Consider the following 72,089-nt stretch of genomic DNA (forward strand, 5'->3'; position numbering starts at 1 on the left):
AAAAAAAACACTTTTTCTGAAACAAGCTCTAAATCGTGTTTGATGCACTTTGTTAGTGAAATTCTTTGCAGTTATGCTTAAACAGGATGATTTGGAACCAATTTCAGCAAGTTTCAAGCATGAAATTGAAAAAAAAAAACTTTTTCTGAAACAAGCTCTAAATCGTGTTTGATGCACTTTGTTAGTGAAATTCTTTGCAGTTATGCTTAAACTCATTGTTTTGGAACCAATTTCAGCAAGTTTCAAGCATGAAATTGAAAAAAAACACTTTTTCTGAAACAAGCTCTAAATCGTGTTTGATGCACTTTGTTAGTGAAATTCTTTGCAGTTATGCTTAAACTGGATGATTTGGAACCAATTTCAGCAAGTTTCAAGCATGAAATTGAAAAAAAAACACTTTTTCTGAAACAAGCTCTAAATCGTGTTTGATGCACTTTGTTAGTGAAATTCTTTGCAGTTATGCTTAAACAGGATGATTTGGAACCAATTTCAGCAAGTTTCAAGCATGAAATTGAAAAAAAAACACTTTTTCTGAAACAAGCTCTAAATCGTGTTTGATGCACTCTGTTAGTGAAATTCTTTGCAGTTATGCTTAAACTCGATGATTTGGAACCAATTTCAGCAAGTTTCAAGCATGAAATTGAAAATAAAACACTTTTTCTGAAACAAGCTCTAAATCGTGTTTGATGCACTCTGTTAGTGAAATTCTTTGCAGTTATGCTTAAACTCATTGATTTGGAACCAATTTCAGCAAGTTTCAAGCATGAAATTGAAAAAAAAACACTTTTTCTGAAACAAGCTCTAAATCGTGTTTGATGCACTTTGTTAGTGAAATTCTTTGCAGTTATGCTTAAACTGGATGATTTGGAACCAATTTCAGCAAGTTTCAAGCATGAAATTGAAAAAAAAAAACACTTTTTCTGAAACAAGCTCTAAATCGTGTTTGATGCACTTTGTTAGTGAAATTCTTTGCAGTTATGCTTAAACTCGATGATTTGGAACCAATTTCAGCAAGTTTCAAGCATGAAATTGAAAAAAAAAAACTTTTTCTGAAACAAGCTCTAAATCGTGTTTGATGCACTTTGTTAGTGAAATTCTTTGCAGTTAAGCCTAAACTCTATGATTTGGAACCAATTTCAGCAAGTTTCAAGCATGAAATTGAAAAAAAAACACTTTTTCTGAAACAAGCTCTAAATCGTGTTTGATGCACTCTGTTAGTGAAATTCTTTGCAGTTATGCTTAAACTCGATGATTTGGAACCAATTTCATGAAATTGAAAAAAAAACACTTTTTCTGAAACAAGCTCTAAATCGTGTTTGATGCACTCTGTTAGTGAAATTCTTTGCAGTTATGCTTAAACTGGATGATTTGGAACCAATTTCAGCAAGTTTCAAGCATGAAATTGAAAAAAAAAACACTTTTTCTGAAACAAGCTCTAAATCGTGTTTGATGCACTTTGTTCGTGAAATTCTTTGCAGTTATGCTTAAACTGGATGATTTGAACCAATTTCAGCAAGTTTCAAGCATGAAATTGAAAAAAAAACACTTTTTCTGAAACAAGCTCTAAATCGTGTTTGATGCACTTTGTTCGTGAAATTCTTTGCAGTTATGCTTAAACTGGATGATTTGAACCAATTTCAGCAAGTTTCAAGCATGAAATTGAAAAAAAAACACTTTTTCTGAAACAAGCTCTAAATCGTGTTTGATGCACTTTGTTAGTGAAATTCTTTGCAGTTATGCTTAACCTGTTGGGGATGGGGGCGCTGTTTAGACTATTTATGCTAATTTGGTAATTTTTGAAACGGCTTCCCACAAAATCCTTGATCGTACAATATGCATTTTATTATTATTATTGGATAGAAAACATCTATAGTTTCTATAGGAGTTGAAATTTTGTCTCTAAGTGGAACAGAGCCCATTCTACAGCAATTTCCCTGACATGGATTCAGATTTCAGAAATGTTGGCCACTGTTCTGAAGTCAGTTAAAAAGGCACTGATATTGCTATGACTGTACGGACACTTCTTACGTCTTCCCCTGGATGCCTTTACGTGATGACGATTCCAATGGGGTCGATTGCGCGTTCACAGGCCCCACAAATGAAAAAACCCTGAAGCTAGTCATTCTTTTGGAGCTGCGTCATGCGCCTAGAGGACACCGGCCCGCTCCTGTTCCAAGCATTAGTGAAGGGGGTAATATTACTCGGGTCATGTTTCTACTCGTTATGGGAGTTAAAAACATCATAAGGTAGTTAATTTAAAGCGTTTTATAGCAATTTATATCCGTTTAGTGCGATTTTGGGACATTTATTTTTGCAACGATGTGAATAGTTGGGCACGCTTTTCAGTTCATCCCGAACGCAGTAGGCATTTCCACATGGCAAGAGGACAGCTTTCCACCAAAAGACGATTGCTCTCAAGAAAGGATCCTTTGCCCAAGATACTGATGGAAGAACAGCTCAAGGTAGGACATTTTTATTATGATAAATCGTGTTTCTGTCGAAACATTTTAGTGGCTTAGGACGCCATGTTTTATGACGTAGCTTCGCTAGGCGCAAACTTTATTAACCTGTTGGGGATGGGGGCGCTGTTTAGACTATTTATGCTAATGTGGCTAATTTTTTAAACGGCTTCCCACAAAATCCTTGATCGTACAATATGCATATTATTATTATTATTGGATAGAAAACAGTCTATAGTTTCTATAGGAGTTGAAATTTTGTCTCTAAGTGGAACAGAGCCCATTCTACAGCAATTTCCCTGACATGGAGTCAGATTTGAGAAACGTTGGCCACTTTTCTGAAGTCATTTAAAAGGGCACTGTCGTTGCTATGACTATACGGACACTTCTTACGTCTTCCCCTGGATGCCTTTACGTGATGACGATTCCAACGGGCTCGATTGCTCGTTCACAGGCCCTACAAATGAAAAAAACCATTAGCTAGCAAGTCTTTTCTTGCTGCGTAACGCGCGTGGAAGACACCGACCCTCTCCTGTTCCAAGCGTTAGTTTAGCCTGTTATATTTCTCCGGTCATCTTTTCACTCGTTATAGGAGTTACAAACATCACAAAGTAGTTAATTTAAAGCGTTTTATAGCAATTTATATCCGTTTAGTGCGATTTTGGGACATTTATTTTTGCAACGATGTGAAAAGTTGGGCACGCTTTTCAGTTCATCCCGAACGTAGTTGACATTTCCACATGGCAAGAGGACAGCTTTCCACCAAAAGACGATTTCTCCCAAGAAAGGATCCTTTGCCCAAGATACTGATGGAAGAACAGCTCAAGGTAGGACATTTTTATTATGATAAATCGTGTTTCTGTCGAAACATTTTAGTGGCTTAGGACGCCATGTTTTTTGACGTAGCTTCGCTTGGCGCAAACTGTATTGAAAAGTAAGGATAAATTAAAAAATGTAATTCCGCAATTGTATTAAGAATTAAATTGTCTATCAATCCCTGTCCACCCTATATTTTTTAGTCACGTTTATGAGTATTTATGTATAAGAGTAGATCACTGTCTAAGTGGCGCAAGGACGTTTTCTTTACCAGCTTGTCTACATTTCACATTGTCTAACCATGATTTTGGTGGCTAAATATAAACATTTTCGATCAAACTGTATATGCATGTTGTAATGTGATGTTACAGGAGTGTCATCGGAAGAATTCTGAGAAGGTTAGTGAAAAAATTAATATCTTTTGGCGATGTTGACTTTTATCGCTCACTTTGGCTAGAATCAATGCTGGGCTGCTAATTGCTATGTGCTAAGCTAATATAACGATTTATTGTGTTTTCGCTGTAAGACACTTAGAAAATCTGAAATATTGTCTGTATTCACAGGATCTGTGTCTTTCGATTCGTGTATGCTGTGTATTTTTACGAAATGTTTGATGATTAGTAGTTAGGTAAACACGTTGCTCATTGTAATTATTCTAGTCCATTTGTGATGGTGGGTGCAATTGTAAACTATGCCATATACCTGAAATATGCACTTTTTTCTAACAAAACCTATCCCATACCATAAATATGTTATCAGACTGTCATCTAATGAGTTTTTTTGTTGGTTAGGGGCTATAAATATCTTAGTTTAGCCGAATTGGTGATGGCTACTGGTGTTGGTGGACAAATAAAAGATGGTGGATTATGCTAATGTGTTTTTAGGTAATAGATGTACATCTTTACATATTGTGTCTTCCCTGTAAAACATTTTAAAAATCGGAAATGTTGACTGGATTCATAAGATCTGTGTCTTTCATTAGCTGTATTGGACTTTAATGTGTGAAAGTTAAATATTTTAAAAAAATATTTTTTTTGAATTTCGCGGCACTGGTTTTTCAGTGGGGGGGGGGGGGGGGGGTGCCGCTAGCGCCACGCTGATCCTAGACAGGTTAAAAAGTAAGGATAAATTAAAAAATGTTATTCCGCAATTGTATTAAGAATTAAATTGTCTATCAATCCCTGTCCACCCTATATTTTTTCGTCACGTTTATGAGTATTTATGTATAAGAGTAGATCACTGTCTAAGTGGCGCAAGGACTTTTTCTGACCAGCTTGTCTACATTTCACATTGTCTAACCATGATTTTGGTGGCTAAATATAAACATTTGCGATCAAACTCTATATGGAATGTGTAATATGATGTTACAGGAGTGTCATCGGAAGAATTCTGAGAAGGTTAGTGAAAAAATTAATATCTTTTGGCGATGTTGACTTTTATCGCTCACTTTGGCTAGAATCAATGCTGGGCTGCAATGTGCTATGTGCTACGCTAATATAACGATTTATTGTGTTTTCGCTGTAAGACACTTAGAAAATCTGAAATATTGTCTGTATTCACAGGATCTGTGTCTTTCGATTCGTGTATGCTGTGTATTTTTACGAAATGTTTGATGATTAGTAAGTAGGTAAACACGTTGCTCTAAGTAGTTTTTCTATTCCATTTGTGACGGTGGGTGCAATTGTAACCTATGCCATCTACCTGAAATATGCACTTTTTTCTAACAAAACCTATCCCATACCATAAATATGTTATCAGACTGTCATCTAATGAGTTTTTTTGTTGGTTAGGGGCTATAAATATCTTAGTTTAGCCGAATTGGTGATGGCTACTGGTGTTGGTGGACAAATAAAAGATGGTGGATTATGCTAATGTGTTTTTAGGTAATAGATGTACATCTTTACATATTGTGTCTTCCCTGTAAAACATTTTAAAAATCGGACAAGTTGACTGGATTCACAAGATCTGTGTCTTTCATTAGCTGTATTGGACTTTAATGTGTGAAAGTTAAATATTTAAAAAAAAATATTTTTTTTGAATTTCGCGGCACTGGTTTTTCAGTGGGGGGGGGGGGGGGTGTGCCGCTAGCGCCACGCTGATCCTAGACAGGTTAAACAGGATGATTTGGAACCAATTTCAGCAAGTTTCAAGCATGAAATTGAAAAAAAAAACACTTTTTCTGAAACAAGCTCTAAATCGTGTTTGATGCACTTTGTTAGTGAAATTCTTTGCAGTTATGCTTAAACTCATTGATTTGGAACCAATTTCAGCAAGTTTCAAGCATGAAATTGAAAAAAAAACACTTTTTCTGAAACAAGCTCTAAATCGTGTTTGATGCACTTTGTTAGTGAAATTCTTTGCAGTTATGCTTAAACTCATTGATTTGGAACAAATTTCAGCAAGTTTCAAGCATGAAATTGAAAAAAAACACTTTTTCTGAAACAAGCTCTAAATCGTGTTTGATGCACTTTGTTAGTGAAATTCTTTGCAGTTATGCTTAAACTGGATGATTTGGAACCAATTTCAGCAAGTTTCAAGCATGAAATTGAAAAAAAACCACTTTTTCTGAAACAAGCTCTAAATCGTGTTTGATGCACTTTGTTAGTGAAATTCTTTGCAGTTATGCTTAAACTGGATGATTTGGAACCAATTTCAGCAAGTTTCAAGCATGAAATTGAAAAAAAAAACACTTTTTCTGAAACAAGCTCTAAATCGTGTTTGATGCACTCTGTTAGTGAAATTCTTTGCAATTATGCTTAAACTGGATGATTTGGAACCAATTTCAGCAAGTTTCAAGCATGAAATTGAAAAAAAAACACTTTTTCTGAAACAAGCTCTAAATCGTGTTTGATGCACTCTGTTAGTGAAATTCTTTGCAGTTATGCTTAAACTCATTGTTTTGGAACCAATTTCAGCAAGTTTCAAGCATGAAATTGAAAAAAAACCACTTTTTCTGAAACAAGCTCTAAATCTTGTTTGATGCACTTTGTTAGTGAAATTCTTTGCAGTTATGCTTAAACTGGATGATTTGGAACCAATTTCAGCAAGTTTCAAGCATGAAATTTAAAAAAAAACACTTTTTCTGAAACAAGCTCTAAATCGTGTTTGATGCATTCTGTGAAGTGAAATTCTTTGCAGTTATGCTTAAACTGGATGATTTGGAACCAATTTCAGCAAGTTTCAAGCATGAAATTGAAAAAAAAAACACTTTTTCTGAAACAAGCTCTAAATCGTGTTTGATGCACTTTGTTAGTGAAATTCTTTGCAGTTATGCTTAAACTGGATGATTTGGAACCAATTTCAGCAAGTTTCAAGCATGAAATTGAAAAAAAAACACTTTTTCTGAAACAAGCTCTAAATCGTGTTTGATGCACTTTGTTAGTGAAATTCTTTGCAGTTATGCTTAAACTGGATGATTTGGAACCAATTTCAGCAAGTTTCAAGCATGAAATTGAAAAAAAAAAACTTTTTCTGAAACAAGCTCTAAATCGTGTTTGATGCACTCTGTTAGTGAAATTCTTTGCAGTTATGCTTAAACTCGATGATTTGGAACCAATTTCAGCAAGTTTCAAGCATGAAATTGAAAAAAAAAAAACTTTTTCTGAAACAAGCTCTAAATCGTGTTTGATGCACTTTGTTAGTGAAATTCTTTACAGTTATGCTTAAACTGGATGATTTGGAACCAATTTCAGCAAGTTTCAAGCATGAAATTGAAAAAAAAACACTTTTTCTGAAACAAGCTCTAAATCGTATTTGATGCACTTTGTTAGTGAAATTCTTTGCAGTTATGCTTAAACTGGATGATTTGGAACCAATTTCAGCAAGTTTCAAGCATGAAATTGAAAAAAAATCACTTTTTCTGAAACAAGCTCTAAATCGTGTTTGATGCACTTTGTTAGTGAAATTCTTTGCAGTTATGCTTAAACTGGATGATTTGGAACCAATTTCAGCAAGTTTCAAGCATGAAATTGAAAAAAACCCACTTTTTCTGAAACAAGCTCTAAATCGTGTTTGATGCACTCTGTTAGTGAAATTCTTTGCAGTTATGCTTAAACTCGATGATTTGGAACCAATTTCAGCAAGTTTCAAGCATGAAATTGAAAAAAAAACAATTTTCTGAAACAAGCTCTAAATCGTGTTTGATGCACTCTGTTAGTGAAATTCTTTGCAGTTATGCTTAAACTCATTGATTTGGAACCAATTTCAGCAAGTTTCAAGCATGAAATTGAAAAAAAAACACTTTTTCTGAAACAAGCTCTAAATCGTGTTTGATGCACTTTGTTAGTGAAATTCTTTGCAGTTATGCTTAAACTGGATGATTTGGAACCAATTTCAGCAAGTTTCAAGCATGAAATTGAAAAAAAAACACTTTTTCTGAAACAAGCTCTAAATCGTGTTTGATGCACTTTGTTAGTGAAATTCTTTGCAGTTATGCTTAAACTGGATGATTTGGAACCAATTTCAGCAAGTTTCAAGCATGAAATTGAAAAAAAAAAACTTTTTCTGAAACAAGCTCTAAATCGTGTTTGATGCACTCTGTTAGTGAAATTCTTTGCAGTTATGCTTAAACTCGATGATTTGGAACCAATTTCAGCAAGTTTCAAGCATGAAATTGAAAAAAAAAAAACTTTTTCTGAAACAAGCTCTAAATCGTGTTTGATGCACTTTGTTAGTGAAATTCTTTACAGTTATGCTTAAACTGGATGATTTGGAACCAATTTCAGCAAGTTTCAAGCATGAAATTGAAAAAAAAACACTTTTTCTGAAACAAGCTCTAAATCGTATTTGATGCACTTTGTTAGTGAAATTCTTTGCAGTTATGCTTAAACTGGATGATTTGGAACCAATTTCAGCAAGTTTCAAGCATGAAATTGAAAAAAAATCACTTTTTCTGAAACAAGCTCTAAATCGTGTTTGATGCACTTTGTTAGTGAAATTCTTTGCAGTTATGCTTAAACTGGATGATTTGGAACCAATTTCAGCAAGTTTCAAGCATGAAATTGAAAAAAAACCACTTTTTCTGAAACAAGCTCTAAATCGTGTTTGATGCACTCTGTTAGTGAAATTCTTTGCAGTTATGCTTAAACTCGATGATTTGGAACCAATTTCAGCAAGTTTCAAGCATGAAATTGAAAAAAAAACAATTTTCTGAAACAAGCTCTAAATCGTGTTTGATGCACTCTGTTAGTGAAATTCTTTGCAGTTATGCTTAAACTCATTGATTTGGAACCAATTTCAGCAAGTTTCAAGCATGAAATTGAAAAAAAAACACTTTTTCTGAAACAAGCTCTAAATCGTGTTTGATGCACTTTGTTAGTGAAATTCTTTGCAGTTATGCTTAAACTGGATGATTTGGAACCAATTTCAGCAAGTTTCAAGCATGAAATTGAAAAAAAAACACTTTTTCTGAAACAAGCTCTAAATCGTGTTTGATGCACTTTGTTAGTGAAATTCTTTACAGTTATGCTTAAACTGGATGATTTGGAACCAATTTCAGCAAGTTTCAAGCATGAAATTGAAAAAAAAACACTTTTTCTGAAACAAGCTCTAAATCGTATTTGATGCACTTTGTTAGTGAAATTCTTTGCAGTTATGCTTAAACTGGATGATTTGGAACCAATTTCAGCAAGTTTCAAGCATGAAATTGAAAAAAAATCACTTTTTCTGAAACAAGCTCTAAATCGTGTTTGATGCACTTTGTTAGTGAAATTCTTTGCAGTTATGCTTAAACTGGATGATTTGGAACCAATTTCAGCAAGTTTCAAGCATGAAATTGAAAAAAAAACCACTTTTTCTGAAACAAGCTCTAAATCGTGTTTGATGCACTCTGTTAGTGAAATTCTTTGCAGTTATGCTTAAACTCGATGATTTGGAACCAATTTCAGCAAGTTTCAAGCATGAAATTGAAAAAAAAACAATTTTCTGAAACAAGCTCTAAATCGTGTTTGATGCACTCTGTTAGTGAAATTCTTTGCAGTTATGCTTAAACTCATTGATTTGGAACCAATTTCAGCAAGTTTCAAGCATGAAATTGAAAAAAAAACACTTTTTCTGAAACAAGCTCTAAATCGTGTTTGATGCACTTTGTTAGTGAAATTCTTTGCAGTTATGCTTAAACTGGATGATTTGGAACCAATTTCAGCAAGTTTCAAGCATGAAATTGAAAAAAAAACACTTTTTCTGAAACAAGCTCTAAATCGTGTTTGATGCACTCTGTTAGTGAAATTCTTTGCAGTTATGCTTAAACTCGATGATTTGGAACCAATTTCAGCAAGTTTCAAGCATGAAATTGAAAAAAAAAACACTTTTTCTGAAACAAGCTCTAAATCGTGTTTGATGCACTTTGTTAGTGAAATTCTTTACAGTTATGCTTAAACTGGATGATTTGGAACCAATTTCAGCAAGTTTCAAGCATGAAATTGAAAAAAAAACACTTTTTCTGAAACAAGCTCTAAATCGTATTTGATGCACTTTGTTAGTGAAATTCTTTGCAGTTATGCTTAAACTGGATGATTTGGAACCAATTTCAGCAAGTTTCAAGCATGAAATTGAAAAAAAAACACTTTTTCTGAAACAAGCTCTAAATCGTGTTTGATGCACTCTGTTAGTGAAATTCTTTGCAGTTATGCTTAAACTCGATGATTTGGAACCAATTTCAGCAAGTTTCAAGCATGAAATTGAAAAAAAAACAATTTTCTGAAACAAGCTCTAAATCGTGTTTGATGCACTCTGTTAGTGAAATTCTTTGCAGTTATGCTTAAACTCGATTGATTTGGAACCAATTTCAGCAAGTTTCAAGCATGAAATTGAAAAAAAAACACTTTTTCTGAAACAAGCTCTAAATCGTGTTTGATGCACTTTGTTAGTGAAATTCTTTGCAGTTATGCTTAAACTGGATGATTTGGAACCAATTTCAGCAAGTTTCAAGCATGAAATTGAAAAAAAAAAACAAATTCTGAAACAAGCTCTAAATCGAGTTTGATGCACTTTGTTAGTGAAATTCTTTGCAGTTATGCTTAAACTGGATGATTTGGAACCAATTTCAGCAAGTTTCAAGCATGAAATTGAAAAAAAAACACTTTTTCTGAAACAAGCTCTAAATCGTGTTTGATGCACTTTGGTAGTGAAATTCTTTGCAGTTATGCTTAAACTGGATGATTTGGAACCAATTTCAGCAAGTTTCAAGCATGAAATTGAAAAAAAAAAACTTTTTCTGAAACAAGCTCTAAATCGTGTTTGATGCACTCTGTTAGTGAAATTCTTTGCAGTTATGCTTAAACTCGATGATTTGGAACCAATTTCAGCAAGTTTCAAGCATGAAATTGAAAAAAAAAACACTTTTTCTGAAACAAGCTCTAAATCGTGTTTGATGCACTTTGTTAGTGAAATTCTTTGCAGTTATGCTTAAACTAGATGATTTGGAACCAATTTCAGCAAGTTTCAAGCATGAAATTGAAAAAAAAACACTTTTTCTGAAACAAGCTCTAAATCGTATTTGATGCACTTTGTTAGTGAAATTCTTTGCAGTTATGCTTAAACTGGATGATTTGGAACCAATTTCAGCAAGTTTCAAGCATGAAATTGAAAAAAAATCACTTTTTCTGAAACAAGCTCTAAATCGTGTTTGATGCACTTCTGTTAGTGAAATTCTTTGCAGTTATGCTTAAACTGGATGATTTGGAACCAATTTCAGCAAGTTTCAAGCATGAAATTGAAAAAAAAAACACTTTTTCTGAAACAAGCTCTAAATCGTGTTTGATGCACTTTGTTAGTGAAATTCTTTGCAGTTATGCTTAAACTCGATGATTTGGAACCAATTTCAGCAAGTTTCAAGCATGAAATTGAAAAAAAAAAACTTTTTCTGAAACAAGCTCTAAATCGTGTTTGATGCACTCTGTTAGTGAAATTCTTTGCAGTTATGCTTAAACTCATTGATTTGGAACCAATTTCAGCAAGTTTCAAGCATGAAATTGAAAAAAAAACACTTTTTCTGAAACAAGCTCTAAATCGTGTTTGATGCACTTTGTTAGTGAAATTCTTTGCAGTTATGCTTAAACTGGATGATTTGGAACCAATTTCAGCAAGTTTCAACCATGAAATTGAAAAAAAAACACTTTTTCTGAAACAAGCTCTAAATCGTGTTTGATGCACTTTGTTAGTGAAATTCTTTACAGTTATGCTTAAACTGGATGATTTGGGACCAATTTCAGCAAGTTTCAAGCATGAAATTGAAAAAAAAAACTTTTTCTGAAACAAGCTCTAAATCGTGTTTGATGCACTTTGTTAGTGAAATTCTTTGCAGTTATGCTTAAACTGGATGATTTGGAACCAATTTCAGCAAGTTTCAAGCATGAAATTGAAAAAAAATCACTTTTTCTGAAACAAGCTCTAAATCGTGTTTGATGCACTTTGTTAGTGAAATTCTTTGCAGTTATGCTTAAACTGGATGATTTGGAACCAATTTCAGCAAGTTTCAAGCATGAAATTGAAAAAAAAACCACTTTTTCTGAAACAAGCTCTAAATCGTGTTTGATGCACTCTGTTAGTGAAATTCTTTGCAGTTATGCTTAAACTCGATGATTTGGAACCAATTTCAGCAAGTTTCAAGCATGAAATTGAAAAAAAAACAATTTTCTGAAACAAGCTCTAAATCGTGTTTGATGCACTCTGTTAGTGAAATTCTTTGCAGTTATGCTTAAACTCATTGATTTGGAACCAATTTCAGCAAGTTTCAAGCATGAAATTGAAAAAAAAACACTTTTTCTGAAACAAGCTCTAAATCGTGTTTGATGCACTTTGTTAGTGAAATTCTTTGCAGTTATGCTTAAACTGGATGATTTGGAACCAATTTCAGCAAGTTTCAAGCATGAAATTGAAAAAAAAACACTTTTTCTGAAACAAGCTCTAAATCGTGTTTGATGCACTCTGTTAGTGAAATTCTTTGCAGTTATGCTTAAACTCGATGATTTGGAACCAATTTCAGCAAGTTTCAAGCATGAAATTGAAAAAAAAAACACTTTTTCTGAAACAAGCTCTAAATCGTGTTTGATGCACTTTGTTAGTGAAATTCTTTACAGTTATGCTTAAACTGGATGATTTGGAACCAATTTCAGCAAGTTTCAAGCATGAAATTGAAAAAAAAACACTTTTTCTGAAACAAGCTCTAAATCGTATTTGATGCACTTTGTTAGTGAAATTCTTTGCAGTTATGCTTAAACTGGATGATTTGGAACCAATTTCAGCAAGTTTCAAGCATGAAATTGAAAAAAAAACACTTTTTCTGAAACAAGCTCTAAATCGTGTTTGATGCACTCTGTTAGTGAAATTCTTTGCAGTTATGCTTAAACTCATTGATTTGGAACCAATTTCAGCAAGTTTCAAGCATGAAATTGAAAAAAAAACACTTTTTCTGAAACAAGCTCTAAATCGTGTTTGATGCACTTTGTTAGTGAAATTCTTTGCAGTTATGCTTAAACTGGATGATTTGGAACCAATTTCAGCAAGTTTCAAGCATGAAATTGAAAAAAAAAAAAAAATCTGAAACAAGCTCTAAATCGAGTTTGATGCACTTTGTTAGTGAAATTCTTTGCAGTTATGCTTAAACTGGATGATTTGGAACCAATTTCAGCAAGTTTCAAGCATGAAATTGAAAAAAAAACACTTTTTCTGAAACAAGCTCTAAATCGTGTTTGATGCACTTTGTTAGTGAAATTCTTTGCAGTTATGCTTAAACTGGATGATTTGGAACCAATTTCAGCAAGTTTCAAGCATGAAATTGAAAAAAAAAAACTTTTTCTGAAACAAGCTCTAAATCGTGTTTGATGCACTCTGTTAGTGAAATTCTTTGCAGTTATGCTTAAACTCGATGATTTGGAACCAATTTCAGCAAGTTTCAAGCATGAAATTGAAAAAAAAACACTTTTTCTGAAACAAGCTCTAAATCGTGTTTGATGCACTTTGTTAGTGAAATTCTTTGCAGTTATGCTTAAACTAGATGATTTGGAACCAATTTCAGCAAGTTTCAAGCATGAAATTGAAAAAAAAACACTTTTTCTGAAACAAGCTCTAAATCGTGTTTGATGCACTCTGTTAGTGAAATTCTTTGCAGTTATGCTTAAACTCGATGATTTGGAACCAATTTCAGCAAGTTTCAAGCATGAAATTGAAAAAAAAAACACTTTTTCTGAAACAAGCTCTAAATCGTGTTTGATGCACTTTGTTAGTGAAATTCTTTGCAGTTATGCTTAAACTGGATGATTTGGAACCAATTTCAGCAAGTTTCAACCATGAAATTGAAAAAAAAACACTTTTTCTGAAACAAGCTCTAAATCGTGTTTGATGCACTTTGTTAGTGAAATTCTTTGCAGTTATGCTTAAACTGGATGATTTGGAACCAATTTCAGCAAGTTTCAAGCATGAAATTGAAAAAAAACACTTTTTCTGAAACAAGCTCTAAATCGTGTTTGATGCATTCTGTTAAGTGAAATTCTTTGCAGTTATGCTTAAACTGGATGATTTGGAACCAATTTCAGCAAGTTTCAAGCATGAAATTGAAAAAAAAAACACTTTTTCTGAAACAAGCTCTAAATCGTGTTTGATGCACTTTGTTAGTGAAATTCTTTGCAGTTATGCTTAAACTGGATGATTTGGAACCAATTTCAGCAAGTTTCAAGCATGAAATTGAAAAAAAAACACTTTTTCTGAAACAAGCTCTAAATCGTGTTTGATGCACTTTGTTAGTGAAATTCTTTGCAGTTATGCTTAAACTGGATGATTTGGAACCAATTTCAGCAAGTTTCAAGCATGAAATTGAAAAAAAAACACTTTTTCTGAAACAAGCTCTAAATCGTGTTTGATGCACTCTGTTAGTGAAATTCTTTGCAGTTATGCTTAAACTCGATGATTTGGAACCAATTTCAGCAAGTTTCAAGCATGAAATTGAAAAAAAAAAAACTTTTTCTGAAACAAGCTCTAAATCGTGTTTGATGCACTTTGTTAGTGAAATTCTTTACAGTTATGCTTAAACTGGATGATTTGGAACCAATTTCAGCAAGTTTCAAGCATGAAATTGAAAAAAAAACACTTTTTCTGAAACAAGCTCTAAATCGTATTTGATGCACTTTGTTAGTGAAATTCTTTGCAGTTATGCTTAAACTGGATGATTTGGAACCAATTTCAGCAAGTTTCAAGCATGAAATTGAAAAAAAATCACTTTTTCTGAAACAAGCTCTAAATCGTGTTTGATGCATTCTGTGAAGTGAAATTCTTTGCAGTTATGCTTAAACTGGATGATTTGGAACCAATTTCAGCAAGTTTCAAGCATGAAATTGAAAAAAAAAACACTTTTTCTGAAACAAGCTCTAAATCGTGTTTGATGCACTTTGTTAGTGAAATTCTTTGCAGTTATGCTTAAACTGGATGATTTGGAACCAATTTCAGCAAGTTTCAAGCATGAAATTGAAAAAAAAACACTTTTTCTGAAACAAGCTCTAAATCGTGTTTGATGCACTTTGTTAGTGAAATTCTTTGCAGTTATGCTTAAACTGGATGATTTGGAACCAATTTCAGCAAGTTTCAAGCATGAAATTGAAAAAAAAAAACTTTTTCTGAAACAAGCTCTAAATCGTGTTTGATGCACTCTGTTAGTGAAATTCTTTGCAGTTATGCTTAAACTCGATGATTTGGAACCAATTTCAGCAAGTTTCAAGCATGAAATTGAAAAAAAAAAAACTTTTTCTGAAACAAGCTCTAAATCGTGTTTGATGCACTTTGTTAGTGAAATTCTTTACAGTTATGCTTAAACTGGATGATTTGGAACCAATTTCAGCAAGTTTCAAGCATGAAATTGAAAAAAAAACACTTTTTCTGAAACAAGCTCTAAATCGTATTTGATGCACTTTGTTAGTGAAATTCTTTGCAGTTATGCTTAAACTGGATGATTTGGAACCAATTTCAGCAAGTTTCAAGCATGAAATTGAAAAAAAATCACTTTTTCTGAAACAAGCTCTAAATCGTGTTTGATGCACTTTGTTAGTGAAATTCTTTGCAGTTATGCTTAAACTGGATGATTTGGAACCAATTTCAGCAAGTTTCAAGCATGAAATTGAAAAAAAAACACTTTTTCTGAAACAAGCTCTAAATCGTGTTTGATGCACTCTGTTAGTGAAATTCTTTGCAGTTATGCTTAAACTCGATGATTTGGAACCAATTTCAGCAAGTTTCAAGCATGAAATTGAAAAAAAAACAATTTTCTGAAACAAGCTCTAAATCGTGTTTGATGCACTCTGTTAGTGAAATTCTTTGCAGTTATGCTTAAACTCATTGATTTGGAACCAATTTCAGCAAGTTTCAAGCATGAAATTGAAAAAAAAACACTTTTTCTGAAACAAGCTCTAAATCGTGTTTGATGCACTTTGTTAGTGAAATTCTTTGCAGTTATGCTTAAACTGGATGATTTGGAACCAATTTCAGCAAGTTTCAAGCATGAAATTGAAAAAAAAACACTTTTTCTGAAACAAGCTCTAAATCGTGTTTGATGCACTTTGTTAGTGAAATTCTTTACAGTTATGCTTAAACTGGATGATTTGGAACCAATTTCAGCAAGTTTCAAGCATGAAATTGAAAAAAAAACACTTTTTCTGAAACAAGCTCTAAATCGTATTTGATGCACTTTGTTAGTGAAATTCTTTGCAGTTATGCTTAAACTGGATGATTTGGAACCAATTTCAGCAAGTTTCAAGCATGAAATTGAAAAAAAATCACTTTTTCTGAAACAAGCTCTAAATCGTGTTTGATGCACTTTGTTAGTGAAATTCTTTGCAGTTATGCTTAAACTGGATGATTTGGAACCAATTTCAGCAAGTTTCAAGCATGAAATTGAAAAAAAACCACTTTTTCTGAAACAAGCTCTAAATCGTGTTTGATGCACTCTGTTAGTGAAATTCTTTGCAGTTATGCTTAAACTCGATGATTTGGAACCAATTTCAGCAAGTTTCAAGCATGAAATTGAAAAAAAAACAATTTTCTGAAACAAGCTCTAAATCGTGTTTGATGCACTCTGTTAGTGAAATTCTTTGCAGTTATGCTTAAACTCATTGATTTGGAACCAATTTCAGCAAGTTTCAAGCATGAAATTGAAAAAAAAACACTTTTTCTGAAACAAGCTCTAAATCGTGTTTGATGCACTTTGTTAGTGAAATTCTTTGCAGTTATGCTTAAACTGGATGATTTGGAACCAATTTCAGCAAGTTTCAAGCATGAAATTGAAAAAAAAACACTTTTTCTGAAACAAGCTCTAAATCGTGTTTGATGCACTCTGTTAGTGAAATTCTTTGCAGTTATGCTTAAACTCGATGATTTGGAACCAATTTCAGCAAGTTTCAAGCATGAAATTGAAAAAAAAAACACTTTTTCTGAAACAAGCTCTAAATCGTGTTTGATGCACTTTGTTAGTGAAATTCTTTACAGTTATGCTTAAACTGGATGATTTGGAACCAATTTCAGCAAGTTTCAAGCATGAAATTGAAAAAAAAACACTTTTTCTGAAACAAGCTCTAAATCGTATTTGATGCACTTTGTTAGTGAAATTCTTTGCAGTTATGCTTAAACTGGATGATTTGGAACCAATTTCAGCAAGTTTCAAGCATGAAATTGAAAAAAAATCACTTTTTCTGAAACAAGCTCTAAATCGTGTTTGATGCACTTTGTTAGTGAAATTCTTTGCAGTTATGCTTAAACTGGATGATTTGGAACCAATTTCAGCAAGTTTCAAGCATGAAATTGAAAAAAAAACACTTTTTCTGAAACAAGCTCTAAATCGTGTTTGATGCACTCTGTTAGTGAAATTCTTTGCAGTTATGCTTAAACTCGATGATTTGGAACCAATTTCAGCAAGTTTCAAGCATGAAATTGAAAAAAAAACAATTTTCTGAAACAAGCTCTAAATCGTGTTTGATGCACTCTGTTAGTGAAATTCTTTGCAGTTATGCTTAAACTCATTGATTTGGAACCAATTTCAGCAAGTTTCAAGCATGAAATTGAAAAAAAAACACTTTTTCTGAAACAAGCTCTAAATCGTGTTTGATGCACTTTGTTAGTGAAATTCTTTGCAGTTATGCTTAAACTGGATGATTTGGAACCAATTTCAGCAAGTTTCAAGCATGAAATTGAAAAAAAAAAAAAAATCTGAAACAAGCTCTAAATCGAGTTTGATGCACTTTGTTAGTGAAATTCTTTGCAGTTATGCTTAAACTGGATGATTTGGAACCAATTTCAGCAAGTTTCAACCATGAAATTGAAAAAAAAACACTTTTTCTGAAACAAGCTCTAAATCGTGTTTGATGCACTTTGGTAGTGAAATTCTTTGCAGTTATGCTTAAACTGGATGATTTGGAACCAATTTCAGCAAGTTTCAAGCATGAAATTGAAAAAAAAAAACTTTTTCTGAAACAAGCTCTAAATCGTGTTTGATGCACTCTGTTAGTGAAATTCTTTGCAGTTATGCTTAAACTCGATGATTTGGAACCAATTTCAGCAAGTTTCAAGCATGAAATGGAAAAAAAAACACTTTTTCTGAAACAAGCTCTAAATCGTGTTTGATGCACTTTGTTAGTGAAATTTTTTGCAGTTATGCTTAAACTAGATGATTTGGAACCAATTTCAGCAAGTTTCAAGCATGAAATTGAAAAAAAAACACTTTTTCTGAAACAAGCTCTAAATCGTGTTTGATGCACTTTGTTAGTGAAATTCTTTGCAGTTATGCTTAAACTGGATGATTTGGAACCAATTTCAGCAAGTTTCAAGCATGAAATTGAAAAAAAAACACTTTTTCTGAAACAAGCTCTAAATCGTGTTTGATGCACTCTGTTAGTGAAATTCTTTGCAGTTATGCTTAAACTCGATGATTTGGAACCAATTTCAGCAAGTTTCAAGCATGAAATTGAAAAAAAAACACTTTTTCTGAAACAAGCTCTAAATCGTGTTTGATGCACTTTGTTAGTGAAATTCTTTGCAGTTATGCTTAAACTCGATTGATTTGGAACCAATTTCAGCAAGTTTCAAGCATGAAATTGAAAAAAAAACACTTTTTCTGAAACAAGCTCTAAATCGTGTTTGATGCACTTCTGTTAGTGAAATTCTTTGCAGTTATGCTTAAACTCGATGATTTGGAACCAATTTCAGCAAGTTTCAAGCATGAAATTGAAAAAAAAACACTTTTTCTGAAACAAGCTCTAAATCGTGTTTGATGCACTTTGTTAGTGAAATTCTTTGCAGTTATGCTTAAACTGGATGATTTGGAACCAATTTCAGCAAGTTTCAAGCATGAAATTGAAAAAAAAACACTTTTTCTGAAACAAGCTCTAAATCGTGTTTGATGCACTTTGTTAGTGAAATTCTTTGCAGTTATGCTTAAACTGGATGATTTGGAACCAATTTCAGCAAGTTTCAAGCATGAAATTGAAAAAAAAACACTTTTTCTGAAACAAGCTCTAAATCGTGTTTGATGCACTTTGTTAGTGAAATTCTTTGCAGTTATGCTTAAACTGGATGATTTGGAACCAATTTCAGCAAGTTTCAAGCATGAAATTGAAAAAAAATCACTTTTTCTGAAACAAGCTCTAAATCGTGTTTGATGCACTCTGTTAGTGAAATTCTTTGCAGTTATGCTTAAACTCGATGATTTGGAACCAATTTCAGCAAGTTTCAAGCATGAAATTGAAAAAAAAACAATTTTCTGAAACAAGCTCTAAATCGTGTTTGATGCACTCTGTTAGTGAAATTCTTTGCAGTTATGCTTAAACTCGATTGATTTGGAACCAATTTCAGCAAGTTTCAAGCATGAAATTGAAAAAAAAACACTTTTTCTGAAACAAGCTCTAAATCGTGTTTGATGCACTTTGTTAGTGAAATTCTTTGCAGTTATGCTTAAACTGGATGATTTGGAACCAATTTCAGCAAGTTTCAAGCATGAAATTGAAAAAAAAACACTTTTTCTGAAACAAGCTCTAAATCGTGTTTGATGCACTCTGTTAGTGAAATTCTTTGCAGTTATGCTTAAACTCGATGATTTGGAACCAATTTCAGCAAGTTTCAAGCATGAAATTGAAAAAAAAAACACTTTTTCTGAAACAAGCTCTAAATCGTGTTTGATGCACTTTGTTAGTGAAATTCTTTACAGTTATGCTTAAACTGGATGATTTGGAACCAATTTCAGCAAGTTTCAAGCATGAAATTGAAAAAAAAACACTTTTTCTGAAACAAGCTCTAAATCGTATTTGATGCACTTTGTTAGTGAAATTCTTTGCAGTTATGCTTAAACTGGATGATTTGGAACCAATTTCAGCAAGTTTCAAGCATGAAATTGAAAAAAAATCACTTTTTCTGAAACAAGCTCTAAATCGTGTTTGATGCACTTTGTTAGTGAAATTCTTTGCAGTTATGCTTAAACTGGATGATTTGGAACCAATTTCAGCAAGTTTCAAGCATGAAATTGAAAAAAAAACACTTTTTCTGAAACAAGCTCTAAATCGTGTTTGATGCACTCTGTTAGTGAAATTCTTTGCAGTTATGCTTAAACTCGATGATTTGGAACCAATTTCAGCAAGTTTCAAGCATGAAATTGAAAAAAAAACAATTTTCTGAAACAAGCTCTAAATCGTGTTTGATGCACTCTGTTAGTGAAATTCTTTGCAGTTATGCTTAAACTCGATTGATTTGGAACCAATTTCAGCAAGTTTCAAGCATGAAATTGAAAAAAAAACACTTTTTCTGAAACAAGCTCTAAATCGTGTTTGATGCACTTTGTTAGTGAAATTCTTTGCAGTTATGCTTAAACTGGATGATTTGGAACCAATTTCAGCAAGTTTCAAGCATGAAATTGAAAAAAAAACACTTTTTCTGAAACAAGCTCTAAATCGTGTTTGATGCACTTTGTTAGTGAAATTCTTTGCAGTTATGCTTAAACTGGATGATTTGGAACCAATTTCAGCAAGTTTCAAGCATGAAATTGAAAAAAAAACACTTTTTCTGAAACAAGCTCTAAATCGTGTTTGATGCACTTTGTTAGTGAAATTCTTTGCAGTTATGCTTAAACTGGATGATTTGGAACCAATTTCAGCAAGTTTCAAGCATGAAATTGAAAAAAAAACACTTTTTCTGAAACAAGCTCTAAATCGTGTTTGATGCACTTTGTTAGTGAAATTCTTTGCAGTTATGCTTAAACTGGATGATTTGGAACCAATTTCAGCAAGTTTCAAGCATGAAATTGAAAAAAAAAACACTTTTTCTGAAACAAGCTCTAAATCGTGTTTGATGCACTCTGTTAGTGAAATTCTTTGCAGTTATGCTTAAACTCGATGATTTGGAACCAATTTCAGCAAGTTTCAAGCATGAAATTGAAAAAAAAACACTTTTTCTGAAACAAGCTCTAAATCGTGTTTGATGCACTCTGTTAGTGAAATTCTTTGCAGTTATGCTTAAACTCATTGATTTGGAACCAATTTCAGCAAGTTTCAAGCATGAAATTGAAAAAAAAACACTTTTTCTGAAACAAGCTCTAAATCGTGTTTGATGCACTTTGTTAGTGAAATTCTTTGCAGTTATGCTTAAACTGGATGATTTGGAACCAATTTCAGCAAGTTTCAAGCATGAAATTGAAAAAAAAACACTTTTTCTGAAACAAGCTCTAAATCGTGTTTGATGCACTTCTGTTAGTGAAATTCTTTGCAGTTATGCTTAAACTCGATGATTTGGAACCAATTTCAGCAAGTTTCAAGCATGAAATTGAAAAAAAAACACTTTTTCTGAAACAAGCTCTAAATCGTGTTTGATGCACTTTGTTAGTGAAATTCTTTGCAGTTATGCTTAAACTGGATGATTTGGAACCAATTTCAGCAAGTTTCAAGCATGAAATTGAAAAAAAAACACTTTTTCTGAAACAAGCTCTAAATCGTGTTTGATGCACTTTGTTAGTGAAATTCTTTGCAGTTATGCTTAAACTGGATGATTTGGAACCAATTTCAGCAAGTTTCAAGCATGAAATTGAAAAAAAATCACTTTTTCTGAAACAAGCTCTAAATCGTGTTTGATGCACTTTGTTAGTGAAATTCTTTGCAGTTATGCTTAAACTGGATGATTTGGAACCAATTTCAGCAAGTTTCAAGCATGAAATTGAAAAAAAAACACTTTTTCTGAAACAAGCTCTAAATCGTGTTTGATGCACTCTGTTAGTGAAATTCTTTGCAGTTATGCTTAAACTCGATGATTTGGAACCAATTTCAGCAAGTTTCAAGCATGAAATTGAAAAAAAAACAATTTTCTGAAACAAGCTCTAAATCGTGTTTGATGCACTCTGTTAGTGAAATTCTTTGCAGTTATGCTTAAACTCATTGATTTGGAACCAATTTCAGCAAGTTTCAAGCATGAAATTGAAAAAAAAACACTTTTTCTGAAACAAGCTCTAAATCGTGTTTGATGCACTTTGTTAGTGAAATTCTTTGCAGTTATGCTTAAACTGGATGATTTGGAACCAATTTCAGCAAGTTTCAAGCATGAAATTGAAAAAAAAACACTTTTTCTGAAACAAGCTCTAAATCGTGTTTGATGCACTTTGTTAGTGAAATTCTTTGCAGTTATGCTTAAACTGGATGATTTGGAACCAATTTCAGCAAGTTTCAAGCATGAAATTGAAAAAAAAAACACTTTTTCTGAAACAAGCTCTAAATCGTGTTTGATGCACTCTGTTAGTGAAATTCTTTGCAGTTATGCTTAAACTCGATGATTTGGAACCAATTTCAGCAAGTTTCAAGCATGAAATTGAAAAAAAAACACTTTTTCTGAAACAAGCTCTAAATCGTGTTTGATGCACTTTGTTAGTGAAATTCTTTACAGTTATGCTTAAACTGGATGATTTGGAACCAATTTCAGCAAGTTTCAAGCATGAAATTGAAAAAAAAACACTTTTTCTGAAACAAGCTCTAAATCGTGTTTGATGCACTTTGTTAGTGAAATTCTTTGCAGTTATGCTTAAACTGGATGATTTGGAACCAATTTCAGCAAGTTTCAAGCATGAAATTGAAAAAAAATCACTTTTTCTGAAACAAGCTCTAAATCGTGTTTGATGCACTTTGTTAGTGAAATTCTTTGCAGTTATGCTTAAACTGGATGATTTGGAACCAATTTCAGCAAGTTTCAAGCATGAAATTGAAAAAAAAACACTTTTTCTGAAACAAGCTCTAAATCGTGTTTGATGCACTCTGTTAGTGAAATTCTTTGCAGTTATGCTTAAACTCGATGATTTGGAACCAATTTCAGCAAGTTTCAAGCATGAAATTGAAAAAAAAACAATTTTCTGAAACAAGCTCTAAATCGTGTTTGATGCACTCTGTTAGTGAAATTCTTTGCAGTTATGCTTAAACTCATTGATTTGGAACCAATTTCAGCAAGTTTCAAGCATGAAATTGAAAAAAAAACACTTTTTCTGAAACAAGCTCTAAATCGTGTTTGATGCACTTTGTTAGTGAAATTCTTTGCAGTTATGCTTAAACTGGATGATTTGGAACCAATTTCAGCAAGTTTCAAGCATGAAATTGAAAAAAAAACACTTTTTCTGAAACAAGCTCTAAATCGTGTTTGATGCACTTTGTTAGTGAAATTCTTTACAGTTATGCTTAAACTGGATGATTTGGAACCAATTTCAGCAAGTTTCAAGCATGAAATTGAAAAAAAAACACTTTTTCTGAAACAAGCTCTAAATCGTATTTGATGCACTTTGTTAGTGAAATTCTTTGCAGTTATGCTTAAACTGGATGATTTGGAACCAATTTCAGCAAGTTTCAAGCATGAAATTGAAAAAAAATCACTTTTTCTGAAACAAGCTCTAAATCGTGTTTGATGCACTTTGTTAGTGAAATTCTTTGCAGTTATGCTTAAACTGGATGATTTGGAACCAATTTCAGCAAGTTTCAAGCATGAAATTGAAAAAAAACCACTTTTTCTGAAACAAGCTCTAAATCGTGTTTGATGCACTCTGTTAGTGAAATTCTTTGCAGTTATGCTTAAACTCGATGATTTGGAACCAATTTCAGCAAGTTTCAAGCATGAAATTGAAAAAAAAACAATTTTCTGAAACAAGCTCTAAATCGTGTTTGATGCACTCTGTTAGTGAAATTCTTTGCAGTTATGCTTAAACTCATTGATTTGGAACCAATTTCAGCAAGTTTCAAGCATGAAATTGAAAAAAAAACACTTTTTCTGAAACAAGCTCTAAATCGTGTTTGATGCACTTTGTTAGTGAAATTCTTTGCAGTTATGCTTAAACTGGATGATTTGGAACCAATTTCAGCAAGTTTCAAGCATGAAATTGAAAAAAAAACACTTTTTCTGAAACAAGCTCTAAATCGTGTTTGATGCACTCTGTTAGTGAAATTCTTTGCAGTTATGCTTAAACTCGATGATTTGGAACCAATTTCAGCAAGTTTCAAGCATGAAATTGAAAAAAAAAACACTTTTTCTGAAACAAGCTCTAAATCGTGTTTGATGCACTTTGTTAGTGAAATTCTTTACAGTTATGCTTAAACTGGATGATTTGGAACCAATTTCAGCAAGTTTCAAGCATGAAATTGAAAAAAAAACACTTTTTCTGAAACAAGCTCTAAATCGTATTTGATGCACTTTGTTAGTGAAATTCTTTGCAGTTATGCTTAAACTGGATGATTTGGAACCAATTTCAGCAAGTTTCAAGCATGAAATTGAAAAAAAATCACTTTTTCTGAAACAAGCTCTAAATCGTGTTTGATGCACTTTGTTAGTGAAATTCTTTGCAGTTATGCTTAAACTGGATGATTTGGAACCAATTTCAGCAAGTTTCAAGCATGAAATTGAAAAAAAAACACTTTTTCTGAAACAAGCTCTAAATCGTGTTTGATGCACTCTGTTAGTGAAATTCTTTGCAGTTATGCTTAAACTCGATGATTTGGAACCAATTTCAGCAAGTTTCAAGCATGAAATTGAAAAAAAAACAATTTTCTGAAACAAGCTCTAAATCGTGTTTGATGCACTCTGTTAGTGAAATTCTTTGCAGTTATGCTTAAACTCATTGATTTGGAACCAATTTCAGCAAGTTTCAAGCATGAAATTGAAAAAAAAACACTTTTTCTGAAACAAGCTCTAAATCGTGTTTGATGCACTTTGTTAGTGAAATTCTTTGCAGTTATGCTTAAACTGGATGATTTGGAACCAATTTCAGCAAGTTTCAAGCATGAAATTGAAAAAAAAAAAAAAATCTGAAACAAGCTCTAAATCGAGTTTGATGCACTTTGTTAGTGAAATTCTTTGCAGTTATGCTTAAACTGGATGATTTGGAACCAATTTCAGCAAGTTTCAACCATGAAATTGAAAAAAAAACACTTTTTCTGAAACAAGCTCTAAATCGTGTTTGATGCACTTTGGTAGTGAAATTCTTTGCAGTTATGCTTAAACTGGATGATTTGGAACCAATTTCAGCAAGTTTCAAGCATGAAATTGAAAAAAAAAACCTTTTTCTGAAACAAGCTCTAAATCGTGTTTGATGCACTCTGTTAGTGAAATTCTTTGCAGTTATGCTTAAACTCGATGATTTGGAACCAATTTCAGCAAGTTTCAAGCATGAAATGGAAAAAAAAACACTTTTTCTGAAACAAGCTCTAAATCGTGTTTGATGCACTTTGTTAGTGAAATTTTTTGCAGTTATGCTTAAACTAGATGATTTGGAACCAATTTCAGCAAGTTTCAAGCATGAAATTGAAAAAAAAAAACTTTTTCTGAAACAAGCTCTAAATCGTGTTTGATGCACTCTGTTAGTGAAATTCTTTGCAGTTATGCTTAAACTCGATGATTTGGAACCAATTTCAGCAAGTTTCAAGCATGAAATTGAAAAAAAAACACTTTTTCTGAAACAAGCTCTAAATCGTGTTTGATGCACTTTGTTAGTGAAATTCTTTGCAGTTATGCTTAAACTCATTGATTTGGAACCAATTTCAGCAAGTTTCAAGCATGAAATTGAAAAAAAAACACTTTTTCTGAAACAAGCTCTAAATCGTGTTTGATGCATTCTGTTAAGTGAAATTCTTTGCAGTTATGCTTAAACTCGATGATTTGGAACCAATTTCAGCAAGTTTCAAGCATGAAATTGAAAAAAAACACTTTTTCTGAAACAAGCTCTAAATCGTGTTTGATGCATTCTGTTAAGTGAAATTCTTTGCAGTTATGCTTAAACTCGATGATTTGGAACCAATTTCAGCAAGTTTCAAGCATGAAATTGAAAAAAAACACTTTTTCTGAAACAAGCTCTAAATCGTGTTTGATGCACTTTGTTAGTGAAATTCTTTGCAGTTATGCTTAAACTGGATGATTTGGAACCAATTTCAGCAAGTTTCAAGCATGAAATTGAAAAAAAAACACTTTTTCTGAAACAAGCTCTAAATCGTGTTTGATGCACTTTGTTAGTGAAATTCTTTGCAGTTATGCTTAAACTGGATGATTTGGAACCAATTTCAGCAAGTTTCAAGCATGAAATTGAAAAAAAATCACTTTTTCTGAAACAAGCTCTAAATCGTGTTTGATGCACTTTGTTAGTGAAATTCTTTGCAGTTATGCTTAAACTGGATGATTTGGAACCAATTTCAGCAAGTTTCAAGCATGAAATTGAAAAAAAAACACTTTTTCTGAAACAAGCTCTAAATCGTGTTTGATGCACTCTGTTAGTGAAATTCTTTGCAGTTATGCTTAAACTCGATGATTTGGAACCAATTTCAGCAAGTTTCAAGCATGAAATTGAAAAAAAAACAATTTTCTGAAACAAGCTCTAAATCGTGTTTGATGCACTCTGTTAGTGAAATTCTTTGCAGTTATGCTTAAACTCATTGATTTGGAACCAATTTCAGCAAGTTTCAAGCATGAAATTGAAAAAAAAACACTTTTTCTGAAACAAGCTCTAAATCGTGTTTGATGCACTTTGTTAGTGAAATTCTTTGCAGTTATGCTTAAACTGGATGATTTGGAACCAATTTCAGCAAGTTTCAAGCATGAAATTGAAAAAAAAAAAAAAACTGAAACAAGCTCTAAATCGAGTTTGATGCACTTTGTTAGTGAAATTCTTTGCAGTTATGCTTAAACTGGATGATTTGGAACCAATTTCAGCAAGTTTCAACCATGAAATTGAAAAAAAAACACTTTTTCTGAAACAAGCTCTAAATCGTGTTTGATGCACTTTGGTAGTGAAATTCTTTGCAGTTATGCTTAAACTGGATGATTTGGAACCAATTTCAGCAAGTTTCAAGCATGAAATTGAAAAAAAAAAACTTTTTCTGAAACAAGCTCTAAATCGTGTTTGATGCACTCTGTTAGTGAAATTCTTTGCAGTTATGCTTAAACTCGATGATTTGGAACCAATTTCAGCAAGTTTCAAGCATGAAATGGAAAAAAAAACACTTTTTCTGAAACAAGCTCTAAATCGTGTTTGATGCACTTTGTTAGTGAAATTCTTTGCAGTTATGCTTAAACTAGATGATTTGGAACCAATTTCAGCAAGTTTCAAGCATGAAATTGAAAAAAAAACACTTTTTCTGAAACAAGCTCTAAATCGTGTTTGATGCACTCTGTTAGTGAAATTCTTTGCAGTTATGCTTAAACTCGATGATTTGGAACCAATTTCAGCAAGTTTCAAGCATGAAATTGAAAAAAAAACACTTTTTCTGAAACAAGCTCTAAATCGTGTTTGATGCACTTTGTTAGTGAAATTCTTTACAGTTATGCTTAAACTGGATGATTTGGAACCAATTTCAGCAAGTTTCAAGCATGAAATTGAAAAAAAAACACTTTTTCTGAAACAAGCTCTAAATCGTATTTGATGCACTTTGTTAGTGAAATTCTTTGCAGTTATGCTTAAACTGGATGATTTGGAACCAATTTCAGCAAGTTTCAAGCATGAAATTGAAAAAAAATCACTTTTTCTGAAACAAGCTCTAAATCGTGTTTGATGCACTTTGTTAGTGAAATTCTTTGCAGTTATGCTTAAACTGGATGATTTGGAACCAATTTCAGCAAGTTTCAAGCATGAAATTGAAAAAAAAACACTTTTTCTGAAACAAGCTCTAAATCGTGTTTGATGCACTCTGTTAGTGAAATTCTTTGCAGTTATGCTTAAACTCGATGATTTGGAACCAATTTCAGCAAGTTTCAAGCATGAAATTGAAAAAAAAACAATTTTCTGAAACAAGCTCTAAATCGTGTTTGATGCACTCTGTTAGTGAAATTCTTTGCAGTTATGCTTAAACTCATTGATTTGGAACCAATTTCAGCAAGTTTCAAGCATGAAATTGAAAAAAAAAAACTTTTTCTGAAACAAGCTCTAAATCGTGTTTGATGCACTTTGTTAGTGAAATTCTTTGCAGTTATGCTTAAACTGGATGATTTGGAACCAATTTCAGCAAGTTTCAACCATGAAATTGAAAAAAAAACACTTTTTCTGAAACAAGCTCTAAATCGTGTTTGATGCACTTTGTTAGTGAAATTCTTTACAGTTATGCTTAAACTGGATGATTTGGGACCAATTTCAGCAAGTTTCAAGCATGAAATTGAAAAAAAAACACTTTTTCTGAAACAAGCTCTAAATCGTAGTTTGATGCACTTTGTTAGTGAAATTCTTTGCAGTTATGCTTAAACTGGATGATTTGGAACCAATTTCAGCAAGTTTCAAGCATGAAATTGAAAAAAAAACACTTTTTCTGAAACAAGCTCTAAATCGTGTTTGATGCACTTTGTTAGTGAAATTCTTTGCAGTTATGCTTAAACTGGATGATTTGGAACCAATTTCAGCAAGTTTCAAGCATGAAATTGAAAAAAAAACACTTTTTCTGAAACAAGCTCTAAATCGTGTTTGATGCACTCTGTTAGTGAAATTCTTTGCAGTTATGCTTAAACTCGATGATTTGGAACCAATTTCAGCAAGTTTCAAGCATGAAATTGAAAAAAAAACAATTTTCTGAAACAAGCTCTAAATCGTGTTTGATGCACTCTGTTAGTGAAATTCTTTGCAGTTATGCTTAAACTCGATTGATTTGGAACCAATTTCAGCAAGTTTCAAGCATGAAATTGAAAAAAAAACACTTTTTCTGAAACAAGCTCTAAATCGTGTTTGATGCACTTTGTTAGTGAAATTCTTTGCAGTTATGCTTAAACTGGATGATTTGGAACCAATTTCAGCAAGTTTCAAGCATGAAATTGAAAAAAAAACACTTTTTCTGAAACAAGCTCTAAATCGTGTTTGATGCACTCTGTTAGTGAAATTCTTTGCAGTTATGCTTAAACTCGATGATTTGGAACCAATTTCAGCAAGTTTCAAGCATGAAATTGAAAAAAAAAACACTTTTTCTGAAACAAGCTCTAAATCGTGTTTGATGCACTTTGTTAGTGAAATTCTTTGCAGTTATGCTTAAACTGGATGATTTGGAACCAATTTCAGCAAGTTTCAAGCATGAAATTGAAAAAAAAACACTTTTTCTGAAACAAGCTCTAAATCGTGTTTGATGCACTTTGTTAGTGAAATTCTTTGCAGTTATGCTTAAACTGGATGATTTGGAACCAATTTCAGCAAGTTTCAAGCATGAAATTGAAAAAAAATCACTTTTTCTGAAACAAGCTCTAAATCGTGTTTGATGCACTTTGTTAGTGAAATTCTTTGCAGTTATGCTTAAACTGGATGATTTGGAACCAATTTCAGCAAGTTTCAAGCATGAAATTGAAAAAAAAACACTTTTTCTGAAACAAGCTCTAAATCGTGTTTGATGCACTCTGTTAGTGAAATTCTTTGCAGTTATGCTTAAACTCGATGATTTGGAACCAATTTCAGCAAGTTTCAAGCATGAAATTGAAAAAAAAACACTTTTCTGAAACAAGCTCTAAATCGTGTTTGATGCACTCTGTTAGTGAAATTCTTTGCAGTTATGCTTAAACTCATTGATTTGGAACCAATTTCAGCAAGTTTCAAGCATGAAATTGAAAAAAAAACACTTTTTCTGAAACAAGCTCTAAATCGTGTTTGATGCACTTTGTTAGTGAAATTCTTTGCAGTTATGCTTAAACTGGATGATTTGGAACCAATTTCAGCAAGTTTCAAGCATGAAATTGAAAAAAAAAAAAATTTCTGAAACAAGCTCTAAATCGAGTTTGATGCACTTTGTTAGTGAAATTGTTTGCAGTTATGCTTAAACTGGATGATTTGGAACCAATTTCAGCAAGTTTCAACCATGAAATTGAAAAAAAAACACTTTTTCTGAAACAAGCTCTAAATCGTGTTTGATGCACTTTGGTAGTGAAATTCTTTGCAGTTATGCTTAAACTGGATGATTTGGAACCAATTTCAGCAAGTTTCAAGCATGAAATTGAAAAAAAAAACACTTTTTCTGAAACAAGCTCTAAATCGTGTTTGATGCACTCTGTTAGTGAAATTCTTTGCAGTTATGCTTAAACTCGATGATTTGGAACCAATTTCAGCAAGTTTCAAGCATGAAATGGAAAAAAAAACACTTTTTCTGAAACAAGCTCTAAATCGTGTTTGATGCACTTTGTTAGTGAAATTTTTTGCAGTTATGCTTAAACTAGATGATTTGGAACCAATTTCAGCAAGTTTCAAGCATGAAATTGAAAAAAAAAAACTTTTTCTGAAACAAGCTCTAAATCGTGTTTGATGCACTCTGTTAGTGAAATTCTTTGCAGTTATGCTTAAACTCGATGATTTGGAACCAATTTCAGCAAGTTTCAAGCATGAAATTGAAAAAAAAACACTTTTTCTGAAACAAGCTCTAAATCGTGTTTGATGCACTTTGTTAGTGAAATTCTTTGCAGTTATGCTTAAACTCGATGATTTGGAACCAATTTCAGCAAGTTTCAAGCATGAAATTGAAAAAAAAACACTTTTTCTGAAACAAGCTCTAAATCGTGTTTGATGCACTTCTGTTAGTGAAATTCTTTGCAGTTATGCTTAAACTCGATGATTTGGAACCAATTTCAGCAAGTTTCAAGCATGAAATTGAAAAAAAAACACTTTTTCTGAAACAAGCTCTAAATCGTGTTTGATGCACTCTGTTAGTGAAATTCTTTGCAGTTATGCTTAAACTCGATGATTTGGAACCAATTTCAGCAAGTTTCAAGCATGAAATTGAAAAAAAACACTTTTTCTGAAACAAGCTCTAAATCGTGTTTGATGCACTTTGTTAGTGAAATTCTTTGCAGTTATGCTTAAACTGGATGATTTGGAACCAATTTCAGCAAGTTTCAAGCATGAAATTGAAAAAAAAACACTTTTTCTGAAACAAGCTCTAAATCGTGTTTGATGCACTTTGTTAGTGAAATTCTTTGCAGTTATGCTTAAACTGGATGATTTGGAACCAATTTCAGCAAGTTTCAAGCATGAAATTGAAAAAAAAATCACTTTTTCTGAAACAAGCTCTAAATCGTGTTTGATGCACTTTGTTAGTGAAATTCTTTGCAGTTATGCTTAAACTGGATGATTTGGAACCAATTTCAGCAAGTTTCAAGCATGAAATTGAAAAAAAAACACTTTTTCTGAAACAAGCTCTAAATCGTGTTTGATGCACTTTGTTAGTGAAATTCTTTGCAGTTATGCTTAAACTCGATGATTTGGAACCAATTTCAGCAAGTTTCAAGCATGAAATTGAAAAAAAAACACTTTTCTGAAACAAGCTCTAAATCGTGTTTGATGCACTCTGTTAGTGAAATTCTTTGCAGTTATGCTTAAACTCGATGATTTGGAACCAATTTCAGCAAGTTTCAAGCATGAAATTGAAAAAAAAACACTTTTTCTGAAACAAGCTCTAAATCGTGTTTGATGCACTTTGTTAGTGAAATTCTTTGCAGTTATGCTTAAACTGGATGATTTGGAACCAATTTCAGCAAGTTTCAAGCATGAAATTGAAAAAAAAACACAAATACTGAAACAAGCTCTAAATCGAGTTTGATGCACTTTGTTAGTGAAATTCTTTGCAGTTATGCTTAAACTGGATGATTTGGAACCAATTTCAGCAAGTTTCAAGCATGAAATTGAAAAAAAAACACTTTTTCTGAAACAAGCTCTAAATCGTGTTTGATGCACTTTGGTAGTGAAATTCTTTGCAGTTATGCTTAAACTGGATGATTTGGAACCAATTTCAGCAAGTTTCAAGCATGAAATTGAAAAAAAAAAACTTTTTCTGAAACAAGCTCTAAATCGTGTTTGATGCACTCTGTTAGTGAAATTCTTTGCAGTTATGCTTAAACTCGATGATTTGGAACCAATTTCAGCAAGTTTCAAGCATGAAATGGAAAAAAAAACACTTTTTCTGAAACAAGCTCTAAATCGTGTTTGATGCACTTTGTTAGTGAAATTCTTTGCAGTTATGCTTAAACTAGATGATTTGGAACCAATTTCAGCAAGTTTCAAGCATGAAATTGAAAAAAAAACACTTTTTCTGAAACAAGCTCTAAATCGTGTTTGATGCACTCTGTTAGTGAAATTCTTTGCAGTTATGCTTAAACTCGATGATTTGGAACCAATTTCAGCAAGTTTCAAGCATGAAATTGAAAAAAAAACACTTTTTCTGAAACAAGCTCTAAATCGTGTTTGATGCACTTTGTTAGTGAAATTCTTTACAGTTATGCTTAAACTGGATGATTTGGAACCAATTTCAGCAAGTTTCAAGCATGAAATTGAAAAAAAAAACTTTTTCTGAAACAAGCTCTAAATCGTATTTGATGCACTTTGTTAGTGAAATTCTTTGCAGTTATGCTTAAACTGGATGATTTGGAACCAATTTCAGCAAGTTTCAAGCATGAAATTGAAAAAAAATCACTTTTTCTGAAACAAGCTCTAAATCGTGTTTGATGCACTTTGTTAGTGAAATTCTTTGCAGTTATGCTTAAACTGGATGATTTGGAACCAATTTCAGCAAGTTTCAAGCATGAAATAGAAAAAAAAACACTTTTTCTGAAACAAGCTCTAAATCGTGTTTGATGCACTCTGTTAGTGAAATTCTTTGCAGTTATGCTTAAACTCGATGATTTGGAACCAATTTCAGCAAGTTTCAAGCATGAAATTGAAAAAAAAACAATTTTCTGAAACAAGCTCTAAATCGTGTTTGATGCACTCTGTTAGTGAAATTCTTTGCAGTTATGCTTAAACTCATTGATTTGGAACCAATTTCAGCAAGTTTCAAGCATGAAATTGAAAAAAAAAAACTTTTTCTGAAACAAGCTCTAAATCGTGTTTGATGCACTTTGTTAGTGAAATTCTTTGCAGTTATGCTTAAACTGGATGATTTGGAACCAATTTCAGCAAGTTTCAAGCATGAAATTGAAAAAAAAAAAAAATTCTGAAACAAGCTCTAAATCGAGTTTGATGCACTTTGGTAGTGAAATTCTTTGCAGTTATGCTTAAACTGGATGATTTGGAACCAATTTCAGCAAGTTTCAAGCATGAAATTGAAAAAAAAAAACGTTTTCTGAAACAAGCTCTAAATCGTGTTTGATGCACTCTGTTAGTGAAATTCTTTGCAGTTATGCTTAAACTCGATGATTTGGAACCAATTTCAGCAAGTTTCAAGCATGAAATAGAAAAAAAAACACTTTTTCTGAAACAAGCTCTAAATCGTGTTTGATGCACTCTGTTAGTGAAATTCTTTGCAGTTATGCTTAAACTCGATGATTTGGAACCAATTTCAGGAAGTTTCAAGCATGAAATAAAAAAAAAACACTTTTTCTGAAACAAGCTCTATATCGTGTTTGATGCACTTTGTTAGTGAAATTCTTTGCAGTTATGCTTAAACTGATGATTTGGAACCAATTTCAGCAAGTTTCAAGCATGAAATTGAAAAAAAAACACTTTTTCTGAAACAAGCTCTAAATCGTGTTTGATGCACTCTGTTAGTGAAATTCTTTGCAGTTATGCTTAAACTCGATGATTTGGAACCAATTTCAGCAAGTTTCAAGCATGAAATTGAAAAAAAAACACTTTTTCTGAAACAAGCTCTAAATCGTGTTTGATGCACTTTGTTAGTGAAATTCTTTGCAGTTATGCTTAAACTCATTGATTTGGAACCAATTTCAGCAAGTTTCAAGCATGAAATTGAAAAAAAAACACTTTTTCTGAAACAAGCTCTAAATCGTGTTTGATGCACTTTGTTAGTGAAATTCTTTGCAGTTATGCTTAAACTGGATGATTTGGAACCAATTTCAGCAAGTTTCAAGCATGAAATTGAAAAAAAAACACTTTTTCTGAAACAAGCTCTAAATCGTGTTTGATGCACTTTGTTAGTGAAATTCTTTGCAGTTATGCTTAAACTGGATGATTTGGAACCAATTTCAGCAAGTTTCAAGCATGAAATTGAAAAAAAACACTTTTTCTGAAACAAGCTCTAAATCGTGTTTGATGCATTCTGTTAGTGAAATTCTTTGCAGTTATGCTTAAACTGGATGATTTGGAACCAATTTCAGCAAGTTTCAAGCATGAAATTGAAAAAAAAACACTTTTCTGAAACAAGCTCTAAATCGTGTTTGATGCACTCTGTTAGTGAAATTCTTTGCAGTTATGCTTAAACTCATTGATTTGGAACCAATTTCAGCAAGTTTCAAGCATGAAATTGAAAAAAAAACACTTTTTCTGAAACAAGCTCTAAATCGTGTTTGATGCACTTTGTTAGTGAAATTCTTTGCAGTTATGCTTAACCTGTTGGGGATGGGGGCGCTGTTTAGACTATTTATGCTAATGTGGCTAATTTTTTAAACGGCTTCCCACAAAATCCTTGATCGTACAATATGCATATTATTATTATTATTGGATAGAAAACAGTCTATAGTTTCTATAGGAGTTGAAATTTTGTCTCTAAGTGGAACAGAGCCCATTCTACAGCAATTTCCCTGACATGGAGTCAGATTTGAGAAATGTTGGCCACTTTTCTGAAGTCAGTTAAAAGGGCACTGTCGTTGCTATGACTATACGGACACTTCTTACGTCTTCCCCTGGATGCCTTTACGTGATGACGATTCCAACGGGCTCGATTGCGCGTTCACAGGCCCTACAAATGAAAAAACTCTGAAGCTAGTCATTCTTTGGGAGCTGCGTAACGCGCGTGGAAGACACCGACCCTCTCCTGTTCCAAGCGTTAGTTTAGCCTGTTATATTTCTCCGGTCATCTTTTCACTCGTTATAGGAGTTACAAACATCATAAAGTAGTTAATTTAAAGCGTTTTATAGCAATTTATATCCGTTTAGTGCGATTTTGGGACATTTATTTTTGCAACGATGTGAAAAGTTGGGCATGCTTTTCAGTTCATCCCGAACTCAGTTGACATTTCCACATGGCAAGAGGACAGCTTTCCACCAAAAGACGATTTCTCCCAAGAAAGGATCCTTTGCCCAAGATACTGATGGAAGAACAGCTCAAGGTAGGACATTTTTATTATGATAAATCGTGTTTCTGTCGAAACATTTTAGTGGCTTAGGACGCCATGTTTTTTGACGTAGCTTCGCTTGGCGCAAACTGTATTGAAAAGTAAGGATAAATTAAAAAATGTAATAACGCAATTGTATTAAGAATTAAATTGTCTATCAATCCCTGTCCACCCTATATTTTTTAGTCACGTTTATGAGTATTTATGTATAAGAGTAGATCACTGTCTAAGTGGCGCAAGGACATTTTCTGACCAGCTGAGCTACATTTCACATTGTCTAACCATGATTTTGGTGGCTAAATATAAACATTTTCGATCAAACTGTATATGCATGTTGTAATGTGATGTTACAGGAGTGTCATCGGAAGAATTCTGAGAAGGTTAGTGAAAAAATTAATATCTTTTGGCGATGTTGACTTTTATCGCTCACTTTGGCTAGAATCAATGCTGGGCTGCTAATTGCTATGTGCTAAGCTAATATAACGATTTATTGTGTTTTCGCTGTAAGACACTTAGAAAATCTGAAATATTGTCTGTATTCACAGGATCTGTGTCTTTCGATTCGTGTATGCTGTGTATTTTTACGAAATGTTTGATGATTAGTAGTTAGGTAAACACGTTGCTCATTGTAATTATTCTAGTCCATTTGTGATGGTGGGTGCAATTGTAAACTATGCCATATACCTGAAATATGCACTTTTTTCTAACAAAACCTATCCCATACCATAAATATGTTATCAGACTGTCATCTAATGAGTTTTTTTGTTGGTTAGGGGCTATAAATATCTTAGTTTAGCCGAATTGGTGATGGCTACTGGTGTTGGTGGACAAATAAAAGATGGTGGATTATGCTAATGTGTTTTTAGGTAATAGATGTACATCTTTACATATTGTGTCTTCCCTGTAAAACATTTTAAAAATCGGAAATGTTGACTGGATTCATAAGATCTGTGTCTTTCATTAGCTGTATTGGACTTTAATGTGTGAAAGTTAAATATTTTAAAAAAATATTTTTTTTGAATTTCGCGGCACTGGTTTTTCAGTGGGGGGGGGGGGGGGTGTGCCGCTAGCGCCACGCTGATCCTAGACAGGTTAAACAGGATGATTAGGAACACTGTGGACAGTTTTCAGCAAGTTGCAAGCATGAAATTGACAGAAATAAACACTTTTCCAAAAACATGCTCGAAATCAAGCTCTGAAAAACGAGAAAGAAGCACTTTGTTAGAGAACAAGCTTTGCAGATCATGCTTGAAACTGGATGAAATTGGAACCACATTTCAAAAGCAAGCTCCAACTCATGTTGAAATACAGAAAAAACACTTTTCCATGAAACAAGCTCTAAATCATGTTTGATGCACTCTGGAAGTTAATTTTTTTTCAGTACTGTTTAATTAGGATGTTAGGAACACTGTGGACAGTTTTCAGCAAGTTGCAACATTGAAATACAGAAATAAACACTTTTCCAAAAACAAGCTCTAAATCATGTTGAAAAACAGAAATAAGCACTTTTCAAAAACAAGCTTCAAATCATGTTGAAATACAGAAATTGATACTTTTCCAAAAACAAGCTCCAAATCATGTTGAAATACAGAAATAAAAACTTTTCCATAAACAAGCTCTAAATCATGTTTGATGCACTCTGGAAGTAAATTTTTTTTCAGTACTGTTTAATCAGGATGTTAGGAACACTGTGGACAGTTTTCAGCAAGTTGCAACATTGAAATACGGAAATAAACACTTTTCCAAAAACAAGCTCTAAATCATGTTGAAATACAGAAATTGACACTTTTCCAAAAACAAGCTCCAAATCATGTTGAAATACAGAAATAAACACTTTTCCATAAACACGCTCTAAATCATGTTTGATCCACTCTGGAAGTTAATTTTTTTCCAGTACTGTTTAATCAGGATGTTAGGAACACTGTGGACAGTTTTCAGCAAGTTGCAACATTGAAATACAGCAATAAACACTTTTCCAAAAACAAGCTCTAAATCATGTTGAAAAACAGAAATAAGCACTTTTCAAAAACAAGTTTCAAATCATGTTGAAATACAGAAATTGACACTTTTCCAAAAACAAGCTCTAAGTCATGTTTGATGCACTCTGGAAGTTAATTTTTTTTCAGTACTGTTTAATCAGGATGTTAGGAACACTGTGGACAGTTTTCAGCAAGTTGCAACATTGAAATACAGAAATTAACACTTTTCCAAAAACAAGCTCCAAATCATGTTGAAATACAGAAATTGACACTTTTCCATAAACAAGCTCTAAATCATGTTGAAATACAGAAATTAACACTTTTCCAAAAACAAGCTCCAAATCATGTTGAAATACAGAAATTGACACTTTTCCATAAACAAGCTCTAAATCATGTTTGATGCACTCTGGAAGTTAATTTTTTTCAGTACTGTTTAATCAGGATGTTAGGAACACTGTGGACAGTTTTCAGCAAGTTGCAACATTGAAATACAGAAATAAACACTTTTCCAAAAACAAGCTTCAAATCATGTTGAAATACAGAAATTGACACTTTTCCAAAAACAAGCTCCAAATCATGTTGAAATACAGAAATAAAAACTTTTCCATAAACAAGCTCTAAATCATGTTTGATGCACTCTGGAAGTTAATTTTTTTTCAGTACTGTTTAATCAGGATGTTAGGAACACTGTGGACAGTTTTCAGCAAGTTGCAACATTGAAATACAGAAATAAACACTTTTCCAAAAACAAGCTCTAAATCATGTTGAAATACAGAAATTGACACTTTTCCAAAAACAAGCTCCAAATCATGTTGAAATACAGAAATAAACACTTTTCCATAAACAAGCTCTAAATCATGTTTGATGCACTCTGGAAGTTAATTTTTTTTCAGTACTGTTTAACCTGTTGGGGATGGGGGCGCTGTTTAGACTATTTATGCTAATGTGGCTAATTTTTTAAACGGCTTCCCACAAAATCCTTGATCGTACAATATGCATATTATTATTATTATTGGATAGAAAACAGTCTATAGTTTCTATAGGAGTTGAAATTTTGTCTCTAAGTGGAACAGAGCCCATTCTACAGCAATTTCCCTGACATGGAGTCAGATTTGAGAAATGTTGGCCACTTTTCTGAAGTCAGTTAAAAGGGCACTGTCGTTGCTATGACTATACGGACACTTCTTACGTCTTCCCCTGGATGCCTTTACGTGATGACGATTCCAACGGGCTCGATTGCGCGTTCACAGGCCCTACAAATGAAAAAACTCTGAAGCTAGTCATTCTTTGGGAGCTGCGTAACGCGCGTGGAAGACACCGACCCTCTCCTGTTCCAAGCGTTAGTTTAGCCTGTTATATTTCTCCGGTCATCTTTTCACTCGTTATAGGAGTTACAAACATCATAAAGTAGTTAATTTAAAGCGTTTTATAGCAATTTATATCCGTTTAGTGCGATTTTGGGACATTTATTTTTGCAACGATGTGAAAAGTTGGGCACGCTTTTCAGTTCATCCCGAACGCAGTTGACATTTCCACATGGCAAGAGGACAGCTTTCCACCAAAAGACGATTTCTCCCAAGAAAGGATCCTTTGCCCAAGATACTGATGGAAGAACAGCTCAAGGTAGGACATTTTTATTATGATAAATCGTGTTTCTGTCGAAACATTTTAGTGGCTTAGGACGCCATGTTTTTTGACGTAGCTTCGCTTGGCGCAAACTGTATTGAAAAGTAAGGATAAATTAAAAAATGTAATAACGCAATTGTATTAAGAATTAAATTGTCTATCAATCCCTGTCCACCCTATATTTTTTAGTCACGTTTATGAGTATTTATGTATAAGAGTAGATCACTGTCTAAGTGGCGCAAGGACATTTTCTGACCAGCTGAGCTACATTTCACATTGTCTAACCATGATTTTGGTGGCTAAATATAAACATTTTCGATCAAACTGTATATGCATGTTGTAATGTGATGTTACAGGAGTGTCATCGGAAGAATTCTGAGAAGGTTAGTGAAAAAATTAATATCTTTTGGCGATGTTGACTTTTATCGCTCACTTTGGCTAGAATCAATGCTGGGCTGCTAATTGCTATGTGCTAAGCTAATATAACGATTTATTGTGTTTTCGCTGTAAGACACTTAGAAAATCTGAAATATTGTCTGTATTCACAGGATCTGTGTCTTTCGATTCGTGTATGCTGTGTATTTTTACGAAATGTTTGATGATTAGTAGTTAGGTAAACACGTTGCTCATTGTAATTATTCTAGTCCATTTGTGATGGTGGGTGCAATTGTAAACTATGCCATATACCTGAAATATGCACTTTTTTCTAACAAAACCTATCCCATACCATAAATATGTTATCAGACTGTCATCTAATGAGTTTTTTTGTTGGTTAGGGGCTATAAATATCTTAGTTTAGCCGAATTGGTGATGGCTACTGGTGTTGGTGGACAAATAAAAGATGGTGGATTATGCTAATGTGTTTTTAGGTAATAGATGTACATCTTTACATATTGTGTCTTCCCTGTAAAACATTTTAAAAATCGGAAATGTTGACTGGATTCATAAGATCTGTGTCTTTCATTAGCTGTATTGGACTTTAATGTGTGAAAGTTAAATATTTTAAAAAAATATTTTTTTTGAATTTCGCGGCACTGGTTTTTCAGTGGGGGGGGGGGGGGGTGTGCCGCTAGCGCCACGCTGATCCTAGACAGGTTAATCAGGATGTTAGGAACACTGTGGACAGTTTTCAGCAAGTTGCAACATTGAAATACAGAAATAAACACTTTTCCAAAAACATGCTCTAAATCATGTTGAAAAACAGAAAAAAGCACTTTGTTAAAGAACAAGCTTGCAAATCATGTTGAAATACAGAAATTGACACTTTTCCAAAAACAAGCTCCAAATCATGTTGAAATACAGAAATAAACACTTTTCCATAAACACGCTCTAAATCATGTTTGATCCACTCTGGAAGTTAATTTTTTTCCAGTACTGTTTAATCAGAATGTTAGGAACACTGTGGACAGTTTTCAGCAAGTTGCAAGCATTGAAATGACAGCAATAAACACTTTTCCAAAAACAAGCTCTAAATCATGTTGAAGAAACGAGGAAATGAGAGCACTGTGTTCGAAAAAGCAAGTTTCAAATCATGTTGAAATACAGAAATTGACACTTTTCCAAAAACAAGCTCTAAATCATGTTTGATGCACTTTGTTAGTGAAATTCTTTGCAGTTATGCTTAAACTCATTGATTTGGAACCAATTTCAGCAAGTTTCAAGCATGAAATTGAAAAAAAAAACACTTTTTCTGAAACAAGCTCTAAATCGTGTTTGATGCACTCTGTTAGTGAAATTCTTTGCAGTTATGCTTAAACTCGATGATTTGGAACCAATTTCAGCAAGTTTCAAGCATGAAATTGAAAAAAAAACACTTTTTCTGAAACAAGCTCTAAATCGTGTTTGATGCACTCTGTTAGTGAAATTCTTTGCAGTTATGCTTAAACTCATTGATTTGGAACCAATTTCAGCAAGTTTCAAGCATGAAATTGAAAAAAAAACACTTTTTCTGAAACAAGCTCTAAATCGTGTTTGATGCACTTTGTTAGTGAAATTCTTTGCAGTTATGCTTAAACTCATTGTTTTGGAACCAATTTCAGCAAGTTTCAAGCATGAAATTGAAAAAAAACACTTTTTCTGAAACAAGCTCTAAATCGTGTTTGATGCACTTTGTTAGTGAAATTCTTTGCAGTTATGCTTAAACTCATTGTTTTGGAACCAATTTCAGCAAGTTTCAAGCATGAAATTGAAAAAAAACACTTTTTCTGAAACAAGCTCTAAATCGTGTTTGATGCACTTTGTTAGTGAAATTCTTTGCAGTTATGCTTAAACTGGATGATTTGGAACCAATTTCAGCAAGTTTCAAGCATGAAATTGAAAAAAAAACACTTTTTCTGAAACAAGCTCTAAATCGTGTTTGATGCATTCTGTTAAGTGAAATTCTTTGCAGTTATGCTTAAACTGGATGATTTGGAACCAATTTCAGCAAGTTTCAAGCATGAAATTGAAAAAAAAACACTTTTTCTGAAACAAGCTCTAAATCGTGTTTGATGCACTTTGTTAGTGAAATTCTTTGCAGTTATGCTTAAACTGGATGATTTGGAACCAATTTCAGCAAGTTTCAAGCATGAAATTGAAAAAAAAACACTTTTTCTGAAACAAGCTCTAAATCGTGTTTGATGCACTTGTTAGTGAAATTCTTTGCAGTTATGCTTAAACTCATGATTTGGAACCAATTTCAGCAAGTTTCAAGCATGAAATTGAAAAAAAACACTTTTTCTGAAACAAGCTCTAAATCGTGTTTGATGCACTCTGTTAGTGAAATTCTTTGCAGTTATGCTTAAACTCGATGATTTGGAACCAATTTCAGCAAGTTTCAAGCATGAAATTGAAAAAAAAACACTTTTTCTGAAACAAGCTCTAAATCGTGTTTGATGCACTTTGTTAGTGAAATTCTTTGCAGTTATGCTTAAACTGGATGATTTGGAACCAATTTCAGCAAGTTTCAAGCATGAAATTGAAAAAAAAACACTTTTTCTGAAACAAGCTCTAAATCGTGTTTGATGCACTTTGTTAGTGAAATTCTTTGCAGTTATGCTTAAACTGGATGATTTGGAACCAATTTCAGCAAGTTTCAAGCATGAAATTGAAAAAAAAACACTTTTTCTGAAACAAGCTCTAAATCGTGTTTGATGCACTCTGTTAGTGAAATTCTTTGCAGTTATGCTTAAACTCGATGATTTGGAACCAATTTCAGCAAGTTTCAAGCATGAAATTGAAAAAAAAACACTTTTTCTGAAACAAGCTCTAAATCGTGTTTGATGCACTCTGTTAGTGAAATTCTTTGCAGTTATGCTTAAACTCATTGATTTGGAACCAATTTCAGCAAGTTTCAAGCATGAAATTGAAAAAAAAACACTTTTTCTGAAACAAGCTCTAAATCGTGTTTGATGCACTTTGTTAGTGAAATTCTTTGCAGTTATGCTTAAACTCGATGATTTGGAACCAATTTCAGCAAGTTTCAAGCATGAAATTGAAAAAAAAACACTTTTTCTGAAACAAGCTCTAAATCGTGTTTGATGCACTTTGTTAGTGAAATTCTTTGCAGTTATGCTTAAACTCATGATTTGGAACCAATTTCAGCAAGTTTCAAGCATGAAATTGAAAAAAAAACACTTTTTCTGAAACAAGCTCTAAATCGTGTTTGATGCACTTTGTTAGTGAAATTCTTTGCAGTTATGCTTAAACTGGATGATTTGGAACCAATTTCAGCAAGTTTCAAGCATGAAATTGAAAAAAAAACACTTTTTCTGAAACAAGCTCTAAATCGTGTTTGATGCACTCTGTTAGTGAAATTCTTTGCAGTTATGCTTAAACTCGATGATTTGGAACCAATTTCAGCAAGTTTCAAGCATGAAATTGAAAAAAAAACACTTTTTCTGAAACAAGCTCTAAATCGTGTTTGATGCACTTTGTTAGTGAAATTCTTTGCAGTTATGCTTAAACTGATGATTTGGAACCAATTTCAGCAAGTTTCAAGCATGAAATTGAAAAAAAAACACTTTTTCTGAAACAAGCTCTAAATCGTGTTTGATGCACTCTGTTAGTGAAATTCTTTGCAGTTATGCTTAAACTCGATGATTTGGAACCAATTTCAGCAAGTTTCAAGCATGAAATTGAAAAAAAAACACTTTTTCTGAAACAAGCTCTAAATCGTGTTTGATGCACTTTGTTAGTGAAATTCTTTGCAGTTATGCTTAAACTCATTGATTTGGAACCAATTTCAGCAAGTTTCAAGCATGAAATTGAAAAAAAAACACTTTTTCTGAAACAAGCTCTAAATCGTGTTTGATGCACTTTGTTAGTGAAATTCTTTGCAGTTATGCTTAAACTCGATGATTTGGAACCAATTTCAGCAAGTTTCAAGCATGAAATTGAAAAAAAAACACTTTTTCTGAAACAAGCTCTAAATCGTGTTTGATGCATTCTGTTAAGTGAAATTCTTTGCAGTTATGCTTAAACTCGATGATTTGGAACCAATTTCAGCAAGTTTCAAGCATGAAATTGAAAAAAAAACACTTTTTCTGAAACAAGCTCTAAATCGTGTTTGATGCACTTTGTTAGTGAAATTCTTTGCAGTTATGCTTAAACTCGATGATTTGGAACCAATTTCAGCAAGTTTCAAGCATGAAATTGAAAAAAAAACACTTTTTCTGAAACAAGCTCTAAATCGTGTTTGATGCACTTTGTTAGTGAAATTCTTTGCAGTTATGCTTAAACTCGATGATTTGGAACCAATTTCAGCAAGTTTCAAGCATGAAATTGAAAAAAAAACACTTTTTCTGAAACAAGCTCTAAATCGTGTTTGATGCACTTTGTTAGTGAAATTCTTTGCAGTTATGCTTAAACTGGATGATTTGGAACCAATTTCAGCAAGTTTCAAGCATGAAATTGAAAAAAAAACACTTTTTCTGAAACAAGCTCTAAATCGTGTTTGATGCACTTTGTTAGTGAAATTCTTTGCAGTTATGCTTAAACTCGATGATTTGGAACCAATTTCAGCAAGTTTCAAGCATGAAATTGAAAAAAAAACACTTTTTCTGAAACAAGCTCTAAATCGTGTTTGATGCACTCTGTTAGTGAAATTCTTTGCAGTTATGCTTAAACTCATTGATTTGGAACCAATTTCAGCAAGTTTCAAGCATGAAATTGAAAAAAAAACACTTTTTCTGAAACAAGCTCTAAATCGTGTTTGATGCACTTTGTTAGTGAAATTCTTTGCAGTTATGCTTAAACTCGATGATTTGGAACCAATTTCAGCAAGTTTCAAGCATGAAATTGAAAAAAAAACACTTTTTCTGAAACAAGCTCTAAATCGTGTTTGATGCACTTTGTTAGTGAAATTCTTTGCAGTTATGCTTAAACTCATTGATTTGGAACCAATTTCAGCAAGTTTCAAGCATGAAATTGAAAAAAAACACTTTTTCTGAAACAAGCTCTAAATCGTGTTTGATGCACTTTGTTAGTGAAATTCTTTGCAGTTATGCTTAAACTCGATGATTTGGAACCAATTTCAGCAAGTTTCAAGCATGAAATTGAAAAAAAAACACTTTTTCTGAAACAAGCTCTAAATCGTGTTTGATGCACTTTGTTAGTGAAATTCTTTGCAGTTATGCTTAAACTCGATGATTTGGAACCAATTTCAGCAAGTTTCAAGCATGAAATTGAAAAAAAAACACTTTTTCTGAAACAAGCTCTAAATCGTGTTTGATGCACTCTGTTAGTGAAATTCTTTGCAGTTATGCTTAAACTCATTGATTTGGAACCAATTTCAGCAAGTTTCAAGCATGAAATTGAAAAAAAAACACTTTTTCTGAAACAAGCTCTAAATCGTGTTTGATGCACTTTGTTAGTGAAATTCTTTGCAGTTATGCTTAAACTCGATGATTTGGAACCAATTTCAGCAAGTTTCAAGCATGAAATTGAAAAAAAACACTTTTTCTGAAACAAGCTCTAAATCGTGTTTGATGCACTTTGTTAGTGAAATTCTTTGCAGTTATGCTTAAACTCATTGTTTTGGAACCAATTTCAGCAAGTTTCAAGCATGAAATTGAAAAAAAACACTTTTTCTGAAACAAGCTCTAAATCGTGTTTGATGCACTTTGTTAGTGAAATTCTTTGCAGTTATGCTTAAACTGGATGATTTGGAACCAATTTCAGCAAGTTTCAAGCATGAAATTGAAAAAAAAACACTTTTTCTGAAACAAGCTCTAAATCGTGTTTGATGCATTCTGTTAAGTGAAATTCTTTGCAGTTATGCTTAAACTGGATGATTTGGAACCAATTTCAGCAAGTTTCAAGCATGAAATTGAAAAAAAAACACTTTTTCTGAAACAAGCTCTAAATCGTGTTTGATGCACTTTGTTAGTGAAATTCTTTGCAGTTATGCTTAAACTCGATGATTTGGAACCAATTTCAGCAAGTTTCAAGCATGAAATTGAAAAAAAAACACTTTTTCTGAAACAAGCTCTAAATCGTGTTTGATGCACTCTGTTAGTGAAATTCTTTGCAGTTATGCTTAAACTCGATGATTTGGAACCAATTTCAGCAAGTTTCAAGCATGAAATTGAAAAAAAAACACTTTTTCTGAAACAAGCTCTAAATCGTGTTTGATGCACTCTGTTAGTGAAATTCTTTGCAGTTATGCTTAAACTCGATGATTTGGAACCAATTTCAGCAAGTTTCAAGCATGAAATTGAAAAAAAAACACTTTTTCTGAAACAAGCTCTAAATCGTGTTTGATGCACTTTGTTAGTGAAATTCTTTGCAGTTATGCTTAAACTGGATGATTTGGAACCAATTTCAGCAAGTTTCAAGCATGAAATTGAAAAAAAAACACTTTTTCTGAAACAAGCTCTAAATCGTGTTTGATGCACTTTGTTAGTGAAATTCTTTGCAGTTATGCTTAAACTGGATGATTTGGAACCAATTTCAGCAAGTTTCAAGCATGAAATTGAAAAAAAATCACTTTTTCTGAAACAAGCTCTAAATCGTGTTTGATGCACTCTGTTAGTGAAATTCTTTGCAGTTATGCTTAAACTCGATGATTTGGAACCAATTTCAGCAAGTTTCAAGCATGAAATTGAAAAAAAAACACTTTTTCTGAAACAAGCTCTAAATCGTGTTTGATGCACTCTGTTAGTGAAATTCTTTGCAGTTATGCTTAAACTCATTGATTTGGAACCAATTTCAGCAAGTTTCAAGCATGAAATTGAAAAAAAAACACTTTTTCTGAAACAAGCTCTAAATCGTGTTTGATGCACTTTGTTAGTGAAATTCTTTGCAGTTATGCTTAAACTGGATGATTTGGAACCAATTTCAGCAAGTTTCAAGCATGAAATTGAAAAAAAAAAACTTTTTCTGAAACAAGCTCTAAATCGTGTTTGATGCACTCTGTTAGTGAAATTCTTTGCAGTTATGCTTAAACTCGATGATTTGGAACCAATTTCAGCAAGTTTCAAGCATGAAATTGAAAAAAAAACACTTTTTCTGAAACAAGCTCTAAATCGTGTTTGATGCACTTTGTTAGTGAAATTCTTTGCAGTTATGCTTAAACTCGATGATTTGGAACCAATTTCAGCAAGTTTCAAGCATGAAATTGAAAAAAAAACACTTTTTCTGAAACAAGCTCTAAATCGTGTTTGATGCACTTTGTTAGTGAAATTCTTTGCAGTTATGCTTAAACTCGATGATTTGGAACCAATTTCAGCAAGTTTCAAGCATGAAATTGAAAAAAAAACACTTTTTCTGAAACAAGCTCTAAATCGTGTTTGATGCACTTTGTTAGTGAAATTCTTTGCAGTTATGCTTAAACTGGATGATTTGGAACCAATTTCAGCAAGTTTCAAGCATGAAATTGAAAAAAAAACACTTTTTCTGAAACAAGCTCTAAATCGTGTTTGATGCATTCTGTTAAGTGAAATTCTTTGCAGTTATGCTTAAACTCGATGATTTGGAACCAATTTCAGCAAGTTTCAAGCATGAAATTGAAAAAAAAACACTTTTTCTGAAACAAGCTCTAAATCGTGTTTGATGCACTTTGTTAGTGAAATTCTTTGCAGTTATGCTTAAACTCGATGATTTGGAACCAATTTCAGCAAGTTTCAAGCATGAAATTGAAAAAAAAACACTTTTTCTGAAACAAGCTCTAAATCGTGTTTGATGCACTTTGTTAGTGAAATTCTTTGCAGTTATGCTTAAACTCGATGATTTGGAACCAATTTCAGCAAGTTTCAAGCATGAAATTGAAAAAAAAACACTTTTTCTGAAACAAGCTCTAAATCGTGTTTGATGCACTTTGTTAGTGAAATTCTTTGCAGTTATGCTTAAACAGGATGATTTGGAACCAATTTCAGCAAGTTTCAACCATGAAATTGAAAAAAAAACACTTTTTCTGAAACAAGCTCTAAATCGTGTTTGATGCACTTTGTTAGTGAAATTCTTTGCAGTTATGCTTAAACTGGATGATTTGGAACCAATTTCAGCAAGTTTCAAGCATGAAATTGAAAAAAAAAAACTTTTTCTGAAACAAGCTCTAAATCGTGTTTGATGCACTCTGTTAGTGAAATTCTTTGCAGTTATGCTTAAACTCGATGATTTGGAACCAATTTCAGCAAGTTTCAAGCATGAAATTGAAAAAAAAACACTTTTTCTGAAACAAGCTCTAAATCGTGTTTGATGCACTTTGTTAGTGAAATTCTTTGCAGTTATGCTTAAACTCGATGATTTGGAACCAATTTCAGCAAGTTTCAAGCATGAAATTGAAAAAAAAACACTTTTTCTGAAACAAGCTCTAAATCGTGTTTGATGCACTCTGTTAGTGAAATTCTTTGCAGTTATGCTTAAACTCGATGATTTGGAACCAATTTCAGCAAGTTTCAAGCATGAAATTGAAAAAAAAACACTTTTTCTGAAACAAGCTCTAAATCGTGTTTGATGCACTTTGTTAGTGAAATTCTTTGCAGTTATGCTTAAACTCGATGATTTGGAACCAATTTCAGCAAGTTTCAAGCATGAAATTTAAAAAAAACACTTTTTCTGAAACAAGCTCTAAATCGTGTTTGATGCACTTTGTTAGTGAAATTCTTTGCAGTTATGCTTAAACTCATTGATTTGGAACCAATTTCAGCAAGTTTCAAGCATGAAATTGAAAAAAAAACACTTTTTCTGAAACAAGCTCTAAATCGTGTTTGATGCACTTTGTTAGTGAAATTCTTTGCAGTTATGCTTAAACTCGATGATTTGGAACCAATTTCAGCAAGTTTCAAGCATGAAATTGAAAAAAAAACACTTTTTCTGAAACAAGCTCTAAATCGTGTTTGATGCACTTTGTTAAGTGAAATTCTTTGCAGTTATGCTTAAACTCGATGATTTGGAACCAATTTCAGCAAGTTTCAAGCATGAAATTGAAAAAAAAACACTTTTTCTGAAACAAGCTCTAAATCGTGTTTGATGCACTTTGTTAGTGAAATTCTTTGCAGTTATGCTTAAACTGGATGATTTGGAACCAATTTCAGCAAGTTTCAAGCATGAAATTGAAAAAAAAACACTTTTTCTGAAACAAGCTCTAAATCGTGTTTGATGCACTTTGTTAGTGAAATTCTTTGCAGTTATGCTTAAACTGGATGATTTGGAACCAATTTCAGCAAGTTTCAAGCATGAAATTGAAAAAAAAACACTTTTTCTGAAACAAGCTCTAAATCGTGTTTGATGCACTTTGTTAGTGAAATTCTTTGCAGTTATGCTTAAACTCGATGATTTGGAACCAATTTCAGCAAGTTTCAAGCATGAAATTGAAAAAAAAACACTTTTTCTGAAACAAGCTCTAAATCGTGTTTGATGCACTCTGTTAGTGAAATTCTTTGCAGTTATGCTTAAACTCGATGATTTGGAACCAATTTCAGCAAGTTTCAAGCATGAAATTGAAAAAAAAACACTTTTTCTGAAACAAGCTCTAAATCGTGTTTGATGCACTTTGTTAGTGAAATTCTTTGCAGTTATGCTTAAACTGGATGATTTGGAACCAATTTCAGCAAGTTTCAAGCATGAAATTGAAAAAAAAACACTTTTTCTGAAACAAGCTCTAAATCGTGTTTGATGCACTCTGTTAGTGAAATTCTTTGCAGTTATGCTTAAACTCGATGATTTGGAACCAATTTCAGCAAGTTTCAAGCATGAAATTGAAAAAAAAACACTTTTTCTGAAACAAGCTCTAAATCGTGTTTGATGCACTTTGTTAGTGAAATTCTTTGCAGTTATGCTTAAACTGGATGATTTGGAACCAATTTCAGCAAGTTTCAAGCATGAAATTGAAAAAAAAACACTTTTTCTGAAACAAGCTCTAAATCGTGTTTGATGCACTTCTGTTAGTGAAATTCTTTGCAGTTATGCTTAAACTCGATGATTTGGAACCAATTTCAGCAAGTTTCAAGCATGAAATTGAAAAAAAAACACTTTTTCTGAAACAAGCTCTAAATCGTGTTTGATGCACTTTGTTAGTGAAATTCTTTGCAGTTATGCTTAAACTGGATGATTTGGAACCAATTTCAGCAAGTTTCAAGCATGAAATTGAAAAAAAAACACTTTTTCTGAAACAAGCTCTAAATCGTGTTTGATGCACTTCTGTTAGTGAAATTCTTTGCAGTTATGCTTAAACTCGATGATTTGGAACCAATTTCAGCAAGTTTCAAGCATGAAATTGAAAAAAAAACACTTTTTCTGAAACAAGCTCTAAATCGTGTTTGATGCACTTCTGTTAGTGAAATTCTTTGCAGTTATGCTTAAACTGGATGATTTGGAACCAATTTCAGCAAGTTTCAAGCATGAAATTGAAAAAAAAACACTTTTTCTGAAACAAGCTCTAAATCGTGTTTGATGCACTTTGTTAGTGAAATTCTTTGCAGTTATGCTTAAACTGGATGATTTGGAACCAATTTCAGCAAGTTTCAAGCATGAAATTGAAAAAAAAACACTTTTTCTGAAACAAGCTCTAAATCGTGTTTGATGCACTTTGTTAGTGAAATTCTTTGCAGTTATGCTTAAACTGGATGATTTGGAACCAATTTCAGCAAGTTTCAAGCATGAAATTGAAAAAAAAACACTTTTTCTGAAACAAGCTCTAAATCGTGTTTGATGCACTTTGTTAGTGAAATTCTTTGCAGTTATGCTTAAACTGGATGATTTGGAACCAATTTCAGCAAGTTTCAAGCATGAAATTGAAAAAAAAACACTTTTTCTGAAACAAGCTCTAAATCGTGTTTGATGCACTTTGTTAGTGAAATTCTTTGCAGTTATGCTTAAACTGGATGATTTGGAACCAATTTCAGCAAGTTTCAAGCATGAAATTGAAAAAAAAAAACTTTTTCTGAAACAAGCTCTAAATCGTGTTTGATGCACTCTGTTAGTGAAATTCTTTGCAGTTATGCTTAAACTCGATGATTTGGAACCAATTTCAGCAAGTTTCAAGCATGAAATTGAAAAAAAAACACTTTTTCTGAAACAAGCTCTAAATCGTGTTTGATGCACTTTGTTAGTGAAATTCTTTGCAGTTATGCTTAAACTCGATGATTTGGAACCAATTTCAGCAAGTTTCAAGCATGAAATTGAAAAAAAAACACTTTTTCTGAAACAAGCTCTAAATCGTGTTTGATGCACTCTGTTAGTGAAATTCTTTGCAGTTATGCTTAAACTCGATGATTTGGAACCAATTTCAGCAAGTTTCAAGCATGAAATTGAAAAAAAAACACTTTTTCTGAAACAAGCTCTAAATCGTGTTTGATGCACTTTGTTAGTGAAATTCTTTGCAGTTATGCTTAAACTCATTGATTTGGAACCAATTTCAGCAAGTTTCAAGCATGAAATTGAAAAAAAAACACTTTTTCTGAAACAAGCTCTAAATCGTGTTTGATGCATTCTGTTAAGTGAAATTCTTTGCAGTTATGCTTAAACTCGATGATTTGGAACCAATTTCAGCAAGTTTCAAGCATGAAATTGAAAAAAAAACACTTTTTCTGAAACAAGCTCTAAATCGTGTTTGATGCACTTCTGTTAGTGAAATTCTTTGCAGTTATGCTTAAACTGGATGATTTGGAACCAATTTCAGCAAGTTTCAAGCATGAAATTGAAAAAAAAACACTTTTTCTGAAACAAGCTCTAAATCGTGTTTGATGCACTTTGTTAGTGAAATTCTTTGCAGTTATGCTTAAACTGGATGATTTGGAACCAATTTCAGCAAGTTTCAAGCATGAAATTGAAAAAAAAACACTTTTTCTGAAACAAGCTCTAAATCGTGTTTGATGCACTTCTGTTAGTGAAATTCTTTGCAGTTATGCTTAAACTGGATGATTTGGAACCAATTTCAGCAAGTTTCAAGCATGAAATTGAAAAAAAAAACACTTTTTCTGAAACAAGCTCTAAATCGTGTTTGATGCACTCTGTTAGTGAAATTCTTTGCAGTTATGCTTAAACTCGATGATTTGGAACCAATTTCAGCAAGTTTCAAGCATGAAATTGAAAAAAAAACACTTTTTCTGAAACAAGCTCTAAATCGTGTTTGATGCACTTTGTTAGTGAAATTCTTTGCAGTTATGCTTAAACTCGATGATTTGGAACCAATTTCAGCAAGTTTCAAGCATGAAATTGAAAAAAAAACACTTTTTCTGAAACAAGCTCTAAATCGTGTTTGATGCACTTTGTTAGTGAAATTCTTTGCAGTTATGCTTAAACTCGATGATTTGGAACCAATTTCAGCAAGTTTCAAGCATGAAATTGAAAAAAAAACACTTTTTCTGAAACAAGCTCTAAATCGTGTTTGATGCACTTCTGTTAGTGAAATTCTTTGCAGTTATGCTTAAACTGGATGATTTGGAACCAATTTCAGCAAGTTTCAAGCATGAAATTGAAAAAAAAACACTTTTTCTGAAACAAGCTCTAAATCGTGTTTGATGCACTTTGTTAGTGAAATTCTTTGCAGTTATGCTTAAACTGGATGATTTGGAACCAATTTCAGCAAGTTTCAAGCATGAAATTGAAAAAAAAACACTTTTTCTGAAACAAGCTCTAAATCGTGTTTGATGCACTTCTGTTAGTGAAATTCTTTGCAGTTATGCTTAAACTCGATGATTTGGAACCAATTTCAGCAAGTTTCAAGCATGAAATTGAAAAAAAAACACTTTTTCTGAAACAAGCTCTAAATCGTGTTTGATGCACTTCTGTTAGTGAAATTCTTTGCAGTTATGCTTAAACTCGATGATTTGGAACCAATTTCAGCAAGTTTCAAGCATGAAATTGAAAAAAAAACACTTTTTCTGAAACAAGCTCTAAATCGTGTTTGATGCACTTTGTTAGTGAAATTCTTTGCAGTTATGCTTAAACTGGATGATTTGGAACCAATTTCAGCAAGTTTCAAGCATGAAATTGAAAAAAAAACACTTTTTCTGAAACAAGCTCTAAATCGTGTTTGATGCACTTTGTTAGTGAAATTCTTTGCAGTTATGCTTAAACTGGATGATTTGGAACCAATTTCAGCAAGTTTCAAGCATGAAATTGAAAAAAAAACACTTTTTCTGAAACAAGCTCTAAATCGTGTTTGATGCACTTTGTTAGTGAAATTCTTTGCAGTTATGCTTAAACTCGATGATTTGGAACCAATTTCAGCAAGTTTCAAGCATGAAATTGAAAAAAAAACACTTTTTCTGAAACAAGCTCTAAATCGTGTTTGATGCACTTTGTTAGTGAAATTCTTTGCAGTTATGCTTAAACTGGATGATTTGGAACCAATTTCAGCAAGTTTCAAGCATGAAATTGAAAAAAAAAACACTTTTTCTGAAACAAGCTCTAAATCGTGTTTGATGCACTCTGTTAGTGAAATTCTTTGCAGTTATGCTTAAACTCGATGATTTGGAACCAATTTCAGCAAGTTTCAAGCATGAAATTGAAAAAAAAACACTTTTTCTGAAACAAGCTCTAAATCGTGTTTGATGCACTTTGTTAGTGAAATTCTTTGCAGTTATGCTTAAACTCGATGATTTGGAACCAATTTCAGCAAGTTTCAAGCATGAAATTGAAAAAAAAACACTTTTTCTGAAACAAGCTCTAAATCGTGTTTGATGCACTCTGTTAGTGAAATTCTTTGCAGTTATGCTTAAACTCGATGATTTGGAACCAATTTCAGCAAGTTTCAAGCATGAAATTGAAAAAAAAACACTTTTTCTGAAACAAGCTCTAAATCGTGTTTGATGCACTTTGTTAGTGAAATTCTTTGCAGTTATGCTTAAACTCATTGATTTGGAACCAATTTCAGCAAGTTTCAAGCATGAAATTGAAAAAAAAACACTTTTTCTGAAACAAGCTCTAAATCGTGTTTGATGCACTTCTGTTAGTGAAATTCTTTGCAGTTATGCTTAAACTCGATGATTTGGAACCAATTTCAGCAAGTTTCAAGCATGAAATTGAAAAAAAAACACTTTTTCTGAAACAAGCTCTAAATCGTGTTTGATGCACTTCTGTTAAGTGAAATTCTTTGCAGTTATGCTTAAACTGGATGATTTGGAACCAATTTCAGCAAGTTTCAAGCATGAAATTGAAAAAAAAACACTTTTTCTGAAACAAGCTCTAAATCGTGTTTGATGCACTTTGTTAGTGAAATTCTTTGCAGTTATGCTTAAACTGGATGATTTGGAACCAATTTCAGCAAGTTTCAAGCATGAAATTGAAAAAAAAACACTTTTTCTGAAACAAGCTCTAAATCGTGTTTGATGCATTCTGTTAAGTGAAATTCTTTGCAGTTATGCTTAAACTGGATGATTTGGAACCAATTTCAGCAAGTTTCAAGCATGAAATTGAAAAAAAAAACACTTTTTCTGAAACAAGCTCTAAATCGTGTTTGATGCACTCTGTTAGTGAAATTCTTTGCAGTTATGCTTAAACTCGATGATTTGGAACCAATTTCAGCAAGTTTCAAGCATGAAATTGAAAAAAAAACACTTTTTCTGAAACAAGCTCTAAATCGTGTTTGATGCACTTTGTTAGTGAAATTCTTTGCAGTTATGCTTAAACTCGATGATTTGGAACCAATTTCAGCAAGTTTCAAGCATGAAATTGAAAAAAAAACACTTTTTCTGAAACAAGCTCTAAATCGTGTTTGATGCACTCTGTTAGTGAAATTCTTTGCAGTTATGCTTAAACTCGATGATTTGGAACCAATTTCAGCAAGTTTCAAGCATGAAATTGAAAAAAAAACACTTTTTCTGAAACAAGCTCTAAATCGTGTTTGATGCACTTTGTTAGTGAAATTCTTTGCAGTTATGCTTAAACTCGATTGATTTGGAACCAATTTCAGCAAGTTTCAAGCATGAAATTGAAAAAAAAACACTTTTTCTGAAACAAGCTCTAAATCGTGTTTGATGCACTTTGTTAGTGAAATTCTTTGCAGTTATGCTTAAACTCGATGATTTGGAACCAATTTCAGCAAGTTTCAAGCATGAAATTGAAAAAAAAACACTTTTTCTGAAACAAGCTCTAAATCGTGTTTGATGCACTTCTGTTAGTGAAATTCTTTGCAGTTATGCTTAAACTCGATGATTTGGAACCAATTTCAGCAAGTTTCAAGCATGAAATTGAAAAAAAAACACTTTTTCTGAAACAAGCTCTAAATCGTGTTTGATGCACTTTGTTAGTGAAATTCTTTGCAGTTATGCTTAAACTGGATGATTTGGAACCAATTTCAGCAAGTTTCAAGCATGAAATTGAAAAAAAAACACTTTTTCTGAAACAAGCTCTAAATCGTGTTTGATGCACTTTGTTAGTGAAATTCTTTGCAGTTATGCTTAAACTGGATGATTTGGAACCAATTTCAGCAAGTTTCAAGCATGAAATTGAAAAAAAAAAACTTTTTCTGAAACAAGCTCTAAATCGTGTTTGATGCACTTTGTTAGTGAAATTCTTTGCAGTTATGCTTAAACAGGATGATTTGGAACCAATTTCAGCAAGTTTCAACCATGAAATTGAAAAAAAAACACTTTTTCTGAAACAAGCTCTAAATCGTGTTTGATGCACTTTGTTAGTGAAATTCTTTGCAGTTATGCTTAAACTGGATGATTTGGAACCAATTTCAGCAAGTTTCAAGCATGAAATTGAAAAAAAAAAACTTTTTCTGAAACAAGCTCTAAATCGTGTTTGATGCACTCTGTTAGTGAAATTCTTTGCAGTTATGCTTAAACTCGATGATTTGGAACCAATTTCAGCAAGTTTCAAGCATGAAATTGAAAAAAAAACACTTTTTCTGAAACAAGCTCTAAATCGTGTTTGATGCACTTTGTTAGTGAAATTCTTTGCAGTTATGCTTAAACTAGATGATTTGGAACCAATTTCAGCAAGTTTCAAGCATGAAATTGAAAAAAAAACACTTTTTCTGAAACAAGCTCTAAATCGTGTTTGATGCACTCTGTTAGTGAAATTCTTTGCAGTTATGCTTAAACTCGATGATTTGGAACCAATTTCAGCAAGTTTCAAGCATGAAATTGAAAAAAAAACACTTTTTCTGAAACAAGCTCTAAATCGTGTTTGATGCATTCTGTTAAGTGAAATTCTTTGCAGTTATGCTTAAACTCGATGATTTGGAACCAATTTCAGCAAGTTTCAAGCATGAAATTGAAAAAAAACACTTTTTCTGAAACAAGCTCTAAATCGTGTTTGATGCACTTTGTTAGTGAAATTCTTTGCAGTTATGCTTAAACTCGATGATTTGGAACCAATTTCAGCAAGTTTCAAGCATGAAATTGAAAAAAAAACACTTTTTCTGAAACAAGCTCTAAATCGTGTTTGATGCACTTTGTTAGTGAAATTCTTTGCAGTTATGCTTAAACTGGATGATTTGGAACCAATTTCAGCAAGTTTCAAGCATGAAATTGAAAAAAAAACACTTTTTCTGAAACAAGCTCTAAATCGTGTTTGATGCATTCTGTTAAGTGAAATTCTTTGCAGTTATGCTTAAACTCGATGATTTGGAACCAATTTCAGCAAGTTTCAAGCATGAAATTGAAAAAAAAACACTTTTTCTGAAACAAGCTCTAAATCGTGTTTGATGCACTTTGTTAGTGAAATTCTTTGCAGTTATGCTTAAACTGGATGATTTGGAACCAATTTCAGCAAGTTTCAAGCATGAAATTGAAAAAAAAACACTTTTTCTGAAACAAGCTCTAAATCGTGTTTGATGCACTTTGTTAGTGAAATTCTTTGCAGTTATGCTTAAACTCGATGATTTGGAACCAATTTCAGCAAGTTTCAAGCATGAAATTGAAAAAAAAACACTTTTTCTGAAACAAGCTCTAAATCGTGTTTGATGCACTTTGTTAGTGAAATTCTTTGCAGTTATGCTTAAACTGGATGATTTGGAACCAATTTCAGCAAGTTTCAAGCATGAAATTGAAAAAAAAACACTTTTTCTGAAACAAGCTCTAAATCGTGTTTGATGCACTTTGTTAGTGAAATTCTTTGCAGTTATGCTTAAACTGGATGATTTGGAACCAATTTCAGCAAGTTTCAAGCATGAAATTGAAAAAAAAACACTTTTTCTGAAACAAGCTCTAAATCGTGTTTGATGCACTCTGTTAGTGAAATTCTTTGCAGTTATGCTTAAACTCGATGATTTGGAACCAATTTCAGCAAGTTTCAAGCATGAAATTGAAAAAAAAACACTTTTTCTGAAACAAGCTCTAAATCGTGTTTGATGCACTCTGTTAGTGAAATTCTTTGCAGTTATGCTTAAACTCATTGATTTGGAACCAATTTCAGCAAGTTTCAAGCATGAAATTGAAAAAAAAACACTTTTTCTGAAACAAGCTCTAAATCGTGTTTGATGCACTTTGTTAGTGAAATTCTTTGCAGTTATGCTTAAACTGGATGATTTGGAACCAATTTCAGCAAGTTTCAAGCATGAAATTGAAAAAAAAACACTTTTTCTGAAACAAGCTCTAAATCGTGTTTGATGCACTTTGTTAGTGAAATTCTTTGCAGTTATGCTTAAACTGGATGATTTGGAACCAATTTCAGCAAGTTTCAAGCATGAAATTGAAAAAAAAACACTTTTTCTGAAACAAGCTCTAAATCGTGTTTGATGCACTTTGTTAGTGAAATTCTTTGCAGTTATGCTTAAACTGGATGATTTGGAACCAATTTCAGCAAGTTTCAAGCATGAAATTGAAAAAAAAAAACTTTTTCTGAAACAAGCTCTAAATCGTGTTTGATGCACTCTGTTAGTGAAATTCTTTGCAGTTATGCTTAAACTCGATGATTTGGAACCAATTTCAGCAAGTTTCAAGCATGAAATTGAAAAAAAAACACTTTTTCTGAAACAAGCTCTAAATCGTGTTTGATGCACTTTGTTAGTGAAATTCTTTGCAGTTATGCTTAAACTCGATGATTTGGAACCAATTTCAGCAAGTTTCAAGCATGAAATTGAAAAAAAAACACTTTTTCTGAAACAAGCTCTAAATCGTGTTTGATGCACTCTGTTAGTGAAATTCTTTGCAGTTATGCTTAAACTCGATGATTTGGAACCAATTTCAGCAAGTTTCAAGCATGAAATTGAAAAAAAAACACTTTTTCTGAAACAAGCTCTAAATCGTGTTTGATGCACTTTGTTAGTGAAATTCTTTGCAGTTATGCTTAAACTCATTGATTTGGAACCAATTTCAGCAAGTTTCAAGCATGAAATTGAAAAAAAAACACTTTTTCTGAAACAATCTCTAAATCGTGTTTGATGCCTTCTGTTAGTGAAATTCTTTGCAGTTATGCTTAAACTCGATGATTTGGAACCAATTTCAGCAAGTTTCAAGCATGAAATTGAAAAAAAAACACTTTTTCTGAAACAATCTCTAAATCGTGTTTGATGCGTTCTGTTAGTGAAATTCTTTGCAGTTATGCTTAAACTGGATGATTTGGAACCAATTTCAGCAAGTTTCAAGCATGAAATTGAAAAAAAAACACTTTTTCTGAAACAAGCTCTAAATCGTGTTTGATGCACTTTGTTAGTGAAATTCTTTGCAGTTATGCTTAAACTGGATGATTTGGAACCAATTTCAGCAAGTTTCAAGCATGAAATTGAAAAAAAAACACTTTTTCTGAAACAAGCTCTAAATCGTGTTTGATGCACTTTGTTAGTGAAATTCTTTGCAGTTATGCTTAAACTGGATGATTTGGAACCAATTTCAGCAAGTTTCAAGCATGAAATTGAAAAAAAAACACTTTTTCTGAAACAAGCTCTAAATCGTGTTTGATGCACTTTGTTAGTGAAATTCTTTGCAGTTATGCTTAAACTCGATGATTTGGAACCAATTTCAGCAAGTTTCAAGCATGAAATTGAAAAAAAAACACTTTTTCTGAAACAAGCTCTAAATCGTGTTTGATGCACTTTGTTAGTGAAATTCTTTGCAGTTATGCTTAAACTGGATGATTTGGAACCAATTTCAGCAAGTTTCAAGCATGAAATTGAAAAAAAAACACTTTTTCTGAAACAAGCTCTAAATCGTGTTTGATGCACTCTGTTAGTGAAATTCTTTGCAGTTATGCTTAAACTCGATGATTTGGAACCAATTTCAGCAAGTTTCAAGCATGAAATTGAAAAAAAAACACTTTTTCTGAAACAAGCTCTAAATCGTGTTTGATGCACTTTGTTAGTGAAATTCTTTGCAGTTATGCTTAAACTCGATGATTTGGAACCAATTTCAGCAAGTTTCAAGCATGAAATTGAAAAAAAAACACTTTTTCTGAAACAAGCTCTAAATCGTGTTTGATGCACTCTGTTAGTGAAATTCTTTGCAGTTATGCTTAAACTCGATGATTTGGAACCAATTTCAGCAAGTTTCAAGCATGAAATTGAAAAAAAAACACTTTTTCTGAAACAAGCTCTAAATCGTGTTTGATGCACTTTGTTAGTGAAATTCTTTGCAGTTATGCTTAAACTCATTGATTTGGAACCAATTTCAGCAAGTTTCAAGCATGAAATTGAAAAAAAAACACTTTTTCTGAAACAAGCTCTAAATCGTGTTTGATGCATTCTGTTAAGTGAAATTCTTTGCAGTTATGCTTAAACTCGATGATTTGGAACCAATTTCAGCAAGTTTCAAGCATGAAATTGAAAAAAAAACACTTTTTCTGAAACAAGCTCTAAATCGTGTTTGATGCATTCTGTTAAGTGAAATTCTTTGCAGTTATGCTTAAACTCGATGATTTGGAACCAATTTCAGCAAGTTTCAAGCATGAAATTGAAAAAAAACACTTTTTCTGAAACAAGCTCTAAATCGTGTTTGATGCACTTTGTTAGTGAAATTCTTTGCAGTTATGCTTAAACTGGATGATTTGGAACCAATTTCAGCAAGTTTCAAGCATGAAATTGAAAAAAAAACACTTTTTCTGAAACAAGCTCTAAATCGTGTTTGATGCACTTTGTTAGTGAAATTCTTTGCAGTTATGCTTAAACTGGATGATTTGGAACCAATTTCAGCAAGTTTCAAGCATGAAATTGAAAAAAAAACACTTTTTCTGAAACAAGCTCTAAATCGTGTTTGATGCACTTTGTTAGTGAAATTCTTTGCAGTTATGCTTAAACTGGATGATTTGGAACCAATTTCAGCAAGTTTCAAGCATGAAATTGAAAAAAAAACACTTTTTCTGAAACAAGCTCTAAATCGTGTTTGATGCACTTTGTTAGTGAAATTCTTTGCAGTTATGCTTAAACTGGATGATTTGGAACCAATTTCAGCAAGTTTCAAGCATGAAATTGAAAAAAAAACACTTTTTCTGAAACAAGCTCTAAATCGTGTTTGATGCACTTTGTTAGTGAAATTCTTTGCAGTTATGCTTAAACTCGATGATTTGGAACCAATTTCAGCAAGTTTCAAGCATGAAATTGAAAAAAAAACACTTTTTCTGAAACAAGCTCTAAATCGTGTTTGATGCACTTTGTTAGTGAAATTCTTTGCAGTTATGCTTAAACTCGATGATTTGGAACCAATTTCAGCAAGTTTCAAGCATGAAATTGAAAAAAAAACACTTTTTCTGAAACAAGCTCTAAATCGTGTTTGATGCACTCTGTTAGTGAAATTCTTTGCAGTTATGCTTAAACTCGATGATTTGGAACCAATTTCAGCAAGTTTCAAGCATGAAATTGAAAAAAAAACACTTTTTCTGAAACAAGCTCTAAATCGTGTTTGATGCACTTCTGTTAGTGAAATTCTTTGCAGTTATGCTTAAACTCGATGATTTGGAACCAATTTCAGCAAGTTTCAAGCATGAAATTGAAAAAAAAACACTTTTTCTGAAACAAGCTCTAAATCGTGTTTGATGCACTTTGTTAGTGAAATTCTTTGCAGTTATGCTTAAACTCATTGATTTGGAACCAATTTCAGCAAGTTTCAAGCATGAAATTGAAAAAAAAACACTTTTTCTGAAACAAGCTCTAAATCGTGTTTGATGCATTCTGTTAAGTGAAATTCTTTGCAGTTATGCTTAAACTCGATGATTTGGAACCAATTTCAGCAAGTTTCAAGCATGAAATTGAAAAAAAAACACTTTTTCTGAAACAAGCTCTAAATCGTGTTTGATGCATTCTGTTAAGTGAAATTCTTTGCAGTTATGCTTAAACTCGATGATTTGGAACCAATTTCAGCAAGTTTCAAGCATGAAATTGAAAAAAAAACACTTTTTCTGAAACAAGCTCTAAATCGTGTTTGATGCACTTTGTTAGTGAAATTCTTTGCAGTTATGCTTAAACTGGATGATTTGGAACCAATTTCAGCAAGTTTCAAGCATGAAATTGAAAAAAAAACACTTTTTCTGAAACAAGCTCTAAATCGTGTTTGATGCACTTTGTTAGTGAAATTCTTTGCAGTTATGCTTAAACTGGATGATTTGGAACCAATTTCAGCAAGTTTCAAGCATGAAATTGAAAAAAAAAACACTTTTTCTGAAACAAGCTCTAAATCGTGTTTGATGCACTTTGTTAGTGAAATTCTTTGCAGTTATGCTTAAACTGGATGATTTGGAACCAATTTCAGCAAGTTTCAAGCATGAAATTGAAAAAAAAACACTTTTTCTGAAACAAGCTCTAAATCGTGTTTGATGCACTTTGTTAGTGAAATTCTTTGCAGTTATGCTTAAACTGGATGATTTGGAACCAATTTCAGCAAGTTTCAAGCATGAAATTGAAAAAAAAACACTTTTTCTGAAACAAGCTCTAAATCGTGTTTGATGCACTTTGTTAGTGAAATTCTTTGCAGTTATGCTTAAACTGGATGATTTGGAACCAATTTCAGCAAGTTTCAAGCATGAAATTGAAAAAAAAAAACTTTTTCTGAAACAAGCTCTAAATCGTGTTTGATGCACTCTGTTAGTGAAATTCTTTGCAGTTATGCTTAAACTCGATGATTTGGAACCAATTTCAGCAAGTTTCAAGCATGAAATTGAAAAAAAAACACTTTTTCTGAAACAAGCTCTAAATCGTGTTTGATGCACTTTGTTAGTGAAATTCTTTGCAGTTATGCTTAAACTGGATGATTTGGAACCAATTTCAGCAAGTTTCAAGCATGAAATTGAAAAAAAAACACTTTTTCTGAAACAAGCTCTAAATCGTGTTTGATGCACTCTGTTAGTGAAATTCTTTGCAGTTATGCTTAAACTCGATGATTTGGAACCAATTTCAGCAAGTTTCAAGCATGAAATTGAAAAAAAAACACTTTTTCTGAAACAAGCTCTAAATCGTGTTTGATGCACTTTGTTAGTGAAATTCTTTGCAGTTATGCTTAAACTCGATGATTTGGAACCAATTTCAGCAAGTTTCAAGCATGAAATTGAAAAAAAAACACTTTTTCTGAAACAAGCTCTAAATCGTGTTTGATGCACTTCTGTTAAGTGAAATTCTTTGCAGTTATGCTTAAACTCGATGATTTGGAACCAATTTCAGCAAGTTTCAAGCATGAAATTGAAAAAAAAACACTTTTTCTGAAACAAGCTCTAAATCGTGTTTGATGCACTTTGTTAGTGAAATTCTTTGCAGTTATGCTTAAACTCGATGATTTGGAACCAATTTCAGCAAGTTTCAAGCATGAAATTGAAAAAAAAACACTTTTTCTGAAACAAGCTCTAAATCGTGTTTGATGCATTCTGTTAAGTGAAATTCTTTGCAGTTATGCTTAAACTCGATGATTTGGAACCAATTTCAGCAAGTTTCAAGCATGAAATTGAAAAAAAAACACTTTTTCTGAAACAAGCTCTAAATCGTGTTTGATGCATTCTGTTAAGTGAAATTCTTTGCAGTTATGCTTAAACTCGATGATTTGGAACCAATTTCAGCAAGTTTCAAGCATGAAATTGAAAAAAAAACACTTTTTCTGAAACAAGCTCTAAATCGTGTTTGATGCACTTTGTTAGTGAAATTCTTTGCAGTTATGCTTAAACTGGATGATTTGGAACCAATTTCAGCAAGTTTCAAGCATGAAATTGAAAAAAAAACACTTTTTCTGAAACAAGCTCTAAATCGTGTTTGATGCACTTTGTTAGTGAAATTCTTTGCAGTTATGCTTAAACTGGATGATTTGGAACCAATTTCAGCAAGTTTCAAGCATGAAATTGAAAAAAAAACACTTTTTCTGAAACAAGCTCTAAATCGTGTTTGATGCACTTTGTTAGTGAAATTCTTTGCAGTTATGCTTAAACAGGATGATTTGGAACCAATTTCAGCAAGTTTCAACCATGAAATTGAAAAAAAAACACTTTTTCTGAAACAAGCTCTAAATCGTGTTTGATGCACTTTGTTAGTGAAATTCTTTGCAGTTATGCTTAAACTGGATGATTTGGAACCAATTTCAGCAAGTTTCAAGCATGAAATTGAAAAAAAAAAACTTTTTCTGAAACAAGCTCTAAATCGTGTTTGATGCACTCTGTTAGTGAAATTCTTTGCAGTTATGCTTAAACTCGATGATTTGGAACCAATTTCAGCAAGTTTCAAGCATGAAATTGAAAAAAAAACACTTTTTCTGAAACAAGCTCTAAATCGTGTTTGATGCACTTTGTTAGTGAAATTCTTTGCAGTTATGCTTAAACTCGATGATTTGGAACCAATTTCAGCAAGTTTCAAGCATGAAATTGAAAAAAAAACACTTTTTCTGAAACAAGCTCTAAATCGTGTTTGATGCACTCTGTTAGTGAAATTCTTTGCAGTTATGCTTAAACTCGATGATTTGGAACCAATTTCAGCAAGTTTCAAGCATGAAATTGAAAAAAAAACACTTTTTCTGAAACAAGCTCTAAATCGTGTTTGATGCACTTTGTTAGTGAAATTCTTTGCAGTTATGCTTAAACTCATTGATTTGGAACCAATTTCAGCAAGTTTCAAGCATGAAATTGAAAAAAAAACACTTTTTCTGAAACAAGCTCTAAATCGTGTTTGATGCATTCTGTTAAGTGAAATTCTTTGCAGTTATGCTTAAACTCGATGATTTGGAACCAATTTCAGCAAGTTTCAAGCATGAAATTGAAAAAAAAACACTTTTTCTGAAACAAGCTCTAAATCGTGTTTGATGCACTTCTGTTAAGTGAAATTCTTTGCAGTTATGCTTAAACTGGATGATTTGGAACCAATTTCAGCAAGTTTCAAGCATGAAATTGAAAAAAAAACACTTTTTCTGAAACAAGCTCTAAATCGTGTTTGATGCACTTTGTTAGTGAAATTCTTTGCAGTTATGCTTAAACTGGATGATTTGGAACCAATTTCAGCAAGTTTCAAGCATGAAATTGAAAAAAAAACACTTTTTCTGAAACAAGCTCTAAATCGTGTTTGATGCATTCTGTTAAGTGAAATTCTTTGCAGTTATGCTTAAACTGGATGATTTGGAACCAATTTCAGCAAGTTTCAAGCATGAAATTGAAAAAAAAACACTTTTTCTGAAACAAGCTCTAAATCGTGTTTGATGCACTTTGTTAGTGAAATTCTTTGCAGTTATGCTTAAACTCGATGATTTGGAACCAATTTCAGCAAGTTTCAAGCATGAAATTGAAAAAAAAACACTTTTTCTGAAACAAGCTCTAAATCGTGTTTGATGCACTTTGTTAGTGAAATTCTTTGCAGTTATGCTTAAACTGGATGATTTGGAACCAATTTCAGCAAGTTTCAAGCATGAAATTGAAAAAAAAACACTTTTTCTGAAACAAGCTCTAAATCGTGTTTGATGCACTTCTGTTAGTGAAATTCTTTGCAGTTATGCTTAAACTGGATGATTTGGAACCAATTTCAGCAAGTTTCAAGCATGAAATTGAAAAAAAAACACTTTTTCTGAAACAAGCTCTAAATCGTGTTTGATGCACTTTGTTAGTGAAATTCTTTGCAGTTATGCTTAAACTGGATGATTTGGAACCAATTTCAGCAAGTTTCAAGCATGAAATTGAAAAAAAAACACTTTTTCTGAAACAAGCTCTAAATCGTGTTTGATGCACTTTGTTAGTGAAATTCTTTGCAGTTATGCTTAAACTGGATGATTTGGAACCAATTTCAGCAAGTTTCAAGCATGAAATTGAAAAAAAAACACTTTTTCTGAAACAAGCTCTAAATCGTGTTTGATGCACTCTGTTAGTGAAATTCTTTGCAGTTATGCTTAAACTCGATGATTTGGAACCAATTTCAGCAAGTTTCAAGCATGAAATTGAAAAAAAAACACTTTTTCTGAAACAAGCTCTAAATCGTGTTTGATGCACTCTGTTAGTGAAATTCTTTGCAGTTATGCTTAAACTCATGATTTGGAACCAATTTCAGCAAGTTTCAAGCATGAAATTGAAAAAAAAACACTTTTTCTGAAACAAGCTCTAAATCGTGTTTGATGCACTTTGTTAGTGAAATTCTTTGCAGTTATGCTTAAACTGGATGATTTGGAACCAATTTCAGCAAGTTTCAAGCATGAAATTGAAAAAAAAACACTTTTTCTGAAACAAGCTCTAAATCGTGTTTGATGCACTTTGTTAGTGAAATTCTTTGCAGTTATGCTTAAACTCGATGATTTGGAACCAATTTCAGCAAGTTTCAAGCATGAAATTGAAAAAAAAACACTTTTTCTGAAACAAGCTCTAAATCGTGTTTGATGCACTTTGTTAGTGAAATTCTTTGCAGTTATGCTTAAACTGGATGATTTGGAACCAATTTCAGCAAGTTTCAAGCATGAAATTGAAAAAAAAACACTTTTTCTGAAACAAGCTCTAAATCGTGTTTGATGCACTTCTGTTAGTGAAATTCTTTGCAGTTATGCTTAAACTGGATGATTTGGAACCAATTTCAGCAAGTTTCAAGCATGAAATTGAAAAAAAAACACTTTTTCTGAAACAAGCTCTAAATCGTGTTTGATGCACTTTGTTAGTGAAATTCTTTGCAGTTATGCTTAAACTGGATGATTTGGAACCAATTTCAGCAAGTTTCAAGCATGAAATTGAAAAAAAAAACACTTTTTCTGAAACAAGCTCTAAATCGTGTTTGATGCACTTTGTTAGTGAAATTCTTTGCAGTTATGCTTAAACTGGATGATTTGGAACCAATTTCAGCAAGTTTCAAGCATGAAATTGAAAAAAAAACACTTTTTCTGAAACAAGCTCTAAATCGTGTTTGATGCACTCTGTTAGTGAAATTCTTTGCAGTTATGCTTAAACTCGATGATTTGGAACCAATTTCAGCAAGTTTCAAGCATGAAATTGAAAAAAAAACACTTTTTCTGAAACAAGCTCTAAATCGTGTTTGATGCACTCTGTTAGTGAAATTCTTTGCAGTTATGCTTAAACTCATTGATTTGGAACCAATTTCAGCAAGTTTCAAGCATGAAATTGAAAAAAAAACACTTTTTCTGAAACAAGCTCTAAATCGTGTTTGATGCACTTTGTTAGTGAAATTCTTTGCAGTTATGCTTAAACAGGATGATTTGGAACCAATTTCAGCAAGTTTCAACCATGAAATTGAAAAAAAAAAACTTTTTCTGAAACAAGCTCTAAATCGTGTTTGATGCACTTTGTTAGTGAAATTCTTTGCAGTTATGCTTAAACTGGATGATTTGGAACCAATTTCAGCAAGTTTCAAGCATGAAATTGAAAAAAAAAAACTTTTTCTGAAACAAGCTCTAAATCGTGTTTGATGCACTCTGTTAGTGAAATTCTTTGCAGTTATGCTTAAACTCGATGATTTGGAACCAATTTCAGCAAGTTTCAAGCATGAAATTGAAAAAAAAAACACTTTTTCTGAAACAAGCTCTAAATCGTGTTTGATGCACTTTGTTAGTGAAATTCTTTGCAGTTATGCTTAAACTCATTGATTTGGAACCAATTTCAGCAAGTTTCAAGCATGAAATTGAAAAAAAAACACTTTTTCTGAAACAAGCTCTAAATCGTGTTTGATGCATTCTGTTAAGTGAAATTCTTTGCAGTTATGCTTAAACTCGATGATTTGGAACCAATTTCAGCAAGTTTCAAGCATGAAATTGAAAAAAAAACACTTTTTCTGAAACAAGCTCTAAATCGTGTTTGATGCATTCTGTTAGTGAAATTCTTTGCAGTTATGCTTAAACTCGATGATTTGGAACCAATTTCAGCAAGTTTCAAGCATGAAATTGAAAAAAAACCACTTTTTCTGAAACAAGCTCTAAATCGTGTTTGATGCACTTTGTTAGTGAAATTCTTTGCAGTTATGCTTAAACTGGATGATTTGGAACCAATTTCAGCAAGTTTCAAGCATGAAATTGAAAAAAAAACACTTTTTCTGAAACAAGCTCTAAATCGTGTTTGATGCACTTTGTTAGTGAAATTCTTTGCAGTTATGCTTAAACTGGATGATTTGGAACCAATTTCAGCAAGTTTCAAGCATGAAATTGAAAAAAAAAAACTTTTTCTGAAACAAGCTCTAAATCGTGTTTGATGCACTTTGTTAGTGAAATTCTTTGCAGTTATGCTTAAACTCATTGATTTGGAACCAATATCAGCAAGTTTCAAGCATGAAATTGAAAAAAACCTTTTTCTGAAACAAGCTCTAAATCGTGTTTGATGCACTTTGTTCGTGAAATTCTTTGCAGTTATGCTTAAACTGGATGATTTGAACCAATTTCAGCAAGTTTCAAGCATGAAATTGAAAAAAAAACACTTTTTCTGAAACAAGCTCTAAATCGTGTTTGATGCACTCTGTTAAGTGAAATTCTTTGCAGTTATGCTTAAACTCGATGATTTGGAACCAATTTCAGCAAGTTTCAAGCATGAAATTGAAAAAAACACTTTTTCTGAAACAAGCTCTAAATCGTGTTTGATGCACTTTGTTAGTGAAATTCTTTGCAGTTATGCTTAAACAGGATGATTTGGAACCAATTTCAGCAAGTTTCAACCATGAAATTGAAAAAAAAACACTTTTTCTGAAACAAGCTCTAAATCGTGTTTGATGCACTTTGTTAGTGAAATTCTTTGCAGTTATGCTTAACCTGTTGGGGATGGGGGCGCTGTTTAGACTATTTATGCTAATTGGGTAATTTTTGAAACGGCTTCCCACAAAATCCTTGATCGTACAATATGCATATTATTATTATTATTGGATAGAAAACAGTCTATAGTTTCTATAGGAGTTGAAATTTTGTCTCTAAGTGGAACAGAGCCCATTCTACAGCAATTTCCCTGACATGGATTCAGATTTCAGAAATGTTGGCCACTGTTCTGAAGTCAGATAAAACGGCACTGATATGGCTATGACTATACGGACACTTCTTACGTCTTCCCCTGGATGCCTTTACGTGATGACGATTCCAATGGGGTCGATTGCGCGTTCACAGGCCCTATAAATCAAAAAACCCTGTAGCTAGCAAGTCTTTCCTTGGTGCGTAATGCGCGTGCTGGACACCGACCCGCTCCTGTTCCAAGCGTTAGTTTAGCCTGTTATATTTCTCCGGTCATCTTTTCACTCGTTATAGGAGTTAAAAACATCATAAGGTAGTTAATTTAAAGCGTTTTATAGCAATTTATATCCGTTTAGTGCGATTTTGGGACATTTATTTTTGCAACGATGTGAATAGTTGGGCACGCTTTTCAGTTCATCCCGAACGCAGTTGGCATTTCCACATGGCAAGAGGACAGCTTTCCACCAAAAGACGATTGCTCCCAAGAAAGGATCCTTTGCCCAAGATACTGATGGAAGAACAGCTCAAGGTAGGACATTTTTATTATGATAAATCGTGTTTCTGTCGAAACATTTTAGTGGCTTAGGACGCCATGTTTTTTGACGTAGCTTTGCTTGGCGCAAACTGTATTGAAAAGTAAGGATAAATTAAAAAATGTTATTCCGCAATTGTATTAAGAATTAAATTGTCTATCAATCCCTGTCCACCCTATATTTTTTAGTCACGTTTATGAGTATTTATGTATAAGAGTAGATCACTGTCTAAGTGGCGCAAGGACTTTTTCTGACCAGCTTGTCTACATTTCACATTGTCTAACCATGATTTTGGTGGCTAAATATAAACATTTGCGATCAAACTCTATATGGAATGTGTAATATGATGTTACAGGAGTGTCATCGGAAGAATTCTGAGAAGGTTAGTGAAAAAATTAATATCTTTTGGCGATGTTGACTTTTATCGCTCACTTTGGCTAGAATCAATGCTGGGCTGCTATGTGCTATATGCTATGCTAATATAACGATTTATTGTGTTTTCGCTGTAAGACACTTAGAAAATCTGAAATATTGTCTGTATTCACAGGATCTGTGTCTTTCGATTCGTGTATGCTGTGTATTTTTACGAAATGTTTGATGATTAGTAAGTAGGTAAACACGTTGCTCTAAGTAGTTTTTCTATTCCATTTGTGACGGTGGGTGCAATTGTAACCTATGCCATCTACCTGAAATATGCACTTTTTTCTAACAAAACCTATCCCATACCATAAATATGTTATCAGACTGTCATCTAATGAGTTTTTTTGTTGGTTAGGGGCTATAAATATCTTAGTTTAGCCGAATTGGTGATGGCTACTGGTGTTGGTGGACAAATAAAAGATGGTGGATTATGCTAATGTGTTTTTAGGTAATAGATGTACATCTTTACATATTGTGTCTTCCCTGTAAAACATTTTAAAAATCGGACATGTTGACTGGATTCACAAGATCTGTGTCTTTCATTAGCTGTATTGGACTTTAATGTGTGAAAGTTAAATATTTAAAAAAAATATTTTTTTTGAATTTCGCGGCACTGGTTTTTCAGTGGGGGGGGGGGGGGTGTGCCGCTAGCGCCACGCTGATCCTAGACAGGTTAAACTCGATGATTTGGAACCAATTTCAGCAAGTTTCAAGCATGAAATTGAAAAAAAAAAACTTTTTCTGAAACAAGCTCTAAATCGTGTTTGATGCACTCTGTTAGTGAAATTCTTTGCAGTTATGCTTAAACTCGATGATTTGGAACCAATTTCAGCAAGTTTCAAGCATGAAATTGAAAAAAAAACACTTTTTCTGAAACAAGCTCTAAATCGTGTTTGATGCACTTTGTTAGTGAAATTCTTTGCAGTTATGCTTAAACTGGATGATTTGGAACCAATTTCAGCAAGTTTCAAGCATGAAATTGAAAAAAAAACACTTTTTCTGAAACAAGCTCTAAATCGTGTTTGATGCACTTTGTTAGTGAAATTCTTTGCAGTTATGCTTAAACTCATTGATTTGGATCCAATATCAGCAAGTTTCAAGCATGAAATTGAAAAAAAACTTTTTCTGAAACAAGCTCTAAATCGTGTTTGATGCACTTTGTTCGTGAAATTCTTTGCAGTTATGCTTAAACTGGATGATTTGAACCAATTTCAGCAAGTTTCAAGCATGAAATTGAAAAAAAACCACTTTTTCTGAAACAAGCTCTAAATCGTGTTTGATGCACTCTGTTAAGTGAAATTCTTTGCAGTTATGCTTAAACTCGATGATTTGGAACCAATTTCAGCAAGTTTCAAGCATGAAATTGAAAAAAACCCACTTTTTCTGAAACAAGCTCTAAATCGTGTTTGATGCACTTTGTTAGTGAAATTCTTTGCAGTTATGCTTAAACAGGATGATTTGGAACCAATTTCAGCAAGTTTCAACCATGAAATTGAAAAAAAAACACTTTTTCTGAAACAAGCTCTAAATCGTGTTTGATGCACTTTGTTAGTGAAATTCTTTGCAGTTATGCTTAAACTCGATGATTTGGAACCAATTTCAGCAAGTTTCAAGCATGAAATTGAAAAAAAATAACTTTTTCTGAAACAAGCTCTAAATCGTGTTTGATGCACTCTGTTAGTGAAATTCTTTGCAGTTATGCTTAAACTCGATGATTTGGAACCAATTTCAGCAAGTTTCAAGCATGAAATTGAAAAAAAAAAACTTTTTCTGAAACAAGCTCTAAATCGTGTTTGATGCACTTTGTTAGTGAAATTCTTTGCAGTTATGCTTAAACTCATTGATTTGGAACCAATTTCAGCAAGTTTCAAGCATGAAATTGAAAAAAAACCACTTTTTCTGAAACAAGCTCTAAATCGTGTTTGATGCATTCTGTTAAGTGAAATTCTTTGCAGTTATGCTTAAACTCGATGATTTGGAACCAATTTCAGCAAGTTTCAAACATGAAATTGAAAAAAAACACTTTTTCTGAAACAAGCTCTAAATCGTGTTTGATGCACTTTGTTAGTGAAATTCTTTGCAGTTATGCTTAAACTGGATGATTTGGAACCAATTTCAGCAAGTTTCAAGCATGAAATTGAAAAAAAAACACTTTTTCTGAAACAAGCTCTAAATCGTGTTTGATGCACTTTGTTAGTGAAATTCTTTGCAGTTATGCTTAAACTCATTGATTTGGAACCAATTTCAGCAAGTTTCAAGCATGAAATTGAAAAAAAAATACTTTTTCTGAAACAAGCTCTAAATCGTGTTTGATGCACTTTGTTAGTGAAATTCTTTGCAATTATGCTTAAACTGGATGATTTGGAACCAATTTCAGCAAGTTTCAAGCATGAAATTGGAAAAAAAAACACTTTTTCTGAAACAAGCTCTAAATCGTGTTTGATGCACTCTGTTAGTGAAATTCTTTGCAGTTATGCTTAAACTCGATGATTTGGAACCAATTTCAGCAAGTTTCAAGCATGAAATTGAAAAAAAAACACTTTTTCTGAAACAAGCTCTAAATCGTGTTTGATGCACTTTGTTAGTGAAATTCTTTGCAGTTATGCTTAAACTGGATGATTTGGAACCAATTTCAGCAAGTTTCAACCATGAAATTGAAAAAAAAACACTTTTTCTGAAACAAGCTCTAAATCGTGTTTGATGCACTCTGTTAGTGAAATTCTTTGCAGTTATGCTTAAACTCATTGATTTGGAACCAATTTCAGCAAGTTTCAAGCATGAAATTGAAAAAAAAACACCTTTTCTGAAACAAGCTCTAAATCGTGTTTGATGCACTTTGTTAGTGAAATTCTTTGCAGTTATGCTTAAACTGGATGATTTGAACCAATTTCAGCAAGTTTCAAGCATGAAATTGAAAAAAAAAACACTTTTTCTGAAACAAGCTCTAAATCGTGTTTGATGCACACTCTGTTAAGTGAAATTCTTTGCAGTTATGCTTAAACTCGATGATTTGGAACCAATTTCAGCAAGTTTCAAGCATGAAATTGAAAAAAAACACTTTTTCTGAAACAAGCTCTAAATCGTGTTTGATGCACTTTGTTAGTGAAATTCTTTGCAGTTATGCTTAAACTCATTGATTTGGAACCAATTTCAGCAAGTTTCAAGCATGAAATTGAAAAAAAAACACTTTTTCTGAAACAAGCTCTAAATCGTGTTTGATGCACTTTGTTAGTGAAATTCTTTGCAGTTATGCTTAAACTGGATGATTTGGAACCAATTTCAGCAAGTTTCAAGCATGAAATTGAAAAAAAAACACTTTTTCTGAAACAAGCTCTAAATCGTGTTTGATGCACTTTGTTAGTGAAATTCTTTGCAGTTATGCTTAAACTGGATGATTTGGAACCAATTTCAGCAAGTTTCAAGCATGAAATTGAAAAAAAAACACTTTTTCTGAAACAAGCTCTAAATCGTGTTTGATGCACTTTGTTAGTGAAATTCTTTGCAGTTATGCTTAAACTCATTGATTTGGAACCAATTTCAGCAAGTTTCAAGCATGAAATTGAAAAAAAAACACTTTTTCTGAAACAAGCTCTAAATCGTGTTTGATGCACTTTGTTAGTGAAATTCTTTGCAGTTATGCTTAAACTGGATGATTTGGAACCAATTTCAGCAAGTTTCAAGCATGAAATTGAAAAAAAAACACTTTTTCTGAAACAAGCTCTAAATCGTGTTTGATGCACTTTGTTAGTGAAATTCTTTGCAGTTATGCTTAAACTGGATGATTTGGAACCAATTTCAGCAAGTTTCAAGCATGAAATTGAAAAAAAAACACTTTTTCTGAAACAAGCTCTAAATCGTGTTTGATGCACTTTGTTAATGAAATTCTTTGCAGTTATGCTTAAACTCATTGATTTGGAACCAATATCAGCAAGTTTCAAGCATGAAATTGAAAAAAAACCTTTTTCTGAAACAAGCTCTAAATCGTGTTTGATGCACTTTGTTCGTGAAATTCTTTGCAGTTATGCTTAAACTGGATGATTTGAACCAATTTCAGCAAGTTTCAAGCATGAAATTGAAAAAAAAAACACTTTTTCTGAAACAAGC

This window comes from Salvelinus fontinalis, chromosome 26, assembly GCF_029448725.1.
Source record: "Salvelinus fontinalis isolate EN_2023a chromosome 26, ASM2944872v1, whole genome shotgun sequence".
NCBI lineage: Eukaryota > Metazoa > Chordata > Actinopteri > Salmoniformes > Salmonidae > Salvelinus > Salvelinus fontinalis.